Raw genomic sequence first — 72089 nt, 5'->3', positions numbered from 1 at the left:
ACAGCGATACCTCATTTAGGTCGTTTTTTTATGTTTTGGCGCTTTTTTGCAATGAAAACAATTTTATATAAAAAATAATTATTTTTGTATCGCTTTATTCTGCGAGCTATAACTTTTTTATTTTTTTGCGGATGACGCTGTATGGCGGCTCGTTTTTTGCGGGACAAGATGACGTTTTCAGCGGTACCATGGATATTTATATGCGTCTTTTTGATCGCGCGTTATTGCACTTTTTGTTCGGTGGTATGATAATAAATCATTATTTTTTGCTTCGTTTTTTATTTTTATTTTTTAAGGGGTTCGCTAAAGGGGTTAACTAATGGGATAGTGACCGCCCCTGACACATTGTGTCGGGTGTCAGCTGTGATAATCAGCTGACACCCGGCCGTGATCAGCGGCGCTCACCACGTGGGCGCCGCTGATCGCTGGGACGTAATATTCCGTCCATGGTAATTAGGTCCAGGGTCACATGGATGGAATATTACGTCCATTGTAGGTAAGGGGTTAATAAATCTAGCAATATATCTATGGGCTGCCAGGTTATAGTTGTATAAGGCCCCTAGTACTGACTCCTGCCCTTTAAGAATGATAGTAGATAAACCGAGTTCCATAAACTTTTGGAGGATTTCACTACCCAATCTTTCCCCCTGAACTAGACAAGAACATTACAATCAATATCATCCAAACTGCAAACAATTTAATGGCACCCAATTGTGTCATTTTACATAGTAATGAACTATAAATTGCAGACACTCCACTAAGACTATATAACTACAAGAAACATGGAGTTCAAAGTCCAAAATGGTAGAAAAGTAATAGCAATGATTCGCATGATAAAAAGGAAATGGCGCACAGTGTCAAAAAATATCCATTGCACAAATCCACCAAAAAACAGGGCATGAGATGCATGATGTACAACTAACAACAAGTGTTTACAATAATATAATGTACTGTAATATCTGGATTTATAATAGATAAATCAAGCTGCAAAAGATAAAAAAACAAACAAAAAAAACAGAGGGATGAATACACAATGAATATATGCCTCATAGCATATAATAGGGTACATAGTCCCAAAAAATGCGCTCATGAAGAGAAAAATAATTACACCCTAAGTTAGATGTAACTTAGTCCTGGCAAGCATAGACAAATTGAAGGACATCTCACCCATTGTAACCCATTAGTGGCAGTACGATAGATAGCAGCCCAAACGCGTGTTTCACGTGGGCTTCCTCAGGGGGGCTGTCACTGCGCCATTTCCTTTTTGTCATGTGAGTCATTGCTATTACTTTTGCAATAAAGCTTGTTTATATGTTTCTACAATGTTGGACTTTGAACTCTATATGTTTCTTGTAGGTATATAGACAAGAACCTTGTCCAGGTCCTACCATATACTTTAGTTGTTTCTAGTTTTCTGCTTTTAAGCAGAGTAGATACCAAATTCGAGGAAATGCTTTTTCGAGTCAATAAGGCCCTCTCAAACTCCAGGCTTTCAAATGGAGGTCCGTCTCTTGTGGATGGAAACCTGGACCCTGAATAAGGAGGTCCAGGATTTCCGGCAGGATCCATGGATCTGATATAGACATCATTCTTACCCATGAAAACCATGGTCTCTTGGGCCAGAAGGGGGCTATTAGAATAATTCCCGCCTGTTCCTCCCTAACTTTCCTCAATACTTCTGGAATCAACATCAACAGAGGAAAAGCATAGACCAGGTCGAAGTCCCAGTAAATCTGCCAAGCATCTACTGCGTGTGTTCTCTCTTTTGTATTTCGAGAGCAGAATCATTTCACCTTCTTGTTTTGTTTGCATACAGGTCTATGCTTGGCTGACCCCATAGATATACAATCTGTTAGGCGTCAGGTTCCTGCCGCTGCACAGGAGGAATCTTGAGCCTTGTCTTCTACGGTCTCCCATTCCTCTTTGGCCGCAGAGGAGGCTGCTCAGCAGGGCCATCAGTCCCAGCGCCCTGCTCAGACTAGCACTGTGGGTTTGGTTGCTGCTGCCACCTCTGGTCCAGCTATAGCAATGCATGCTGGTCAGCAGTGAACAACTCCAGGGACTAAGTCCTCCTTTCGGTCCATTGAGCATGCCCGTGGGACGATCTCTCATTGGAGATGATCGGAGGTCACATGCTCGGGTCTTACTCCTGCCCTGATTGGATCATCAGGAAGGTCCCAAAAGGTTGTGGCTATAAAAGCCTCGCATGGCCGCCCCGCCCTGCGCTATGATAGAGATTAATTCTCATGTTTATAGTCGTGTGTGTGATGATGGATGTATGAGACAGGTGAATGACATTATGAAACCCCTTCCCTTTGATACGCATGTGAGTAGGGTTAAGAGGTTAGAGTCAGCACTCACTACTGGTACTGCCTAGCGCCGCAGTGCAGTCAGCTCTCTCATCCGTTAGCGCCAGTGGGCGCCAGTCAGCACAGGCATCACAGTACTGCTTATGTCGCAGCGTCCGTCTGTACAGCGCCGTGCACAGTTAGTGTGCTTTCCAGCACTAAGCTCAGGCTGGTTAGTGGCGACCGCGAGTGCAGACGCAGTACATGCTCAGAGCGGTAGGCTAATGCTTGCTGCGCCCTGTGATGTTTAACAGGGCACAGCGTTCCAGGGGGAACATTCCCTGGCTCCGCAGTAGCGGTTCCAGGCGCTAGTGGGTTTAGAGGGGCACGCTTCTCGTGTCTCAGAAGCAGTGCCTTGTGACCTCACGCTAGCGCTCCTCTAGCCACTTCGGCATCGGTTTCTGTGGACTCTGTTCAGTAACAGAGCCCGCTTCCTATCACACCGGGTCAGTGGTTATCCGCCGGTGTCAAGCGAGCATTTTACTACTCGCTGTCCGTTGTTGTATAGCAGCAGTATACCATCTCTGCACGGTGGACACCGGGTGGCGATCGCACTTGCTTATATTTTATATTCCATGCGATCCGCAACCCTAACATTATCATAGCGCCAGGGTCTGGCTAGCAATGACGATCAGGTTCTGCATAGATATATCCAGCAGCTGGAGGGCAGGTTGGCAGCTCTCGAGCGGTCGACCTCAGCTGCGGATGTTACTGCAGTTGCTGTTCAGGCAGCCGCAGAGGCAGTCTCCCGCGCCTCCACGTACATCCCTGCCCCAACGTTGTCCCGTCTCCCGCTGCCCGAAAAATTCTCGGGAGATAGCGCTTCCTGCAGTGGTTTCGTGAGCCAGTGCTCTATTCAGCTTGAGCTGTTGGCTACGCAATTCCCCTCAGAGCAGGCTAAGGGGGGATTTATTAACTCCCTCCTGTCGGGCAGGGCTCTGGAGTGGGCCACTCCACTGTGGCGTGTGGTGACCCTGTGGTACAGAGTGCCTCCTCCCAGTTCCTGGTCTCCCTGAAACAGGTCTTTTTGGGGCCACGGGTCACACACGATACCGCTCTCCAGTTGTTGACATTGGCACAGGGACCCTCCACAGTCAGCCATTATGCCGTCTAGTTCCGGACACTGGCCTCCGAGCTGGAATGGCCGGACAAGGTGCTTATACCAGTGTTCTGGAGAGGTTTGGCAGAACATGTCAAGGACTCTCTGGCCACCAGGGAGGTTCCTCTTACTCTGGAGGAGCTTATCACCATCTCCACCCGCATTGACCTCCGTTTTATGGAGCAAGGGTTGGAGCGCTCCCAGTCCAGACCGAGGTTTAGGTTGGCCCCATCCTTCTCTAAACCCCTGGAACCCTCCGATCGGGCGTTTGAGCCTCCTGAGGCCATGGAGGTGTCTCGCACGGGCTCCAAGTCCCGCTCAGTGTGCACCCCCATATTCTGTTTCCAATGTGGACAGCCTGGTCACCTGGCTAACAGGTGCCCACAGCGGTCGGGAAACACCCGCATCTAGTGGTAGTCGGAGGAGGCCTGCTAGACACCGGAACTTTCTCCTCCAAGTTGTCCTTCAATGGGACGCTAGAGATCGGTCCCTCCACTCTGGTGGTAGAGGTTTGCGTGGACTCCGGAGTGGAGTTTAATTTTATGTCCTCAAACTTCGCTCAACGACACGCAATCCCCTTGCTTTTGTTACATCATCCTTTTACCATCAGAGTGGTGAACGGCTCGACACTACCCTCACAGATCACCCATCAAACTGCTCCACTAAGGCTCTCGTTGTCTCCGTTCCACCACGAGACATTATCTCTCCTTATTATTCCGACGGTATTGATCAGGTTCTCTTAGGGGTTCCTTGGTTGCGTTGCCACTCTCCTCATATAGAGTGGTCCTCGGGGAGAATTCTTGGTTGGAGTAAGTCCTGTGAGGGTAGATGTCTGAGGGATGCATACAGGTTGCCTCCACTGAGGTCCTTTCCTCGCTCCCTAAGGACTATCAGCCCTACGCGGACGTGCTCTCCAAGAAAGTGGCAGAGACTCTTCCGCCACATCGCCCCTATGACTGTCCTATTGACCTCTTGCCTTGTGCTGAGCCTCCCCAGGGTCGAATCTACCCCGTCTCTCCCGGAGACAGAGGACATGTCACAATATATCAGGGAGAATCTGGCAAGAGGGTTCATTAGGAAGTCTGTGTCACCAGCGGGGTGGGATTCTTCTTCGTTCAGAAGACGAGTGGAGAGCTACGTCATTGTATCGATTACAGGGGTCTTAACGCCATAACCGTTAAGAACAAGTACACTCTGCCTCTGATATCGGAACTGTTCGATAGGCTGCGTGGAGCGAGGATTTTCTCCATGCTATATCTGCGGGGGGCCTATAACCTGATACGTATCTGTGAGGGGGACGAATGGAACACGGCTTTTAACACCAGGGATGGCCACTATGAGTACCTGGTCATGCCCTTCGGCCTTTGTAATGCCCCAGCCGTCTTCCAAGACTGTAAATGATGTCTTTCGAGATATGCTCTCCACCTCGGTGGTGGTCTATCTGGATGACCGGAGAGAGGTTTGCAAGGTCTTCGACCCCTTACGGGAGAACTCGCTCTACGCCAAGTTGGAGAAGTGCCTGTTCGAGCAGGAGTCCTTGCCTTTCCTGGGCTATATAATCTCGGGCCAGGGTTTAGCTATGGATCCTGCCAAATTGCAGGCAGTAATGGACTGGCAGGAACCCAACTCCCTTAAAGCTGTGCAGCGCTTTTAGGGGTTCGTTAACTACTATCACCAGTTCATTTCTCACTTCTCCACCTTGGTAGCTCCCTTGGTTGCCCTTACCAAGAAGGGAGCCAACCTCAGGATGTGGTCGGAACAGGTCTACAAGGCCTTCTCCTCCATCAAGACTCATTTTGCTGGCGCTCCCATCCTCCTCCGTCCCGATATGGATAAACCCTTTATCCTGGAGGTGGATGTCTCTTCCGTCGGAGCCGGAGCGGTCCTTTTTCAGAAGGACGCTCAAGGCCGGGAGCACCCATGTTTTTCTTCCCTAAGACCTTTTCACCGGCGGAGAGGAACTATTGAATCGGGGACAGGGGAGTTGCTGGCAATAAAGTTGGCCTTCTCGGACTGGAGACATCTCCTGGAGGGGGCCCGGTTTCCTTCCAGGTGTTCAACGACCACAAAAACCTGGTATACCTGCAAATGGCCCAGCGGCTAAATTCTCACCAGGCCAGATGGTCTCTATTTTTCTCCCGATTCCATTTCACCCTTCATTATTTGTCTGGTGAAGGGAACGTCCGGGCCAATGTTCTCTCTCGTGCCGTGGTGTCGGAGGAGGAGGAGACTGAGCCTTGGCTGATCGTCCCATCCGAGAGCCTGAGGGCCATGGCTCCGGTTGCTCTTGAGTCGGTTCCCCTTTTGTCCCCGCCCGTCTGCGACCGGAGGTCCTCTCTTGGGCTCGCGCGTCCTGGGTGGGCGATAACTATGGTGGACAATGGAACAACGGAATTCCTGGCAAGAACATATTGGTGGCTGCATATGGCCCGGGACGTTGGAGACTACATACGGGCGTGCGTGTCCTGCGCCCAGAAGAGGCCTTCTCGGCAAAGGCACGCTGGGCTACTTTACCCCCTGCCGGTGGCGGAGAGGCCCTGGAAAATGGTCGGCATGGACTTCGTGGTGGACCTGCCCAAGTCCAGTGGCAGCACAGTTATCTGGGTTGTCACCGACCATTTCTCCAAGATGGTGCACCTGGTGCCACTCTCGCGGCTACCTTCTGCACAGGGCCTGGCAGCGTTGTTCATTAGGCATGTCTTTCGCTTGCATGGCATGCCAGACAAGATAGTCAATGACCGGGGTCCCCAGTTTGCGTCTTGGTTCTGGAGAGAGCTCTATAATCTGATAGTGTGCTTTCCAGCACTAAGCTCAGGCTGGTTAGTGGCGACCACGAGTGCAGGTGCAGTACACGCTCAGAGCGGTTAGCTAATGCTTGCTGCGCCCTGTGACGTTTAACAGGGCACAGCGTTCCAGGGGGAACTTTCCCTGGCTCAGCAGTAGCGGTTCCAGGCGCTAGTGGGTCTAGAGGGGCACGCTTCTTGTGTCTCAGAAGCAGTGTCTTGTGACCTCACGCTAGCGCTCCTCTAGCCGTAGCCTGTGAGGTTTAACAGGCTTCGGCATCGGTTTCTGCAGACTCGGTGCAGTAACAGAGTCCGCTTTCTATCACACCGGGTCAGTGGTTATCCGCCGGTGTCAAGCGAGCATTTTACTACTTGCTGTCCGTTGTTGTATAGCAGCAGTATACCATCTCTGCACGGTGGACCCCGGGTGGCGATCGCACTTGCCTATATTTTATATTCCGTGCGATCCGCAACCCTAACACAATTTGTTGGAATATAGTCCAGTTTAGCACCCTTTCTGTTTGTCATAGCTGGTTAAGACTTAAGGTACTGTCACACTTAGCGATGCACCAGCGATCCCGACCAGCGATATGACACGGGACGGATCGCTGGTGCATCGCTAAGTGGTTGCTAGTGAGCTGCCACACAGGCAGATCTCACCAGCGACATAGCAGCGGTCGGGGGTTGTTACTTACCTGTCAGACGCGTCGATCCTGATGCCCTCCCGCCCGCATCCACGCGTCGCTCGTCTCCACAGCAGGAAGCCCAGCAGGAAGCTGACGATGAGAAATGATCCAGGACCTTCTCGCGCGATCAGCGATAACCAGCGGGGGAGCGGTCGGAGGTAAGTATCACACATAGCGATATCGCTAGCAATATCGCTATAACGTCACAAAAACCAGTGTGACAGGCCCTTTAGGAAGTCTGCTCTTTTGTTTTCCTTCCCCTTTATATGTAATCCTGATAGTATCAAAAGATATAGTTCTGAAATCCGAAATCTTTCTCTACCAACATTAGAGAGCTAGGTCTCGTGCCCCCTTGATGGTTGATGAAGGCTACTGCTGTTTGATAGAACCATAATAGGATGCGAACATGATGCCCTTGCAAAGCTGAAAGAAATTGACATTTTTATCTTGGCGTTGTATTGAACTTTTGGTCCACAGAACGATGGAATCCACAATGATCTATGATCTGGTGCATCCACAATATTATAATGTACATGGATCGCGATAAGGATATGGCATTGAGTAAAGTAAGTGACATCACTGGAGTCAGGGTTGTTGCCACTACATCATGCTGCTGTCAGATTACATAGCAACAACCTGCTGACAGATTCCCGTTAATGGTTATTAAACCCAGCACTGACTTCACACACCAGATGGGATGTCAGTCAGTGCAGAGTGGCTGTGCCAACAGTGAGCGCCATTCAGAGCCTACAGAATTCCAATTTCTCACTGCTTACAAAAGCAGCAATTTACATAGCGGGATCTCCACAAACGCTAGTTAAAAGACCCCCTATAGCACAATGGCAGTCTTAAAAAAATATTTTTTTTTATGTTTTCTTTATCGATCACCCATGACAGCACCATGAGAGGGGATACACCCACCAAGGACAGGAAACCTACAGGCTAAAAACACATCAGTTGGTTTCCTGTCCTTGATGGGGGAACCTGTGCAGGTGCCAGTATAAAAGTAAGCTGGCACCTCTTCTCAGGGCTTCCTAGCTCCCCTGTCCTCAACAGCATGGAGACAGATTTGGAGCAGCAGCAGCCACCACAACAAGCAAGTAGAGCGCCATCGTCCCCATCAGTAGAGGGAGCAGTCGGACCACAGAGACAGGGGTCAGCGAAGCTCCAGCAAGATGGACGAACCTGCAGCCTCCATGGATGATCTCCCGGCTGATACGTGTCCATCCCTTAAACCAGTACCATTTGATTACGACAATTTGGTAAGTGATCTTTGTAAAAGTTTCACTTTGTAGTGTGACTCCCCTTCGTTCTTGTCATTTATTGCCAGGGGAAAAAAAAAGTGTGTAGCTAAAACCAAGCATAAGAAGTGTGCTGTGTAAGGGTGGTTTCACATTAGCGTTTTTATGCGCAGCGTTTGCGGCGCATCAATGCGCATGTGTCATGCACCCCTATCTTTAACATGTGGGCCGCATGGACTTGCGTTTGCACGCGTTCGTATGCGTTTTCCAGCGCATGCGTCTGGGCGAATGTGTCGTGTGGCGCCAAACGCAACATGTTGCATTTTTATGGCGCCAATTTTCAGTCTAAAAAACGCATGCGCACTGAGTGCGCAAAAAAACGCATAAAAATCTATGGGTGCGCTTCTGTGCGCAGTGACATGCGCACAACTGCGTTAGCGTGCGCTTGCGTTGTCTGAGCAGGGACTGAGTAGACCAACCCCCCAAAAAAGATACATAAATATAGTGGGTGGGCATTGTTTTTACATCACAATTCTACAGACTCTGGAGAGGACAGCACAGCTTTGGGACATGTAAGTATACCAGCTAATGTTTTTTTTTAAATTTTTTTGTGGTTTTTAGCCCTGCAGTGTGAAATTTTTTTTTTGGTGTATTTATTCTTGCAGAATTCAGGAGGATCATGCCATCAACCAGTGAGAATTCCCACAGTGGACAACCCAGTGAAGTGAGTACATTATCAACTGTTCGTAAGTATTCACTGTCACTTCTACGCATGTGTAAAATTTTTACTTTTTCTTCACAGAGGTGGTGATGAAACACAGGAGCAGCCAACTCGGGGCGAGCAGCGGTGGCAACACGACGTGTAAGGTTTTTGGGTTTTTTTAACCCCATGAGGAAGCCTGCAGCAGTGCCTGTGACAGATCGCTGCTCTGTCACAGGGATCTGTGATGTGACAGATCAGCGATCTGTCACATGACAGTTATGTCCCCCCTGTGACATTGTAAAAGTAAAAAAAAAAAAAAAGGGTACAAATAATTTAAAACAAATTGTCAAAAAAATAAATAAATTATTCCACAACAAATTCATTTCTTGAAAATTAAAAAAAAAGCTAAAATTACACATATTTGTTATCGCCCCCATCTGTAACGACCCGCCCTATAAAACTGTCCCGTTAGTTAACCCCTTTAGTGAACCCCGTAAAAAATCCCAATAAAAAACGAAGCAAAAAAATAATGCTTTATTATCATACAAAAAGTGCAATAACGCGCGATCAAAAAGACGGATATAAATAACCCTGGTACCGCTGAAAACGTCATCTTGTTCCGCAAAAAACGAGCTGCCACACAGCGTCATCAGTGAAAAAATAAAAAAGTTATAGCTCACAGAATAAAGTGATGCAAAAAATTTTTTTTTTTAAATAAAATTGTATTCATTGCATAAAAGCGGCAAAACATAAAAAAAGACATAAATGAGGTATCGCTGTAACCGTACTGACCCGAAGAATAAAACCACTTCATCAATTTGACCGCACGCGGAACGGTGTACCCCCAAAAGAATTTCTGGAAATGCTGGTTTTTGTTCATTCTGCGTCCCAAAAATTGTCATAAAAAGTGATCAAAAAATGTCACATGCCCGAAAATGGTACCAATAAAACCGTCAACTCGTCACGCCAAAAATAAGACCTCACATGACTCGGTGGGTCAAAATATGGAAAAATTATGGAAAAATGAAATGATTGCAATTTTACCACTAACATGAAGTACAATATGTTACGAGAAAACAATGTCAGAATCACCGTGATCCATGGAAGCGTTCCAGAGCTATTACCTCATAAAGGGGCATTGGTCAGAATTGTAAAAATTGGCCTGGGCATTAACGTGCAAACCACCCTTGGTGGTAAAGGGGTTAAACTATTATATCATTCAAACATTCATGTCTTTCTTTCAATTCTAGGTTCCACAGCGGGACGAGGAGGAGGAGGTGAATAACGACCTCCTCATCACATCTGTCCATGAACGAGTTCCGTTGTGGGACAACCGTGATCCTCTGCATTCCGACGCAGTGGTGATACGGCGGCTGTGGAACGAGGTGGCCAAATCGCTGTGGGATGGATGGGACAATGCCTCAGCTAGGAGTCAAAAGGACTTTCGTAAGTATTGCGACAAAGCGGCAGTGATAGAGTTGGCCGTGATCACACAACCGTGTGTGATGTGATGAACTCCTGCGAGTTTATTGCATCCCATACGGTTGTGTTTTATCATTGCCAAAAGTGCTATTGTTAAATTTTTTTCACAGTGAAGAAAGTAAAAACTAGTTGGCGTTCCATGAAGGACCACTTCAATAGGGACCTGAGGCAGGAGGGCCAGGTTCAAAGCAGTGCTGCTGCTGCAAGGACCAAGTATAAGTATCATCGATTGCTCAGCTTCCTGAGACCGGTCCTTTCACGCCGAGCGTAAGTATTTTGTTGTTGTATTCCATTGTGTTGTGTTTGTTATCCGAATTTTTATATTCCACAGGAGTAGGCGAATTTAAATTTTTGTATACTAATGTTTTCCTTTTCTTTTCACAGAACCCATAGCAGCACCGTAGAACCTGGACCGGCATCAGGAGCGGTCCTTCATGCAACGCCATCGGACCCTTCCCAGCCATCACACAGCGAAGCGGTAAGTAGGCCTGCAGCACAGTCTGGAGAACCGGCATCCGGTTTTCCCTTGTCCAAGTCCTCTGCCCCTCCTTTTTATGGCTCTTCCTGCCAGCGGGGCTCGGACAGGCCACTCATGCCTGAGTTTGTGCATTTGTGCACGGTCTTCCAGAATTGCTTCAAGGCGCTGGGTGACACAGTGCAAACTGATTTTTCCAATGTCACCCGACGCCTTGAACAACTGGAAGTCGAGCTCCAGAAACCGGCAAGACATTTCTTTAGTGCCATAGAGAAGGGCATGTCAAAAAACCTAACGCCGGAACTCCAGCTTACTGTGATGCAGGCCTGCAATGAAGCATATGTAAATGCTATGCAGCAGACTCAGTACATGCAGCCACCACCAGCGGCTGCCTTTCCACCAGTACCACAGCTGTCAAGTCTAATACCGAGATCTGCTGCATGTCATTGTGCGGCCACCACGACCACAGCCGCCCAACACCACTACACCATGCCGGGTGCAGGGGACGGCCACTACACCGCTCCGCCGAGTCCTGCTCATGCAAGGACGTCCACCACCACCAGGCCAGCCCACCACACAGAGCAGACGCCAGGTCCTGCTCATGCATGGAGGTCCACCACCACCAGGCCAGCCCACCACACAGAGCAGACGCTGGGTCCTGGTCATGCATGGAGGTCCACCACCACCAGGCCAGACCACAACAGAGCAGAAGCAGGGTACATTGACCACACCCACCACCAGGCCGTGTACAAGCACCCAAACACAGCGGAGCCACCGGTCCAAAAAAATAAAAAGGAGAACTGTCCATGTGTCTCCACCATCACCTCCTTCAGCATCACCTACCCCTTCGTCTTTACCTTCCCATGTTTCACCTGCCAATGTGTCAACCTCCAGTATCCCTGATGTTCCAGCAAGCATAATTTGCACCTCCCCTTCGCCAAAACCAAACGAATCTCCAACTTACCAATCCCCCTTTTTCCCATAAATATTCACCTTAGTATCAGTCACCAACATAATTTTGAAAAATAAATGTGTTTTTTTTTTCCCCCAACCTATGACTGTTCTTTGACTCTCCCGTCGCCGGCAACGCACCGTGTGCCGTATACACAAAAGATTTTTGACACCTTATATCTCCGTGTCAGTTCCAATGTACAATATACTCCTCTACTTTTCTTTGTAGGCTCGTCAGCTTTAGGTATATTTCATTGAGTTATGAGGTGTCCAAAACAACACAAAGAGGAGGGGGTCAGGTCACCTTGCCAGTTGTCGGCAACATTGGACTCAGGATAGTACCTTTTTCTATAGTAATTTTTTTAAAATATTTTATCAAAATTTCACATGTGGAGGTCAATTTCACCAGGTGTAATGACACATAAAATGTTTTTTTTTTTTTTTTAAAAAGTATTTTATCGGTAGCAACATTACCAAAAATGGTACTAGGTTTTTTATGAACAGCACAGAAAAGTAAATAATAATCCCACAAACACTATACCATTTGATCTTGCCATGACAAAATTCCAATATCGGAAACAAAATAGGCCGCAAATCTATCCCTCATTTGTCCTATTTCAACTGTTGACCTCAGAGGGTGCTGCTGGTAATCTGGCAATGGGTTAGAAATAGGTTCATCAAGTTGAACATTGGGTCGCTCTTTAGCCATTATGTAGTTGTGGAGAACCACACACGCCTTGACCACTTCATCCACTGTTTCAATTTTTAATAATAATAATAATTTTTATTTCTATAGCGCCGACATATTCCGCAGCACTTTACATTTCAGAGGGGACTTGTACAGACAATAGACATTACAGCATAACAATAATCACATAGATTATAACAGATACCAAGAGGAATGAGGGCCCTGCTCGCAAGCTTACAGTCTATGAGGAAAGAGGTAGACACGAAAGGTGGGTGGTAACATTTCCCTGATTGTATGGACCAGCCATAATGTTAAGTGTCTAACAGTACAGACACAGAGGGCTAATAGATGCATAAAGCATGTGGGAACATGATGCGGGGGAACCTGGTTATGATAAAACTTTTGGCTGTGCCACCCAGGGATAGATTGGGTTAATGTGTTGAGGAGATAGTCCAGTCTGAATAAATGCGTTTTCAAAGCACGCTTAAAATTGTGGGGATTGGGGACTAATCATATTGACCTGGGAAGTGCATTCCAAAGAATTGGCACAGCACGTGTAAAGTCTTGGAGACGGGAGTGGGAGGTTCTGATTATTGAGGATGCTAACCTCAGGTCATCAGCAGAACGGAGGGCGCGGGTAGGGTGGTATACTGAAACAAGGGAGATGTAGGGTGGTGCTGAGCCATGGAGGGCTTTGTGGGTGAGGGTAATAAGTTTATTCTGAATTCTGGAGTGGATGGGTAGCCAGTGTAATGACTGGCACAAGGTAGAGGCTTCGGTGTAACGATTGGTGAGGAATATGATCCTGGCTGCAGCATTCAAGACAGATTGGAGAGGCGAGAGTTTGGTAAGAGGGAGACCGATTAGAAGAGAGTTACAATAGTCGAGACGAGAATGAATAAGAGAAACAGTAAGAGTTTTTGCAGAGTCAAAAGTAAGAAAAGGTCGAATTCTAGAAATGTTTGAGGTGCAGATGACAAGAGCGAGCCAGTGATCGAATGTGGGGGGCAAAGGAAAGCTCGGAATCAAGTATGACCCCAAGACAGCGGGCATGTTGCTGGGGAGTAATAGTGGAACCGCACACAGAAATGGCAATGTCGGGTATAGGTACATTAGTAGAGGGAGGAAACACAAGGAGTTCAGTCTTTGACAGGTTCAGTTTCAGATATAGTGAGGACATGATGTTAGACACAGCGTTTAGACAATCGCCGATGTTTTCTAGAAAGGCTGGCGGGATGTCAGGAGAAGAAGCGTATAATTGGGTGTCATCAGCATAGAGATGGTACTGGAAACCAAATCTACTGATTGTTTGACCAATAGGGGCAGTGTACAAGGAGAAGAGGAGGGGGCCTAGAACCGATCCGTGAGGAACTCCAACAGTAAGGGGAAGGTGAAAGGAGGAGGAACTGGCAAAAGATACAATAAAGGTGCGGTCAGAGAGATAGGAGAACCAGGAGAGAACGGTGTCCTTGAGGCCATTGGAACGGAGCATAATGAGGAGGAGCTGATGATCCACAGTGTCGAATGCTGCAGAGAGATCCAAGAGACTTAGCATGGAGTAATGACCATTTGATTTAGCTGTTAGTAGATCATTAGAGACTTTAGTGAGGACAGTTTCATAGAGTGTAAAGAGCGGAAACCGGATTGGAGAGGGTCGAGAAGAGAGTTATCAAAGAGATAGCAGACGGGAGTGGACCAGGCGTTCCAGGAGTTTAGAGATGAAGGGAAGATTAGAGACAGGTCTATAGTTAGCGGCACAGTTTTGGTCGAGGGATGATTTTTTAAGTAGTGGATGTATGATGGCATGCTTAAATGAGAAGGGAAAGATACCAGAAGAGAGAGAGAGGTTAAATATTTTAGTTAGGTGAGGGGTGACAGCAGGGGAAAGGGACTGGAGGAGATGTGATGGAAATGGGTCACTGGTGCAAGTGGTTGGGCGAGAAGATGTGACTGGTTCAAAATCAGAGAGTGAGCTATTTGCAGTGGGGGAGGACAGTGCATGGTATGAGGTGACTGGGAGATAATTTCCTGTCGAATCTGGTCAATTTTTTCTTTGAAGTAATTGGCCAGATCGTCAGCTCGGAGCTCTGTGGTTGGGGCCTGTACTCTTGGGTTGAGTAGAGAATGAAAAGTGTCAAAGAGATGTTTAGGGTTATTGGACAGTGAGGTGATGAGGGTGTTGAAATAGGTTTGTTTTGAGAGGTGAAGGGCAGTGTTGTATGTTCTAAGCATAAACTTATAATGGATGAAATCTTTGTGTCGATTGGATTTTCTCCACAGACGTTCGGCGCACCTGGAACACCGCTGCAGGAAACGTGTTTGCACCGTGTGCCAGGGCTGTCGCCGTCTGCGTTGTGGTGTTCTATTTATAGGGGGTGCAAATTCATCCAGGGCACTTTGAAGTTTTTCATTGTAATGCTTCAATGCAGAATCAGGACATGAGAGGGAGGAGATAGGGGCCAATGAAGACTGCAAGCTCTTCATAAGTTTCTGGGTGTTAATGGCCTGTATGTTTCTATAAGTAAGGACAGTGGGGGTGACCTGAGCAGCCTGGCAGTTCTTGATAGAGAATGAAAGATTGTGGTCAGAGAGCGGGAGAGGGGAGTTTGCAAAATCATCCACTGCACAAAGCCGAGAGAAGACCAAGTCGAGGGAGTTTCCGTCTTCATGCGTTGGAGAATTAGTAAGCTGCGAAAGGCCAAACAAGGAGGTTAGAGATAAAAGGTGAGTAGCAGATGGGGAGAGGGGAAGAGCAATGGGGATGTTGAAATCTCCCATGATGAGGGTAGGGATGTCACAGGAGAGAAAATGTGGAAGCCAAGTGGCAAAATGATCCAGGAACTGATGGGAGGGGCCGGGAGGACGATACGCCACCGCCACTCGCATGGAGAAGGGGTTGTAGAGTCTGACGGCATGGACCTCAAAAGAAGGGAAGACTAGTGAGGGTAGTTGAGGGATAACCTGAAAGGTACATTTTGGTGATAGATTGATGTTTGCAAAATGCGCCATTTTGAGACAATGATACCAAAGGCGCACTCCACAGTTCTTCTTGCCTTGGACAGTCTGTAGTTAGAAATCCTTTTAGTATGGTTCAAGTCCCGACTGGAATATGGTTTAAGGAGATTGGAACACATCTGAAAGGCCTCATCCCCAACCACAACAAATGGCATTGCAGGTCCTTCAGAGTTGGGAAGAGGTTGTGGCTGAGGGAAATTGAAATTATTCAGATATAATCGTTGGCCCATGTCTGAGTCTTTAAATGATCTCGAATCATTAGCACGTCCAAATGATCCGATGTCCACGGCCACAAAGCTGCAGTCCGCACAGGCAATGGCCATGAGCACTATTGAAAAATATTTTTTATAATTGAAGTATTGAGATCCAGTTCTTGCCGGTTTGGTAATCCAGATATGTTTGCCATCCACTGCCCCAATACAGTTGGGAAAATCACAAACTTCCTGGAACTTTGCAGCTTTGTCCTTCCATATTTCCGTGGTGGGTATTGGTAAAAATTCACCACGAAGAACGTCCCACAAAGCCCGGCAGGTGTCTGCAACAATCCCAGAAAGTGTTGAAATTCCTATCCGGTACTGAAAATGGAGCCATGTTAATGTCTCTCCAGTAGCCAGAAATCTAATAAAGAGAAATAAAAAAAAAATAAGTACATTGCCAAACAATGATAAATATGAGAGACATTTAGTTTGAAATATTACGTACCGTAGTGTCACCAACAGACGCTCCTCAGCAGGAATCGCTCTCCGGAGCTGGGTATCCTGCCTGGTGATGGCTCCTTCAACGCGTCGAAGCAAATAACGGAAACTGTCTTGACACATCCTCGTGTAGTCGCAATATTTGTCTGGATTGTTATTTAGCTCGGTGAATAAAGAGTGGTGGTAAGCTCCAAAGCACTCCCGGACCTCCACAATAGGGTGTCACCAAAATCGCCGACGCCGGCTTCTCCATCTTTGTCTCTTCCGTTCTTCGCCACAAGCTACAACAAAAGCAAAAAACAAGCCGAGATCCAAATCAAGATTGCGGTACTAACTGTCCATTTGAAGATCCATCTTGACGCAGGATACAGGAGCAAAATGGGAGCATTTCTTCTCTGCTACGGTATGTTTACAGTAATCCCACGAGACACGCCCACTTGTATCATTGAATTTCATGTCTTTTTCTTCGATCGCATGCGCATAAAAACGCAAGCGCATGCAAAAACGCATACGAACACGTGTAAACGCTGCGCTTTTAAGCGCATGCGTCGGAAAAAGGGTGCGTTGTCACGCATTTTTAGGTGCGCATGAAACGCTGCGCACAAAAACGCTAATGTGAAACCACCCTAAGACCTTGTTGCCAGACTCCTGTCCAAAGAGGCTCTGTCAATCCTGTATAGAACAGACCCCTAACTTTGCCACCGGCTTAAGGGCCAACATAACAGCAGAGATTAGAGTCCCTTAGATCCCTCTCCCAGAAAGAGGTACAGAAAGAGAAGGATAAAGGTTAGGGAGGCCTCCCCAAGTTATGACATTTCTTCCAAATTGGACTACGGGGATGACTTGTGTGCCTCCTCATCAGATGAGTTAGGACACCATTGTTTTCCTCAAAGAGGTGGACAGGCTGGTGAAATTGGTCAGATCCACCATGGCATTACAGACGCTAGGCCTGAGAAGTCAGTGCAGGATATAATGTTCTGAGGCCTAGACCAGAGGACGTGAAGGTACTTTCCCATTAAATGATCAGGGCCTTAGTGAATAAAGAATGGAAGATGCCAGAAAGGAAGTACTCCTTACCCCCTTCTTTCAAGAGAAAATACCCCTTTGACGAGTGGTCTTTATGGGACAACGCCCCTAAGCTTTCTGTTGCAATAACCAAGGCTTCCGTGACCCCTTGATGGTATAGGAGCAGAGATTCCCTTGGATAGAAAAGCAGGCACCTGGGACACATGTGCTGGTGCCCTGACACGTGCCGCAGCAGCAACCTGCACAGCCAGGTCCCCGATATGGCTGGACTGACTGGAATCCCAGTGAAAGGACAGGGTGGCAAGGGATGACATATTAGCCACCATTCCGCTAATGCAGGGGGCAACTTTCCTTTCAGATGCCTCAGCACTCTAAGGTTGTCAGAAAGATTGGCTGTCCTTTCAAATGCAGCCCATAGATCTTTATGGCTGAAATGGTGGTGGGGGGACAACCTACAGGCCAGATCAAGGCTTTGTTCCATACCTTGTTAAATGGAGTATTTAGTACCGCGAGAGCTAAATCTGGTCCTTACAGCCTTAATGGACGTTCCTTTTGAACCCATGGAATTAGTATCCCTAAAAGTTTTCGCTTAAAAAATTGCTCTGCTGGTAGCACTGACAGCCAGAAGGGTCAGTGATATTCAGGCTCTCTGTAGTCCCACAAGTCCTTGACCAGTGATGGCGAACTGAGGGCACGCATGCCTGAGCTGAATCATGTCATCCAGCCGTGGCCACGCCGCTTGATGTGTGCGAGCAAAGGAAGCTGCCGGTGTGCGGCGGCGAGTGTGGCAGCCGAGTGTGTGGTACACATTTGCCAGTGATATGGGGAGAGGGCCAAAGATGGGAGAAGGAAATGGAGGTGGTGGAATGGGCACATTTCTGCATGAAGGCGATCATGATGGGGCACTTGGTCATAATTGGGTTTTAGGTTGCAGTTTGGGCACCGTCTCAGAAAGGTTCACCATCACTGTCCTAGATAGGATAGTCTTCAAGGCTCACAGAACGGTGAGCTGTATATAACCCCAGCCCTGAAGGGCAGCTTGTGTACACTGCATAGGTAGAAAGCTGCCAGCCAGTGGAGAGTTGGAACTACATTGCAGAATTTTACATGTCCTACAGATAATTTTCAAAACTACAGCGAGCACCTAAGTGACACATCACTGGATTCAGGCAGTCAGTATTATGCTGCTCCAAGTGGCCAAAATCTAGTGACACTGTCTTATAATAGGAATGTTTTAATCTGTTTCTGTAACTGGTTTAGTGAGCAGCTGCTCTATTAACAGAATGTTAGTGATCACATGAAGCAGATTTTACCTGAAGTGAAAATAAATCACTATGAAAATGCCTCTATAACAATGAATAGATTACCATCAACAATTCATAAATCACAATGTCAACCCTGGAAATGTGAAAAAACCGGGCTGTAGACCAAATGGTATTATAAGATATATTTTTATTTATCAAAACATTAAAATTATGTATGGCAAGAGAGATGTACATATCAAAAAAAGGGATGTAAATTACCCATGGTTTCTCACAACCATCAACAAGGTTATTAACATTTCAACGAGGTTGTAAATGAACACCGCTTCAAAACTGTCTTGTAAAAACACCTACATGAATGGAATACAAAAGATGCTATATAAGGTGTATTTTATAAAAAATTCCCATGAACAGGAATGTGAAATAATCAGTCCAAAAGATGTCATTGTTATAACATACAAAAATGACCGCTATGTACGAGTGCCTAAACTGTGGCAAGACCTATATGAATGCTGTTTGAATGGCAGTTACATCCCATAATGGCGATATGGAATACCGGATGGCAAGGAATATATGCCCAAGATAACAGCATATGCACACAATTTCAAACTGAAGGCATCGTACTGAAGGCTGGCAGTATAGCAATAATCACGAAACAATGATAAATATATTCATGTAGAATGAAGCAATCGTACCATGTGATTGATGTGGAGTCCCCCCGGCAGTCATTTTTGTATGTTATAACAATGACATCTTTTGGACTGGTTATTTCACATTCCTGTTCATGGGAATTTTTTATAAAATACACCTTATATAGCGTCTTTTGTATTCCATTCATGTAGGTGTTTTTACAAGACAGTTTTGAAGCGGTATTCATTTACAACCTTGTTGTTGGTTGTGAGAAACCTCATGGGTAATTTACATCCCTTTTTGATATGTACATCTCTCTTGCCATATACATATTTTTAATGTTTTGATAAATAAAAATATATCTTTTTATAATACCATTTGGTCTACAGCCCGGTTTTTTCACATTTCCAGGGTTGACATTGTGATTTCTGAAGTGAAAATAGTCTGAATTAAAACAGTTGCCTGTAATAGGTAAATGCATGGTGGCTGCTATAGAATATAGAAAATAGTCTTAGGCTAGTTTCACACTAGCGTTTGTGAGCGCAGCGACGGCCTGCGCACGGCCGCCGCTAAGCCCCGCCCCCTGCCGGTAGCGCCGCCCACCGGCGCATGATGCTGCATGCACCCCCTATCTTTATCACAGGGGGCGCAGGCCGTGAGCAGTATGTGTCCGGCGGCGCATGCGTCCTTTTGACGGTGCGCCGACCTGCGCCAAACGCAGCCTGCTGCAGTTTGGTTGCGTCGGCGCACCGTCAAAAAGGCGCATGTGCCGCCAAACGCATACTGCGCACGGCCTGCGCCCCCTGTGATAAAGATAGGGGATGCAGGGCGGTGCTACTGCAGGGGGGGCGGCTTAGCTGTGGCCGTGTGCAGGCCGTCGCTGCGCTCATAAACGCTAGTGTGAAACTAGCCTTATCAAGACCATTAGCTGCAAGAGGGTTATAAGGGTGTGTGCACACGCTGGATACTGCCTGCATTATACTTTCTACATAAGTGAGCAAACATTAGACTCCAGCCTCTCACAATCTGGCAACTGCAAGACTAGCAATGTCTTTTAGGTTGACACTTCTAATGACAGATGCTCCCTCTTAAGGTAATTGTCAAATGATCATTCTACACTTAATGGGTTTTCCATGAAAAATTGAATCTTTGTTTTTGCTTAGGCCTAATACAAGGTCTCTATATTTTCAGAGAATTGAAGAGTAAGGGGGTGTGCACACGCTGCGGATTGCTCTGCGGAATTGAGAAAAACCGCAGGTAATGCAAGGGGTGGCATTCAAGATACTGGTTAATCTGCTGCAAAATGGGACCAACCACCACAACCTTGGGGAGAAGTGGCAGACATTGCACACCGATTATGGGGGTAGGGAACCACTGCCTACACATCAGAGGGAAGACCAGCGCCAAACGCAACCTGTTGCAGTTTTGTTGCGCTCGGCGCACCGTCAAAAGGACGCAGGCGCTGCCAAACGCATACTGCGCATGGCCTGCGTCCTCAGTGCTAAAGAGAGGGGACGCATGCAGCATCATGCGCCTGGAAGCGGACCTACCGGCAGAGGCTTAGTGGCGGCCGTCGCTGCGCCCTGAAGCGCAAATGTGAAACCGGCCTAACAACGGTAGGGATTCTAGGGATCAGCCACTGCCCAGTGTAATTTGTATGTGAGCCCCTTTAAATGATGCACAGAACATTAACAAGTCACAATATCCTGTACATAAGACACCCCTCCTATAGTAATTGGGTCTTTGGGGACCATACGGTATGTTGGTTTTTGGCAAGCAGCCCACTTCCCGCTTGAGACAAGCAGCGCAGCCGGCAGGACACGTGTAACACGGGTGTCTTCTGTACTTGCAGTATATAGCACATTGTTCACATACTGGCAAGACCCATAAAGCCCGTCTGACTGCAGAAACCTGGACAGCTGTTGCCAGACATCAAGATTTTATAGACACAAGTGCAAAATATCTGAGCTGCAGACAGCTGGAACGTGTACCGAGAAGAGCAGTCAGAGGACCTGAGTGCCCCCCAATAAACTCACACGACCAAGTAATTGTTTCTTTTTTATTTAATCTGATTGTGTTCTGCAGATCACAGAACTAATGGAAAAATGAACGGAAAAATGAACAAAAAAAAACAAATAGATACAGTGTGAAATGTTATGCTCCAGCAGTCCACAAAGCCCCATAACCAAATGAATCCGAAGCTGTCAAAGGAGTAAGGAATGCTTGTGATGTAAGACCAGGGATGAGGAGTTCCTTAAAGTCGGCCGCAGTTGGCAATGACGACCTTCTTTGCGGTCTTCCCGCTGCTGTTGCCACATGACTCCATTTTCTTTACAATGTCATAGCCCTCAACCACTTTGCCGAACACCACGTGCTTTCCGTCCAGCCTGTATAAGAGACAGAGGGTCATGTACCGACAGACAGAGGGTCATGTACCGACAGACAGAGGGTCATGTACCGACAGACAGAGGGTCATGTACCGACAGACAGAGGGTCATGTACCGACAGACAGAGGGTCATGTACCGACAGACAGAGGGTCATGTACCGACAGACAGAGGGTCATGTACCGACAGACAGAGGGTCATGTACCGACAGACAGAGGGTCATGTACCGACAGACAGAGGGTCATGTACCGACAGACAGAGGGTCATGTACCGACAGACAGAGGGTCATGTACCGACAGACAGAGGGTCATGTACCGACAGACAGAGGGTCATGTACCGACAGACAGAGGGTCATGTACCGACAGACAGAGGGTCATGTACCGACAGACAGAGGGTCATGTACCGACAGACAGAGGGTCATGTACCGACAGACAGAGGGTCATGTACCGACAGACAGAGGGTCATGTACCGACAGACAGAGGGTCATGTACCGACAGACAGAGGGTCATGTACCGACAGACAGAGGGTCATGTACCGACAGACAGAGGGTCATGTACCGACAGACAGAGGGTCATGTACCGACAGACAGAGGGTCATGTACCGACAGACAGAGGGTCATGTACCGACAGACAGAGGGTCATGTACCGACAGACAGAGGGTCATGTACCGACAGACAGAGGGTCATGTACCGACAGACAGAGGGTCATGTACCGACAGACAGAGGGTCATGTACCGACAGACAGAGGGTCATGTACCGACAGACAGAGGGTCATGTACCGACAGACAGAGGGTCATGTACCGACAGACAGAGGGTCATGTACCGACAGACAGAGGGTCATGTACCGACAGACAGAGGGTCATGTACCGACAGACAGAGGGTCATGTACCGACAGACAGAGGGTCATGTACCGACAGACAGAGGGTCATGTACCGACAGACAGAGGGTCATGTACCGACAGACAGAGGGTCATGTACCGACAGACAGAGGGTCATGTACCGACAGACAGAGGGTCATGTACCGACAGACAGAGGGTCATGTACCGACAGACAGAGGGTCATGTACCGACAGACAGAGGGTCATGTACCGACAGACAGAGGGTCATGTACCGACAGACAGAGGGTCATGTACCGACAGACAGAGGGTCATGTACCGACAGACAGAGGGTCATGTACCGACAGACAGAGGGTCATGTACCGACAGACAGAGGGTCATGTACCGACAGACAGAGGGTCATGTACCGACAGACAGAGGGTCATGTACCGACAGACAGAGGGTCATGTACCGACAATTTTCATTAGTCAAACTGTTAATCAAAGCTTTATCTAGGGCAGGAAACCACCATCATGCAGGTTCCCATCTGTGATCAGTACACTGACCCGTGGGATTGTCCACTGCCAAAGTCACTTTGCAAGAAGCTTTGAGAATGAAGAAACTCACCACTCGGTTTTAGCAGTGCAGATGAAGAACTGGGAGCCATTTGTGTTAGGGCCAGCATTTGCCATAGACATGATACCAGGTCCAGTGTGCTTCAGGGTGAAGTTCTCATCGGCAAACTTGGCGCCATAGATTGACTTTCCTCCAGTGCCGTTGTGATGAGTGAAGTCTCCTCCCTGCAGGGGTTGAAAAAAAAAGATCAAAACCAGTGATTTAATGCCATCATCGAAATACACATCACTCAGATGTCTGAATGTTGTGACCTCCCCAGATATGTTCACAGGGAATATAGCTTTCAGGAGGTGAGGTCAAGAATGGCCACAAGGGATGGGTGACAGGTGGCTTTGATGCTCCATGTATAGGCAGCCTGGCTGCACAGACACCACTCAATTATGAAGACAGTTCTCTGGGGGTCCAACCACCACATCAGACAGGTTAGATGAGCACTGCATGTTTATGGACCACCCCCTGTAATTTTTCAGCTATGGAGTGATGGTGAAATTAAAGCTGGCATACATACCTGGCACATAAAGGATGGGATGATCCTATGGAAGCAGGATCCCTTGTAGCCAAAGCCTTTCTCCCCAGTGCACAACTGCAAGAAGTTCTCTAGAGAAGAGCAGAGAACATGACATAAGCCTACAATCCGATGACTGCGGTAGTGACAGGCCGGCACCGCTGCCTGGCGGCTCATTTACTATGATGGAAGTTAGAGTCACAGCCTTTGCACCTTATTCTGGAGTATAAGTCAGTTCCAATAGTGACCCTTAAAGGGGTTGTCCAAGTCAAAACCAGCAAGTCTGCACTGAGAAGGGGGATTCACAGTATCAGACCAAGGACTGAAGGCCATGTACAAGTCATATATACTCCCTGGCCAGTGGTAGTTAGCAAGGCTGTGGCCCCCCGACCAGAGATGCAGCCATCCAGTGGGCGAAGCCTCAATCCATACAGAGAAGTGGAATGCTGGGAGGATTTACAACTCATACACACTCTTCCTGGTCTGAAGCCAGTTTTGACTGACAACCCTCTAACTTTTTCACTTCAGGCCTGTTTCACACGTCCGTTTTTTGACAATCAGTCAAAATCCGCCGGTTTTGCAAAATATATCTCCTTTAAGCGCAAGAAAACAATGGAAAGGTGTATATAAGCAACTGGACCCACTGTTGTACACTGAGCACCATGAATTGTAGGTGTGAGTGGTTGCATCATCAGTATCATGCACCTGTGCTGCCCCCCTATCATCAGGGGTTACCCAACCTGGTCTTGAGAAGTCTTAACCTTATTTTGGAATCTGTCCCCCTGCAAAGTGTTTTTAGCGCAAATCATTTGCAATTTAGTAGTGCAACAAAATCTGTTAGATCTTAATGAGAAGCAATAAAGGCATAAAACAGCCAATAAGCATTGTATACCAACTGATTAATGGACTGATTAATGGGGTGCAAGTACCACCGGCACAAGGAAACTGCTGAGCTTCGTGTCCCCATTTCTTGCCTAGATATACACTAACTATAGGGAATACTCCTGCATTCATGCTACAGGCAGCCACCACTAGGGGGTACCGATTGCCATGAGCACTGCCGCCCATACAGAGGCCCGTTCACCCTTGAGAACAAACACCGAGCACCAAGTAATGCAGTTTTACATTTTAGACACCTGTTCCCCTCCAAATGGCTTTCCTTTACACATTGTAAAATCAAACCCTCAGTTACCACCAGGGTGGGGGTCTGCATCTTTACCTGATCTGTGTTGGCAACTGAGCTCCTCATGTTAGTGAAATCAAACCCATTACATTTTTTGATGCAAGCACAAAAACCCCCACTATTTTAATAATCAGACCCCCGAAACGGAGAGCAGCAGAAGCATGGGCGCTCCTCACATTACAGCACTCACAGTGGAGGGATGAGGTATTGCATGCAGCCATAAGGCTAGTGTCCCCATCGCACACTACAGAGCAGGGCAGGAACACAGGAGGCCAACTAGTGTCAGATTTTAGCTAAAAAGCTTTTTTTGCAACAGGGTTTTATAGGATTCCCATCTTTTAAGACAGCCAAATCGTGTTTTACTGACTGAAGGCCGAACACTGGGAGTAGAAACCCGAATGATTGATATAGAAGTTCCCAAACATGACATAATATAAGGCGCTATGAGTCCGTCAGTGGGCTCCATCACCTCATCTCCTGAGCCATCTTTAAAGCTCGCTCATGTCCAAATCAAAGGTCATTTTACAGGATAAGAGATGCAGAATCCAGTAAGATGGAGCTCACTGACATATACTGGTGACTCCTGATGTTCAAGTCGATGCATGATAAAAAAAAAAAATCTATAAAACCCTGAAGAATGAGAAGCATGGCCGCTTACCTGTGGTCTTTGGGACGACATCTGGCCTCAACTGCAAAAGAAAAGACAAAACCTTATAAAAAAAAAAAAAAGCAGAAGTGGAGAGAGCTCGTACAATGGAGGGAGCGGCCGCTCAGACAGGCCGGAGGTGCGTGGTGGAGGCCTCGGGCTGTGGGTCATCAGCAGACAAGACACTATGGCCGACATCAGAGGATGTCAGACTGAGGAGGGGGGCGGGAATACATGGACGGAGGCTATGGGGGAAGGGAAGCTTCTAGAGCACAGCAGCCATGTGCACCCCGCCATACTTGTACATAAGGATTGGGGGGCCACTATCACAGGTCTCCCTTCAGCATTAATGACAGCAGGGAAGCCTCCTATCCAGTAGTTAACTCCTATGTGCTGCAGAACTACAACTCCCAGCATGCACTGCCCAGTCAGGGCTGAATTTTGGGGACCTGGCAATCTTTGCCATCGGAGGGAGGGCTGCAGAGTGGTTTACAAGTTGAGCTACTGCAGATCTACAAGTCCCAGCAAGCAACGGGGCCAACAGTCATCTCTGCTACAATGGCAGAAGCCATTAGGTTCCCAAGAATAACTGGGCACTGCATGCTGGGAGTTGTAGTTCCGCTGCAGCCCTATTGTTTGGCGGTCTGGGCGGAGTCATGGTGAGCTGCATTACCATCACACGTGCTGCAGAGCGGCCACTCAAGGTCGCAGTACCGGGCAGGATGCTGCACCCCGACCAGCACTGGCCCTTAGGACACGCCGAGACGGAGCATCAGTGGCCAGGGCACCGGGCTGATATTCTAGGTAATAGAGTCAGTGACGAGACACCGGCCATAACTGCTGAGGAGGAAAGTGGCGCCACCAGCCACAGCGGCCGCACTACAGCGGGGGAAGCAGACATCTTATACAGCGCGCTGCCCAAAATGGCGTCCACCGCAAGCCCCACCCACCCGGTGAAGGCGGGGCCAGCATCAAGCCACACCCGCTTCCACCGGTGACAGACGCCCGCCATCACTGCGGAGAAAGCGTGCACAGAGACCAATCCAATCGCTTCCTGCCCGATCCGCCGACACGGCAATCCGCACGCTGCTAGAGGCGCCACACGGCCTCACACCGACCAGATCGTAAGGGGGCAGCCCTGACCGCCCCTACATACCGCACCACGTGACCCGCCCATTGTGTCTATGAGTAACCGGTGCATTAGAACGAATACAAAAATAATATTAAAAGCATCATTACCTCAATAACAAGGCGGCCAATGTGCTCATCGTTCACAGTGATGTCAAAGAAAACCTTAGGCAGAGCCATGATGTGCGGATTGCGAGGCGGCGGGAACCCTGGGAGCAGCCACAAGCCCTTTCGGTGCGAGATAACAACCGAAAAGAACCTCTAGAGGGCGGCTCCGCGGCTGTTATATGGCGTGCTAGCTCCACCCCCACATGCCCACTGGCGATTGGTCAGCAGCGAGAAATCAAAGGTCTGGCAGCCAATGGAATCGGAGTGTCCCGAAAGAGGGCGTGGTCTTTTAAAAGGTGAGGGGGCGGGGTCTGGAAAGGCGCGGTATTCGGGGTGGCTGGGGGCCGTGAGCATGTGACGCGCGGCGGTGATGGACGTCGGAGAGGATGGAGCGAGGGAGAGATGCGTCCCGTAATGTCGGAGACCTGTGTGCGATCATTCACGGTCACTGGGCTCCCGGTGACAGCTTCCGCCCCCACGTCTACCGCACATGTAGCAGGAAGCCGCAGCGTGAGCACTGCAGCCTCCCGGTGAGGCGGCTTCACGCGCGGCCTTCCGTCCAGAGAGAGAATTAAGTCACCGGATGTTTCCTTAATTAAAAATGGAAACAAAATGTTGTAACCCTCTGGATTGCTTCAGTATGGAGTGTGAGCGCAGCTTAGAGGGAAGCAAGCCTTACTCCGCACCCTACACCTCTCCCTATTCTGCTAATCAGTGGGGTTTTATTTGACTTTTGATATAGAAGAGTCTCAAAACGCAAAATGTGACATCCCAGGAGGCTGGGGCTGCACTCACTCCACACAGAGCCTATTGCCCCCTCCAGGACATCACAGGAGGCTGGGGCTGCACTCACTCCACACAGAACCTATTGCCCCCTCCAGGACATCACAGGAGGCTGGGGCTGCACTCACTCCACACAGAACCTATTGCCCCCTCCAGGACATCACAGGAGGCTGGGGCTGCACTCACTCCGCACAGAGCCTATTGCCCCCTCCTGGACCAGGACATCACAGGAGGCTGGGGCTGCACTCACTCCGCACAGAGCCTATTGCCCCCTCCTGGAACAGGGCATCACAGGAGGCTGGGGCTGCACTCACTCCGCACAGAGCCTATTGCCCCCTCCTGGAACAGGACATCACAGGAGGCTGGGGCTGCACTCACTCCGCACAGAGCCTATTGCCCCCTCCTGGACCAGGACATCACAGGAGGCTGGGGCTGCAATCACTCCACACAGAGCCTATTGCCCCCTCCAGGACATCACAGGAGGCTGGGGCTGCACTCACTCCACACAGAGCCTATTGCCCCCTCCTGGACCAGGACATCACAGGAGGCTGGGGCTGCACTCACTCCGCACAGAGCCTATTGCCCCCTCCTGGAACAGGGCATCACAGGAGGCTGGGGCTGCACTCACTCCGCACAGAGCCTATTGCCCCCTCCTGGAACAGGACATCACAGGAGGCTGGGGCTGCACTCACTCCGCACAGAGCCTATTGCCCCCTCCTGGACCAGGACATCACAGGAGGCTGGGGCTGCACTCACTCCTGGAACAGGACATCACAGGAGGCTGGGGCTGAACTCACTCCGCACAGAGCCTATTGCCCCCTCCTGGAACAGGACATCACAGGAGGCTGGGGCTGCACTCACTCCACACAGAGCCTATTGCCCCCTCCTGGAACAGGACATCACAGGAGGCTGGGGCTGCACTCACTCTGCACAGAGCCTATTGCCCCTCCTGGACCAGGACATCACAGGAGGCTGGGGCTGCACTCACTCCACACAAAGTCTATTGTCTCTCCTGGAACAAAACATCACAGGAGGCTGGGGCTGCACTCACTCCGCACAGAGCCTATTGCCCCTCCTGGAACAGGACATCACAGGAGGCTGGGGCTGCACTCACTCCACACAAAGTCTATTGCCTCTCCTGGAACAGGACATCACAGGAGGCTGGAGCTGCACTCACTCCGCACAGAGCCTATTGCCCCTCCTGGAACAGGACATCACAGTAGGCTGGGGCTGCACTCACTCCACACAAAGTCTATTGCCTCTCCTGGAACAGGACATCACAGGAGGCTGGAGCTGCACTCACTCCACACAAAGTCTATTGCCTCTCCTGGAACAGGACATCACAGGAGGCTGGGGTTGCACTCACTCCACACACAGTCTATTGCCTCTCCTGGAACAGGACATCACAGGAGGCTGGGGCTGCACTCACTCCACACACAGTCTATTGCCTCTCCTGGAACAGGACATCACAGGAGGCTGGAGCTGGACTTACTCCACACAAAGTCTATTGCCTCTCCTGGAACAGGACATCACAGGAGGCTGGGGCTGCACTCACTCCACACACAGTCTATTGCCTCTCCTGGAACAGGACATCACAGGAGGCTGGGGCTGCACTCACTCCACACAAAGTCTATTGCCTCTCCTGGAACAGGACATCACAGGAGGCTGGAGCTGCACTCACTCCACACAGAGCCTATTGCCTCTCCTGGAACAGGACATCACAGTTGGCTGGGGCTGCACTCCACACAAAGCCTATTGCCCCTCCTGGAACAAGACATCACAGGAGGCTGGGGCTGCACTCACTCCACACAAAGTCTATTGCCTCTCCTGGAACAGGACATCACAGGAGGCTGGAGCTGCACTCACTCCACACAGCCTATTGCCTCTCCTGGAACAGGATGTTACAGGGGAATTGGGATGCACTCACTCCATACAGCCTCCATCCCATGTCCTGGAACAGTAATTATAGGAGGCTGGGGCTGCATAAAGGCCATACAGAGTCAAAAGTGACTCCATCTGCCTAAATATTGGGATTCTGTCTAAATCATATGTTTTGCAGATTTAGATGGATACCTTGGTGGAAGTGCTCAGTGTAGAGTGCAGGATAAATATCAACTGAGCCTTAAAAGTGTTACCAATAAAAGCTTCAACTCAACGCACAAAAAAATAAGTCCCCACTCAGGTCCATCATCTTTTAACCCCTTCACGACCTTTAACGCCACGTAGGCGTCATGAAAAGTCGTGACAATACGACCCATGACGCCTATGTGGCGTCATGAATTGATTGCCCCCCTGCGGGTCGGGTGACCGGGGTCACTGAAAGGTCACCCGACCCGCACTCAAAGGACCCTTCAGAGTTAACACCTGGGGGTGTGGCTTAGCCCCCACGTGCCTACGATCGCTCTGATTGGCTGTTAAAAGTGAAACTGCCAATCAGAGCGATTGTAATATTTCACCAATGAAAATTGGTGAAATATTACAATCCAGCCATGGCCGATGCTGAAATAGCATAGGACATGGCTGGACACCGAGACCCGACCCCCCCCCCATACCGACTGATGGCCCCGATTGGCTGCCACCACCGTCTGACGGCACCGATCGGCAGCCGCCGTCATAATCTGCCCCCCCGCCTTCTCTCCGCCCCCCCCAGCCCTCCGATCACCCCCTCAGCCCTCCGATCACCCCCTCTCACCCTCCTTTGTGCCTCCGTTCTCCCGCTATCCGTCCCGGTGTCCCGCCGTCCAGCATCATGGGCGCCGCCATCTTGGAAGATGGCGGGCGCAGTGCGCCGAATCGAATCTGCAACGCTGCAGATTCATTCATTTATTTTGATCACTATAATAAACTTTCATAGTGATCAAAATAAAAAAAAGTAAATCACCGCCCCCCTTATCACCCCCATAGGTAGGGACAAATAATAATAAAAAAAAATATATATATATTTTTTCTTTTCCATGAGGCTTAGGGGTAGGGTTAGGGCTAGGGTTGGAATTAGGGTTAGGGTTAGAAATATGGTTAGGGTTGGACTAAGGGTTAGGGTTGGACTAAGGGTTGGAATTAGGGTTAGGGTTGTAATTGGGATTAGGGTTAGGGATGGGTTGGGATTACGGTTAGGCTTGTGGTTAGGGTTAGAGTTGGGATTTCGTTAGGGGTGTGTTGGGATTAGGGTTGAGGTTAGGGTTATGATTAGGGTTGGGGTTAGGGGTGTGTTGGGGTTAGGGTTGGAGATAGAATTGAGGGGTTTCCACTGTTTAGGCACATCACGGGGTCTCCAAACGCGACATGGAGCCACCATTTATTCCAGCCAATTTTGCGTTCAAAAAGTCAAATGGTGCTCCCTCCATTTCGAGCCCCGACATGTGCCCAAACAGTGGTGTACCCCCACTTATGGGGTATCAGGGTACTCAGGAAAAATTGCACAACAACTTTGGGGGTCTAATTTCTCCTGTTACCCTTGGGAAAATAAAAACATGGGGGCTAAAATAATTATTTTTGTGGAAAAAAAATGATTTTTTATTTTCACGGCTCTGTTATAAACTTCTGTGAAGCACTTGGGGGTTCAAAGTGCACACCTCACATCTAGATTAGTTCCTTGGGTGATCTAGTTTCCAAAATGGGGTCATTTGTGGGGGGTTATCACTGTTTAGGTACATCAGGGGCTCTGCAAACGTAACATGACGCCCAAAGACCATTCCATCAAGTCTTCATTTCAAAGCGTCACTACTTCCCTTCCGAGCCCCAACGTGTGCCCAAACAGTGGTCCCCCCCACTTATGGGGTTCCAGCATACTCAGGACACACTGGACAACAACTTTTGGGGTCCAAAATATCCTGTTACCCTTGTGAAAATAAAAAATAGTGGACTAAAAATCATTTTTTGAGAAAAAAAAAATATTTTTTATTTTCACGGCTCTGCGCTATAAACTTCTGTGAAGCACTTGGGGGTACAAAGTGCTCACCACACATCTAGATTAGTTCCTTGGGTGATCTAGTTTCCAAAATGGGGTCACTTGTGGGGGGTTTCCACTGTTTAGGCCCATCAGGGGCTCTCCAAACGTGACATGACGCCCACAGACCATTCCATCAAGTCGGCATTTCAAAATGTCACTACTTCCTTTCCGAGCCCTAACGTGTGCACAAACAGTGGTCCCCCCCACATATGGGGTACCAGCGTACTCAGGACAAGCTGGACAACAACTTTTGGGGTCCAATTTATCCTGTTACCCTTGTGAAAAAAAATAGCAGGCTAAATATTTATTTTTTGAGGAAAAAAAAATTTTTTTATTTTAACGGCTCTGCGTTATAAACTTCTGTGTAGCACCTGGGGGTTCAAAGTGCTCACTATGCATCTAGATAAGTTCCTTAGGGGGTCTAGTTTCCAAAATGGGGTCATTTGTGGGGGAGCTCCAAAGTTTACGCACACAGGGGCATTGCAAACACGACATGGTGTCCGCTAATGATTGGAGCTAATTTTCCATTCAAAAAGTCAAATGACGCTCCTTCCCTTCTGAGCCCTGCCGTGCGCTCAAACAGTGGTTTCCCCCCACATATGGAGTACCAGTGTACTCAGGACAAACTGGACAACAACTTTTGGGGTCCAATTTATCCTGTTACCCTTGGGAAAATAAAAAATAGCGGGCTAAAAAATCATTTTTGAGGAAAAAAAATATTTTTTTATTTTCATGGCTCTGCATTTATAAACTTCTGTGAAGCACTTGGGGATTCAGAGTGCTCACTACACATCTAGATAAGCTCCTTGGGGGTTCTAGTTTCCAAAATGGGGTCACTTGTGGGGGTTTCTACTGTTTAGGCACACAGGTGCTCTGCAAACGCAACATGACGCCCGCAGAACATTCCATCAAAGTCTTCATTCCAAAATGGCGCTCCTTCCCTTCTGAGCTCTCCCGTGCTCCCAAACAGTGGTTCCCCCCACATATGGGGTATCGGTGTACTCAGGACAAATTGCACAACAACTTTTGTGGTTCAATTTCTCCTGTTAGCCTTGTGAAAATAAAAAATAGCGGGCTAAAAAATCATTTTTGAGCAAAAAAAAATGATTTTTTATTTTCACTGCTCTGCGTTATAAACTTCTGTGAAGCACTTGGGGGTTCAAAGTGCTCACCACACATCTAGATAAGTTCCTTCGGGGGTCTAGTTTCCAAAATGGGGTCACTTCTGGGGGAGCTCCAATGTTTAGGCACACAGGGGCTCTCCAAATGCGATATGGTGTCCGCTAACGATTGGAGCTAATTTTCCAATCAAAAAGTCACATGGCGCTCCTTCCCTTCCGGGCCCTGCCGTGCGCCCAAACAGTGGTTTATGACCACATATGAGGTATCGATGTACTCAGGAGAAATTGCCCTACAAATTTTAGGATCCATTTTATCCTGTTGCCCATGTGAAAATGAAAAAACTGAGGCTAAATAAAATTTTTGTGAAAAAAAAGTGCTTTTTTTTTTTACGGATCAATTTGAGAAGCACCTGGGGGTTCAAAGTGCATACTATGCATCTAGATAAGTTCCTTGGGGAGTCTAGTTTCCAAAATGGGGTCACTTGTGGGGGAGCTCCAATGTTTAGGCACACAGGTGCTCTCCAAACGCGACATGTCAACAGCTAAATATTCAAGCATATTTTCCATTCAAAAAGTAAAATGGCGCTCCTTGCCTTCTGAGCCCTGCTGTGCGCCCAAACAGTGGTTTATGACCACATATGAGGTATCGGTGTACTCAGGAGAAATTGCCCAACAAATTTTAGGATACATTTTATCCTGTTACCCATGTGAAAATGAAAAAACTGATGCTAAAAGAAAATTTTGGTTGGAAAAATTAAAATGTCCATTTTTTTCATTCCATGTTGCTTTAGTTCCTGTGAAGCACCTGAAGGGTTAATAATCTTCTTGAATGTAGTTTTGAGTAGCTTGAGGGGTGCAGTTTTTAGAATGGTGTCACTTTTGGGTATTTTCTGCCATATAGACCCCTCAAAGTGACTTCAAATGTGAGGTGGTTCCTAAAAAAAATGGTTTTGTAAATTTTGTTGTAAAATGAGAAATTGCTGGTCAACTTTTAACCCTTATAACTTCCTAACGAAAAAAATGTTGTTTCCAAAATTGTGCTGATGTAAAGTAGACATGTGGGAAATGTTATTTATTAACTATTTTGTGTCACATAACTCTCTGGTTTAACAGAATAAAAATTCAAAATTTGAAAATTTCAAAATTTTCACCAAATTTCCATTTTTTTCACAAATAAACGCAAAAATTATCGACCTAAATTTACCACTACCATGAAGCCCAATATGTCACGAAAAAACTTTCTCGGAATCGCTAGGATGCGTTGAAGCGTTCCTGAGTTATTACCTCATAAAGGGACACTGGTCAGAATTGCAAAAAATGGCCAGGTCGTTAAGGTCAAAATAGGCTGGGTCATGAAGGGGTTAACGGAAAATAGTAGGATTACTGGTAAAACAATGGCTCTGGAGAAAAAAAAACTTGGTTTCCCCCCCCCCTCAAAAAAAAAATCACAAACACAAATACCCCCATTCTATCTGAGCCCCACATTGTCACTACACCACAGCTAGCTTCCACATGTTTGGGATTACTGTATGAGGAGATCACATTTAACAATTTAGAGTGTGTGTGTGTCCCCAGAAGCACAAGGTAATGGGCAGTCAGCTGGCATATGTGCAATTTTCACTCTGTAACACCAACTGCTTGCTTATTTCTGGAAAACACCTGTGGGGCCGAAATAGTCACTACACCCATAGTTGAATTCCAAGAGTGCTGTCATTTCTAAAATGGAATCACTTATGAGAAAAATCTGCTGTTCTGGCACAATTGGGACTCCACAAATGGTGCCTGCAAACTATTCCAAGACAATCTTCAAAAATCATGAGCCTACTCAACCAGTAGCTCCTGCCCCTTCGAACTTGAACCAAACTATAGATTCAAACCACATATGGGGTAGTGTCGCTTTCATAATAATTTGTATAACATTATAGGATCAATTTTCACCTATTACCCCAGCTGAAAATAAGAAATCTGGGGTACAACAACATTTTAGATAAAAATGTAATTTTTTTAATTTTTAGGACTCCTTGGTATAAACTGCTGTGAAACCCCTGTGGTGGCAACATGCTTGCTTCATCCCTAAATATGTTCATTGGGTGTTACTGCTGGTTAAATTAGGTCATTTATGGGGTACATTCAGTAAATCTCTGGGTTCAAGATGCTTAATACAGCACTACATGAATTTCTTGAGCGATGTAGACTCCAAAATGGGGTCTCCAGGTTTTGGCACCTCAGGGGTTCTTCAAATGTGACATGGCATCAGCAGTCTGTTCCAACTAAAATTGCGTGCCTAAAGTTTAATGATGCTCCTTATTTTCGGAGCCCTGCCATGTGCCCAAACAATAGTTTACAACCACATAAAGGTATTGGTGTACTTAGGAGAAATTACACAACAAATTTGGAAAATTATTTTTTTCCATTACCCTTGAGAAAATGAAAAAAATTGGAACTAAAGCAACATCTTCATAAATAAACTTCTATTTGTTTTACTTTTATGGCCTAATGTTATAAAATTCTATGAAGCACTTGTGGGTTCAAGATACCACACACCTAGATAAATTCTTTTAGAGGTGTAGCATCCAAAACGTGGTCACTTGACTCTTCAGATGTGATATGGTGTCTGCAATCTATAACAGCCAAAATTGCGCTCTAAATATCAAATAGTGCTCCTTCCCTTCCAAGCCCTGCATCGCACCCAAACTGTAGTTTTCGGCAACTTATGGGGTTTTGCTGAACTCAGTAAAAATTTCACAACAAATTGTGGGGTCCATTTTCTCTTGTTACCCTTGTGAAAATATAAAAATTTGGGATAACAACTTTCTATCCCAATTTTAGGATTTTTTTGTGAAGGACTTGTGGCGCCCCTGAGGCTCAGTCGCCACAGAGGTACTGCACTTCCTCCTGAGGTGTGGTGCCCCACCATCCAGGTAAGGTGGAAACACCTGACCACACTCCAACACCTGCACCCCACACCACAAAGTAGTGTAGCAAAGCACCTTCGGAGGCTCCCTGCTTGGAGTGTAGCATAGCACCCCTTGGTGGCTCCCTGCTTGGAACACGAAACGTGCTGGGAGGTGGGTGGAGTTTAGTTCGCACCAAAAGAGCGGGAAGAGTTGAGTCAGTCAGTCTTTCATTCAGTGAGTGAGTGAAGATGTAGAAGGACAGAGTGTGAGACAGAGGAGATCCCCGGGAGAGGGATGGAAGAAGGAAGTGCTGCAGCAGGCCGCAGTGATCTGGGTCTGCTGGCACAGGAATGAGACAGAGGAAGGAAGCTTGATTCTCCATTGGGAAGAAGGATTAGCATGGAACGTGAGGAGAATAAGAGGACAAGGACCAGGGTTAGAGGAGAACCCTTTTCAAGTTCTAAGCGCAAGGCCGGGGCCCGGTCCCCGAGGTTGGCTGGATGCTAATGGTCCTGCAGCAGACACCGGAGGAATAGAAGTAGTGACCGCTTTATTCCCACACAAGACTTGGGGGCACAACAGCAATATATTAGTGAGCCGAGACTTAGTAGCAAGGAGTCCCCGAAGCAGGCTACAGCTGTCTGCCGTACAAGTAGAGTTCATAGGAACATCTGACAGGAGGAACTCCAGTGTAACTCAGTACTAGGAGTACTTCACTCAAAGGTGCTATAAGAGGAGACGTTCAGAAAAGGCACATATGTTGGCGGAGTGTTGGAAGGGAGTATTCCATCTGGCCTGGAGGTTGACTGAGTCCCTAACCTGGAGGACACGGCACGGAAGCGGGCACCTGTTTGTACAACAGACTGTGAGTAAAGCTTTGGAACTACATGCTGTTATGAATGAGTCATCGAAGGAGGAAAAAACAAAAATACAAGCTAAGTCCAGAAAACCGGAGAGGTTGGTAGCTATCAGATTGCAGACCCCTGATCCTATCCACAACAACTAACAGTAGCCGTGGGGGGTTCTTACGATGCCCTAGACCCCTCGATCACAGCCGGAGAACTAAATAGGCCTAAAGAAAGAAAGGGGAAATCTAAACTGCCCCAGAGCAGACCCCAAAGCAATAGGCAGCCCCCAACATATAATGACGGTGAAGCAAGATGAAAATACTAACACAGATAAAAAGATAGGTTGAGCAAACGATGGGGCCCAAGCTAACTGAAAAGGACAGGATAGAAAAGCTGCTGTCTGCAATCCGTAAAAAACCCTACCAAAAAATGTCCCAACCGTCTGATAGGAAAAACAGGCCCTGAAGTCGCTAGGACTTCAAAATGACTATATCAGCACTCAGGTAAATTCTGAAGACAGAGCAAAGAGACAAACTGATCAGAGACCAAAAAATGGAACTCAGCACACCCCCGACCGGGGATGGCTGAACTCCAAAAAACAAGGTAAACAAAACAAAACTAATAAGTTCAATAGCAGAGCAAAAACTTATCTTTGGGAATCAGGAATCAGACTGGTCTCCAAGAATCCAGCAGAGAAATCACCAGCGACTCAGAAGGGCGTCGGCTGCCTTATATCCAGTCAGAAGTTCCTGTTACCCAGTCATCATCTACCAGATCAGGTGTTTGGTAATTAGCCTCACTACCTTCCTTCACCAGAAGAGGGAGTTCATCAGACATCGACGGTGAAGGGGAAAATGAACTCACAACAACATGCCCTGGTGTCCTCCACTCATTCCTGCCCAACACTGCTACATCCCTCGCGCCTGACACTACACCATCTAAGTGTCACTTCACCTACACTGCCCTGGGACTATAGCCCTGCCTGTGTAGGGCTATAACATCACTGCTGCACCACACCATCTGTCCCAGAGGATCTGTTTGCAGCGTCGGCTTACATCTCTATTGCCGAATACCACAGGTGGCGTCACGAATCACTTATAAACTTTCACTACCATAAGCACACTGAAACAACCCCTTTTACAATGGGCGCCCAGGGCCACGTCCCAGCTGCCGTGACATCTCCCATTAAGGCTCGACGGGTCCGGTACCGAGTACCCCACTGCCCTGGGAGGGCGACCCACACTGGTGGATTCAAAATTGCTAGGCATCGGGTTCCGGTCGCTGCACAGCAGGAATCACGATCCCGAGCCTTGCATTCGGAAGTCTCCCATTCCTCTCCAGCTGCACAGTTGGCTGCTCAGCAGACTCATTGATCCCGGCGCTCTGCTCAGACCAGCTCTGTAGGGTTGGTTGCTGCTGCCACTTTTGGCCCAGCTATAGCAACGCATGCTGGTCAGCAGCGAGCCACTCCAGGGACTAAGTCCTCCTTTCGGTCCACTGAGCATGCCCGTGGGTCAATCTCTCATTGGAGATCGGAGTTCACATGCTCAGATCCTTCTCCAGCTCAGATTGGACCATCAGGGAGGGTCAGGAAGGTCCTGGAAGGACACTGCTATAAAAGAGCTGCATGGCCACACGGCCATGCGCTAGTATAGACAGAGATTAGACCATGTGGAGTGTGTGTTGTATGCATGTATGAATGTCTCTGGTGAATGACTGATTGGAAACCCCTACCCTTGGTACGCATGTGTTGTGCAGGATAGCCTGTCAAGCGCCTAGGTCTAGGTGTAGGTAGAGGCTGAGTCAAAGACTAGAATCAGTGTCCACCAGTGGCTCTACACGCCACGGTTCATGTGCTCAACACTTCTCCATGGTCAGCGTCTATAGTGGTGTCCGCAGGTGCGACGCCACGTGCTCAGAAGGTTTAGAGGGACTCTGACCCCATGTCCTTGGGGTAGAGTTCCGTGACCACATTCTGAGCACCCCCTTGCCGAGCTCTGTGAGAGCTAACAGACTCCGGCATTTAAGTTTTGCGGTACTGCGGCTCTGTGACGTAACAGAGTCCGCTCCTGTTCACACCAGGTGACGTTAACCCGCGTGTGACCTTTGTATACCGCTATATACATCAGCCATTATTAAGCAGCAGTTTACCACCTATGCATGGTGGACCCTGCGTTGCGAACGCACTTACTATCATATTATTTGGTGCATATAGGCGCCCATTGTAAATGTTCAGTATGAATGAATAAGTCGTGACGCCACCTGTGGTGTTCGGCAATGTAGATGTTAAGCCGACGCTGCAGACAGATCCTCTGGGACAGATGGTGTGGTGCAGCAGTGATGGTATAGCCCTCCACAGGCAGGGCTCTTGTCCCAGGGCAGAGTAGATATGGTGACACTTAGGTGGTGTAGTGTCAGGCGCAGGGGATGTAGCAGTGCCGGGCAGGTTGACGCTGGAATAAGTGGAGGACACCAGGGCATGTAGTTCCAAAGCTTTACTCACAGTCTGTTGTACAAACAGGTGCCTGCTTCTGTGCTGTGTCCTCCGGGTCTGGGACTCAGTCAACCCCCAGGCCAGATGGAATACTCCTTTCCAACACTCCGCCAACTTGTGCCTTTCTGAACGTCTCCTCTTATAGCGCCTTTAGATGAAGTACTCCTAGTACTGAGTTACACTGGAGTTCCTCCTGACAGATGTTCCTATGAACTCTACTTGTACGGCAGACAGCTGTAGCCTGCTTCGGGGACTCCTTGCTACTAAGTCCCGGCTCACTATCCAGTTGCTGTTGTGCCCCCAAGTCTTATGTGGGAATAAAGTGGTCACTACTTCTATTCCTCCGGTGTTTGCTGCAGGACCATTAGTATCCGTACAACCTCGGGGAGCGGGCCCCAACCTTGTGCTTAGAACTTCTAGGAAGGGTTCTCTTCTCACCCACGTCCTCTGTTCTCTTTTACTCCTCACGTTCCGTACTAATCCTTTCTTTCTATGGAGAGTCAAGCTTTCAGTCTATGTTGCTCTCTCTTTCTCTTTCCCGTGCCAGCAGACCCAGATCACTGGGATCTGCTGCAGCACTTCCATCCATCTATCCCTCTCTCTAGGGATCTTCTCTCTCCAACCAACTACTGACTAACTAACTCAAACTCTTCCCGCTCCTTGAAATGTAATCTAACTCCACCCACCTCCCAGCACGTTTCGTGTTCCAAGCAGGGAGCCACCGAAGGTGCTTTGCTACACTACTTTGTGGTGTGGGTTGCAGGTGTTGGAGCATGGTCAGGAGTCTCCACCTTACCTGGATGGTGGGGCACCACACCTCAGGAGGAAGTGCAGTACCTCTGTGGCGACTGAGCCTCAGGGGCGCCACATCTCCATCTCATCAGGAGACGATATCTACTCTCCAGATATTGACTCCCACTGGAGAGATGTTTGCAAAGTTTTTGACCTCCTGCGGGCAAACTCCCTCTACGCCAAGTTGGAGAAGTGTGTGTTTGAGCAGGAGTCCTTGCCTTTCCTGGGCTATATCATCTCCGCCCATGGTTTGGCCACAGATCCTGCCAAGCTACAGGCGGTGCTGGATTGGCAGGAACCCCATAGTCTCAAAGCGGTGCAGCGCTTTATGGGGTTCATAAATTGCTATCGCCAATTCCTTCCCCACTTCTCGACTTTGGTAGCGCCCTTGGTAGCCCTCACCAAGAAGGGTGCAAACCCCAAGTTGTGGTCGGAACCTGTCTACAAGGCTTTCTCCTCTATTAAGTCCCATTTTGCTAGCGCTCCCATTCTACAGCGCCCCGATGTGGATAAACCCTTCATTCTGAAGGTGGATGCCTCTTCCGTTGGTGCCGGAGCGGTCCTGTTCCAGAAGGACTCGCAAGGTCGGAAGCACCCATGCTTCTCCAAGACCTTCACACCGGCGGAGAGGAATTATTCCATCGGGGACAGGGAGTTGCTAGCAATGAAGTTGGCCTTTTCAGAGTGGAGACACCTTCTCTAGGGGGCTCGCCACCCTTTCCAGGTGTTCACCAACCACAAGAACTTGGTTTATCTACAAACAGCCCAGCGGCTGAATTCTCACCAGGCCAGATAGTCCTTGTTCTTCTCCCGATTCCACTTCTTCCTTTTTTCTCTCCGGGGAGAAGAACGTCCAGGCCGATGCTCTCTCCCACTCCGTGGTGTCATCGGAGGAGGAAGAGCCTCGGCTGATAGTCCCATCTGAGGACCGTGGCTCCGGTCGCCCTTGAGTCTGTACCTCTGGCCAAGAGGTCCTCTCTTGGGCTCATTCGTCCAGGGTGGGTCGACATTTTGGGACCAAACGGACCTCTGAGCTTCTGGTGAGGACGTACTGGTGGCCGCATATGACCCGTGACGTCAGGGACTATATTCAGGCATGCGTCTCTTGCGCCCAGAATCGTTCCTCTAGGCAGTGGCCCGCTGGGCTACTCTACTCCCTGCTGGTAGCGGACAGGCCCTGGGAGATGATAGGTATGGACTTTGTGGTGGGACTGCCCAAGTCCAGTGGCAGCACCGTCATTTGGGTTGTCACCGACCATTTCTCCAAGATGGTGCATCTGGTACCACTCTCTCGGCTACCTTCTGCACGGGGCCTGGCAGCATTGTTTATTAAGCACATTTTCCGCCTGCACGGCATGCCGGATAAGATTGTCAGCGACGGGGGTCCTCAGTTTGCGTCTCGGTTCTGGAGAGAGCTCTGTTCCCTGCTCAACATTGAACTAAATCTCTCCTCGGCCTATCATCCCAAGATGAACGGGTTGGTAGAGAGAGCCAACCAGTCCCTGGTCACATATCTATGACATTTTGTCTCGGCCAGGCAGGATGACTGGGCATCCTTGCTGCCATGGGCGGAGTTCGCTTTGGATAACGCTGTGGCCGACTCCACCGGTCAGACCCCATTCCTCCTAAATTACGGCCAGCATCCACGCGTCCCTGTGCCCATGCCCGTGTCATCCACCAACTCTAGGGTGGCAGACTGGGTGGTGGAGGCACGTGACATTTGGGATCGCACTCAGGATGCTATCCGGGCCTCCAAGGAGAGAATGAGGACCTCCGCTGACGCACACCTGCGCCCTGCTCCGACCTTTGCCCCTGGCGACTTAGTGTGGCTCTCTGCCCAAAACATCAGGCTGCGGGTTGAGTCCGCTAAGTTCGCACCTCGCTACATTGGCCCCTTCAAGGTCCTTGAGCAGATCAACTCTGTAGTCTACCGTCTGGCCCTTCCACCACACTTGGCTATCTCTGACATGTTCCACGTGTCCCTCCTTAAGCCTGTTCACATGTCCCGGTTCTCCAAGTCATCTGCCGGGACATCAGACCTGTCTTCGGACGAGTTTGAGGTCAATGCCATCGTGGGATTCAAGGTGATGCAGGGCAAAAAGTTTTATTTGGTGGATTGGAAGGGTCATGGTCCAGAGGCTCGGACCTGGGAGCCAGTGGATAACATCCACGCTCCGCTCCTTATTGCGGCATTTGAGCGTAGTGAGGCTCAGAGAGGAGGGGGCTCTAGGAGGGGGGGTAATGTTAGGCGTCGGGTTCCGGTCGCTGCATAGCAGGAATCCTGAGCCGACGTAACAGAGTCCGCTCCTGTTCACACCGGGTGACGTTAACCCGCGTGTGACCTTTCTATATCGCTATATACATCCGCCATTACTAAGCAGCAGTTTACCACCTCTGCACGGTGGACCCCGGGCTGCGAACGCACCTACTATAATTATATTATTTGGTGCGTTCCGCCAGCCCGTAACAAAAATGGTGACTACACGTCTAGATTAATTCTTTACAAAAAGGGTGGGGGAACAAGAGGTGCAATAGTGCCCTATCACTAGTGACACTACGATGTGAGTGGTGTAATGCAGTTCCACTCACCTATTCCGGTTGTGTGACCCACAACTGGCTTGAAGACATGACACAGTATCAGCTGCTGCAGGACCTCCACCGACCACTCCAAAGTGGAAAAACTGCCAGAGAATATGGGAAGCAAGATGTGCCACAGTCCGCGCTGCTGAATCCACAAAATCACCTGGGATGCAAGATGTAGTAACAAAGTACTGCTTTATTCCTTCCTACGCGTTTCGGCGCCCTTCCTGGCACCTTCCTCAGGGTTATTGAATATCCCTGAGGAAGGTGCCAGGAAGGGCGCCGAAATGCGTAGGAAGGAATAAAGCAGTACTTTGTTACTACATCTTGCATCCCAGGTGATTTTGTGGATTCAGCAGCGCGGACTGTGGCACATCTTGCTTCCCATATTCTCTGGTAGATTAATTCTTTGAGAGATTTAATTTTTACAATGGGTTCATTTTTAGGAGATTTTTGCCATCTGGCATGTCAAGGTCACAATGATTTAAGGTGGGTGGGTCTATTTTTTCCTATTACCCTTGTGGTAAACAACAAATTGGTAATTTTTAGCTATTTTTTATTCCACATTTCATTAATTTTTGTGAAGCACCTGAAGGGTTTAAAAAACTTTCTGAAGAGGCGTCCGTTTTTTAACCACTTAACGCCACATGTATAGTACGTCATGAGCAGGTGTCAGTTCCTGCATCATGATGTGCTATATCCGTCATGACTTTAAGCTGTCACTGTATGAAAACACGCTATGACAGCTCCCTGTACGCAGCGGTCACTGATAGTTGACCGGCAAGGCTGAAGATGTGGGGACCCATTTCGGTGCTCCCTGCTCTATGATGAAAAGACATACATACATGTGGTATCGCTGCCATCGTACTGACCCATAGAATAAAGTTATCTTATCAATTTTACCATACAGTGAATGGCATAAAAAAACAAACAATCTCTGAGTTACTGGTTTTTGTTCATTCTGCCTCCCAAAAATCAAAATTGAAAGTGATCAAAAAATATTATGTGCCCAAAAATGATACCAATAAAAAAGCATCTTTTAGTGTGTGACAGCAGCCAAACATTAAAAACCTGATATAAATCTGGTTTTGCTGTATTCGCACTGACGCAAAGAATGAAGTCGCCTAATCAGTTATACCGCACAAGGAATGTCGTAAAAAATAAATAAAACCAATTCTTCAACTGCTATTGATTTTTTCATGCTGCCTCCCAAAGTTAAGGCTCAGCTCACAGTTATCCTGCGCTCTACGCTGAGTGCTTACATCGGGGGTTCCGTGTAAATCTCTGAAATGTGTGATTCAGACGGAAGTCCCGGCAGAAGATTCCCTATAATAAGGCAAATGAAGGCACTGTGGACGCCGTCTGTACTATGATCCAGCCGTGCCTGTCTTTTTAGGATTGCATAAATGCGTGGTCATCTAAGTTACTGTTTTGTGCACCTCTTAAAAGCCAAATACTGGTGAACAGAGGCCAAGGTAACACTTCAGCCTCCTTATAGTGAATGGATCCATCAAGAGTGTCATCCAAATCACGTATTTGTAGATTTAGATGGAACACCAATGTACAGTGGGTACAGAAAGTATTCAGACCCCTTTACATTTTTCACTCTTTGTTTCATTGCATCCATTTGGTAAATTCAAAAAAGTTCATTTTTTTCCTCAGTAATGTACACTCTGCACCCATCCTGACTGAAAAAAACGGAAATGTAGAAATTTTTGCAAATTTATTAAAAAGGAAAAACTGAAATATCACATGGTCATAAGTATTCAGACCCTTTTCTCAGACACTCATTTTTAAGTCACATGCTGTCCATTTCTTTGCGATCCTCCTTGAGATGGTTCTACTCCTTCATTGGAGTCCAGCTGTGTTTAAACTGATATGACTTGATTTGTAAAGGCACACACCTGTCTATATAAGACCTCACAGCTCACAGTACATGTCAGACCAAATGAGAGGAACTGGCCAAGGAGCTCAGAGACAGAATTGTGGCAAGGCACAGATCTGGCCAAGGATACAAAAGAATTTCTGCAGTATTCAAAGTTCCTAAGAGCACAGTGGCCTCCATAATCCTTAAATGGAAGAATTTTGGGACCACCAGAATTCTGCCTAGACCTGGCCGTCCAGCCAAACTGAGCAATCGTGGGAGAAGAACCTTGGTGAGAGGAAAAGAAGAACCCCAAGATCACTGTGGTTGAGCTCCACAGATGCAGTAGGGAGATGGGAGAAAGTTCCACAAAGTCAACTATCACTGCAGCCCTCCATCAGTCGGACCTTTATGGCAGAGTGGCCCGACGGAAGCCTCTCCTCAGTGCCAGACATATAAGAGAGCCCGCTGTCACGTCCGCCATGTCTGTTTGTCTCAAGAACTCCTGGAGCGATGTGCATGCGCATGTTTTGTCTGCTGTCCTGCATTTTCGCTAGAGCTGTGTGCAGACTCACCTCATGTCTGAGCTGCAGGATCCCTGCGTTTCTGCTCTGCCTTCTGTGATCTTCTCGTCATGTCTGGAGTCCTTGATCATGTGATGTTTCTTAAGATCCTGCACTGTCTGGTTCTGCAATCATCTCGTCATGTCTAGAATCCCGGATCATGTGTTCTTCCTAGGATCCTGCACTGGTTGGTTCGGTGATCATCTCGTCATGTCTGAAACCCTGATCATGTGACGTTTCCTAAGATCCTGCACTGTCTGGTTCTGCTATCATCTCGTCATGTCTAGAATCCCGGAAGTGCTCCCCTGGTCCTGACCTGGAGGAGGAGGTGCTATGCCCTATATCAGGCCGCCTCTTCCTATGCTCAGGGCCTGATTATTGTGTTGCTTCCCTGCAAGGCTCTGGGTCTGTGGGGTTGCTCCCTCTATTCTGTGCCCTTGCACTTTGCTCTGTAGTGCGTCTCTGCACACGCTCCGTGCTCGTATTCCGCCTCTTGTCTTGTGCCATGTCTTGTGTTGTCTCTCGTGCCATGTTTGTCTTTGCCTTGCTTTGCCTTGTAGTCCTTCTGCTGTTCTTTGTCTTAGTCTGTTTTGCTATGTCTCGCCTTAGCTATGCTTTGACTTGTAGTCCTTCCTTTGTTCTCTGCCTCGCCTGTTTTGCCATGTCTTGCTTTTGCTGTGCTTTGACTTGTAGTCCTCCCTGTGTTCTCTGCCTTGCTATTCCTTGCTTTGTGTTCCTCCCTATGGTCTCAGTCTTTGCTTGCTCTGCCTCGCTCTCTCCTATGGTGCTCTGTAGTGCTCCCTGGCACACGCACCATTTCTCCTCTCCTTAGTGCTCGTTTCTTTGTCTAGTCCCAAGGTCTTCCCTTGGCCCGGCTCTGGGCTTCTGCCTACGCTCCGCTGCTAGACTCTGTCCTCTCTCTGACCTGGCTCTGTTTCTGCCTGTATTCCTTGCCTTGTTCCCTGCCTTGTCCTTGCATTGAACCCCGGCGTGGGTTCCCCTTGGCCGTCTCCTGTGCCGTGGTGCCACGTGTTTGTGTACAGCCGTGTGTACTGGCCAGTGTGGCGTGCCCCCTGCGTGGCTCCTAGCACGCAGCCCTTCCTTGTGCCCTGGCGTGGCTCCTAGCACGCACCCTGCCTTGAACCCTGGCGTGGCTCCTAGCACGCACCCTGCCTTGAACCCTGGCGTGGCTCCTAGCACGCACCCTGCCCTGAACCTGGCGTGGCTCCTAGCACGAAGGTTCCTTTGCCCCCTCCTGTGCCTTAGTCGTGCCTCGTGCTGGCGTTACAGCCGTGTGCATTGGCCAGTGAGGTGTGCGTCCCTGCGTAGCTCCTAGCACGCAGCCCTGCTCTGAACCCTGGCGTGTCTCTACACGCACCCTGTCTTGTGCCTTGGCGTGTCTCTACACGCACTCTGTCTTGTGCCTTGGCGTGTCTCTACACGCACTCTGTCTTGTGCCTTGGCGTGTCTCTACACGCACTCTGTCTTGTGCCTTGGCGTGTCTCTACACGCACTCTGTCTTGTGCCTTGGCGTGTCTCTACACGCACTCTGTCTTGTGCCTTGGCGTGTCTCTACACGCACTCTGTCTTGTGCCTTGGCGTGTCTCTACACGCACTCTGTCTTGTGCCTTGGCGTGTCTCTACACGCACTCTGTCTTGTGCCTTGGCGTGTCTCTACACGCACTCTGTCTTGTGCCTTGGCGTGTCTCTACACGCACTCTGTCTTGTGCCTTGGCGTGTCTCTACACGCACTCTGTCTTGTGCCTTGGCGTGTCTCTACACGCACTCTGTCTTGTGCCTTGGCGTGTCTCTACACGCACTCTGTCTTGTGCCTTGGCGTGTCTCTACACGCACTCTGTCTTGTGCCTTGGCGTGTCTCTACACGCACTCTGTCTTGTGCCTTGGCGTGTCTCTACACGCACTCTGTCTTGTGCCTTGGCGTGTCTCTACACGCACTCTGTCTTGTGCCTTGGCGTGTCTCTACACGCACTCTGTCTTGTGCCTTGGCGTGTCTCTACACGCACTCTGTCTTGTGCCTTGGCGTGTCTCTACACGCACTCTGTCTTGTGCCTTGGCGTGTCTCTACACGCGCACCCTGTCTCATTTGTGAACCCTGGCGTGTCCCCTACACACGCACCTCGCTTTGAACCCTGGCGTGTCCCCTACACACGCACCTAGCCTTGGACCTTGGCGTGTTCCCTAAACACGCACCCTGCTTGGATATCTGTCGTGCCTCCTTGCCTGAACCCTGGTTTGCCTGCCGGATGCCCGGAACCTGCCGACCGTTGCCAGAGGTCCGGAACCAGATGACTGCGGCCTGATGTCCGGTGCTGACGTCCGCAGCCTGATCCCTGGACCCTGTCGGTTTGCCAGCAGTCCGGAGTCCGATGCCATTACCTGTGCCTAGGCGTGCCATCTGGCACGTACCATGTTATGGACCTTGGCGTGCCCACGCGCGCACCTTGCACGTTTTGCTTGTTTACTCTGTATGTGATCTTGTGTTATTCTAATGAAGATACCTTGCACCTACGTCTAGTCTCGTCTTGCTTCCTGCTCGTCCTTGTCGTCAGACACTCGTCTAGTGTCCCCTGAGCCGGCCGTCTGGTCCCAGCAGTCGTGGTGGCTCACCCCCTTGGTCTTGCCCCTGACACTCCCTGTATAGGGGGTGGATTCTCACAAGGTCAGCTCGCCCTCGGTGGGTGGGTGCCACGACCCAGAGGGTCCACTCAAAAAATGGGCTCAGCAGGAGCTGAGTCCGTCACACCCGCATTGAGTTTGCTAAAAAAACACTTGAAGGACTCCCTGACTGTGAGAATTAAGATTCTCTGGTCTGATGAGACAAATAACTTTTTGGTGACCATTCGAAGTGGTCTGTGTGGAGAAAACCAGGCAATGCTCATCACCTGCCCAATACAATCCCAACAGTGAAACATGGTGTTGGCAGCATCATGCTATGGGGGTGTTTTTCAGCTGCAAGGACAGGACGACTGGTTGCAATTGAAGGAAACATGAATGCGGCCAAGTACAGAGATACCCTGGATGAAAACCTCTTCCAGAGTGCTCTGGACCTCAGACTTTGCCGAAGGTTCACCTTACAGCAAGACAATGACCCTAGGCACACAGCTAAAATGGAATGGCTTCAAAACAACTCTGTGACCATTCTTGACTGGCCCAGCCAGAGCCCTGACCTAAACCCAATTGAGCATCTCTGGAGAGACCTGAAAATGGCTGTCCACCAACGTTCACCATCCAACCTGACGGAACTGAATAGGATCTGCAAGGAAGAATGGCAGATGATCCCCAAATCCAGGTGTGAAAAACTTGTTGCATCATTCCCAAGAAGACTTGTAAGGGGATATATTATGTCCTTGCTTTACCATATGCTCTGTTTGACATAATGTTTTATTACTGATTTGTGATACTGTCAAATGTCCCGTGTTGCGTGTATTTACTGTTGCTGCTATGTACATATTTACTATTGTAAGTGTTTAGTAAGTAGGGACAGTGTAGTACCCGTTTATAGCCACAAGATTGGGTACATTATAATTCTAGGTATAGCAGTGTACATATTATGGTAGGAAATTAGCATAGGAGCTTCATAGAGTAAATAGTTAACGTAGGAGGGGTCAGCTGCAGCTAAGAGAGGGAGAATTTCCTCATAGTGTAGAGACAGGGCAAGGTGCCCCTACCCGCCTGCATGGGCATAAATTACCAGGATTATAGCACGGACAAGTGTCCAGAATCGTAGCCGTGACCATGCAGCGTTATAAGTGAGGAGCCCAGCCATCTGCAGCAGCAGGCCAGGAAAGCAGCAAGACAGAACTACAGTGGGCTACAGCAGTGTGGTGCAGAAGCAGAAGGTAAGGCCAGGAGAGTACAGGGATGCAGGAGACTCCATGATGTGGCAGCTTATCGCATGGACCGATGCCCTCAGATCCGGGGCAAAACGGCTGAGGGAATCCCCAACCGCAGTGAGTGAAAGCAGAGAGGATGCTGTTTTACCGTTATAGGCGGTAGGTCCCCGTAATGTACTGGAGGTCAAAGGAAGTACCACAGGAGATGCTATGACAGTGCAGAAGGGCAGGTCACTCGCTGTGTGGCAACTGACTTTGGGAACAGATGATCTGATATCTGGGGCGAAACAGAGGAGTGTCTAACCGTGGCAGAGCTAAACAGGGAGGACGCTGAGAAACCGTATAATGCGGTCCGACCCGAGAACGTGCTGTGTGACAGTGAGAGAAGTACAGGGAAAGAGGAAGAGATGTATAATATTGCACATGTGAATAATGCTGTGAAATACTTGGATGTGCTGAGAAATGAAAACAGTAAAGTTGTTCAGTTTCAAGTTGAAATGGACTGTGTCTTAGTTCATGTGAAACCGTTTGCAAACCGCCTTCAGTGGCGCAGAAGAGATCCTGATGATGTTGGACCTGAAGTTACAGGTATGTTGACTAATGGACATTATGTTTATGTGAGGGAAGGCTAGAGTGTGATGGAGCAGAAGTCCTCAGCCACAAATACCACCCTGGCCAACCCTTACAGACTCATGGCTGTACTAGCTCAAAAGGGTGCTTCTACTCCATACTGAGCAAATGGTCTGAATACTTATGACCATGTGATAGTTCAGTTTTTCTTTTTTAATAAATTTGCAAAAATTTCTACATTTCTGTTTTCTTTTTTCAGTCAAGATGGGGAGCAGAGTGTACATTAATGAGAAAAAATGAACTTTTTTGAATTTACCAAAAGGCTGCAATGAAACAAAGAGTGAAAAATTAAAATGGATCTCAATACTTTCTGTACTCACTGTAAGCGCTCAGCATAGAGCACAGGATAAATGTGAACTGATCCAAAATATTCTGTACCCCAAAATGCCACCAATAAAAGCTTCTACTCAACCCGCAGAAAGCAAGTCCCCACTCATGTTCGCCATCTGTTAACAGAATTATAGGGGGCTTTCACTTTACTGGTGGCACAAAAGCTCTGAAAAAGTGATGTGGTTCCCACCAAAAGATATCCAGCAAAATCTGCTCTCCCAAATCCAAATGCCTCTTCCCTTTTGAGCCTCACAGTGTGCCTAAACCACAGTTAGCATGCACGTTTGGCACTGCCGTAACAATGACAGCCGCTCTAATTTACGGGGACCATGTCTCTAGAAGCATGAGCCGGGATAATTATACTGTGCATTGCAATATGCGGGCACTACAATGTACGGGCACTACAAGGGCAGATTTGAAAATTTTCACCCAGCAACATCCACTGCAGTTTGTCTCTAGAAAACACTCATGGAGTAAAAATAATCACTACACCAGTAGATTAATTCCCAAAAGGGTTTAATTTAGAAATTGGGGTCACTTGGGAGCTCTGAATATGGGATCCGCAAACTATTCTACGAAAATCTGTTCTCCAAGAGTCAAATAGTGCTCAGTCCCTCCCGGATTTTGCCGTGTGGCTATGCAGTACTGTACAGCCACACAAATAAGTGTTATTATAACATTTCCAAGATAATCCGGACTGTCTCTGGACCTCAATATAACTATATCAAAATAAATACTGGGGCATTTTTAAGATCATATATATACTTTTTAAGTTTGTTAATATTCCTCTCAGAAATAATTTTATATAACCAATCATTCCTTTATCCTAAAGAAATCATCCTCTGACATGATTTGCAATCCTCAGGTGGTGGTAATAACGTTGCTGAAGCAGTGGTTTTCAAAACTCTGTTATGGGACTTGCTCTGGCCGCTGTATAATCTGACTCTGTGCGGGAGCTGCTAATAGCCCCGTGTTATTTGGAAAAGCGCTGTGTGCTCCTCCCGCGGTGCGATCCTGAGGGTGTACACAATATTGCAGGCGTGGAGCACATCATCCTCCCCACTCTGACACTGAGCTTTGGCAGATGAGCGACTTCCTTCCTTTCTTTTATTATAATTCATCATTAAATAAGAATAATAAGCCAGACTAAAGATTTTTAAAACATATATATATATATTATTAATAAAACATTTATTTTTAATTGATTAAAATTTAGATCCATACAATTTAATTTTTAAGTAAAGTTTTATTTCGACATATGTCTCTTCCACATTGGATACGCTTGCAGGAACTTGTCAGTATAGCCGAGTGGTCTAATTGTCGGGCGGCGGATCTTGAGGAAGCTGAGGCATATCTTTTGGAGTTCATGTCAGAGATTTGCCTTTCTTGCTCAGTATATAGGTGTTTTTTTAATTTTCCTTATTTTTCTCCTTTTGCTTAACAACCTGTGAAATTAAAATAGACATGTCAATATAAGAACTGCTTCTATTACTATGAATTTTTATGCAGATAATAGCATACTGCCTGCTAACTGTAAACTTTGACATGTGCCATCTGACTGTCATCTGACTGTTTGGCGCTCGTTTTTTTGAAATCTGTGTGTACTTACTGCACCACCTATGTATGCTTCATGTGGTATTTCCTGAAGAAGCGGTTGCAAAAAACCTTGAAACGCGTAGAAGAAACCACTGTCAAATTTTAATAACCTTCTGGAATCTCATCATTTGGGCAGCGCGGACGAAATCCCCGTATTTCTTTGCAGAGCTCCCTTGAAACAAGACATATAGGTGTTAAAAATGAAGTCCCACAACAAAAGAGCATACAAGACTATTCTGTTTTAAAGGGGAGATTTCACCTCATACACATACTGAGGATATGCCATAAATGTAGAAAATGGGAAGCCCGTTAAAGGACCCATATATATTAGACTAAAGTCTGCCAAGCCTGACGATTTTGGTTTGACTGGCCAATCACCTAATGTGTATGGGGCCTCCACCTCTCCCCTGACAGCTGATGACGAGGGAGAGGGGGATTGGGGACATTGAGTTATAATGCTTGATCCTTTTTGTTTCCCTGAAAGATAAGCTCCTTTTTTTAAACAATCTTTATTGAAAATTTTAACATACACAAATATAGGATAGGTGAGGAAATTGGGTAAAAGGGGAAATTGGGTAAAAGGGGGATTGGGGTTAAAGTTTAGCTCCTGTCTGAATGTCTGAATTGTTAGAGAAAAAGAAAAAATAATTTCTAATATTCGGAATGATTTTGGCACACAGTGTTGTTGTTTTCTAGTAACGTAGAAGAGATCTCTGGAGAACGCCTACCGAGTTTTTTGTCTGCAAGACTTTAGACTTTGCTTACGCTGTGCCAGTGACAAATGGAAATGGTTTTACTTTCTCTAACCCGAATATCTGTGTGTGTGCCTGGAAACTTTGTGATACATGGAAAAGTACTGAGTATAATGGTGCAATTCAGCACACAGCACCGAAAGGTAGTTTTCTAGATGACCAATTCTAAAGACTGATTCCCTCGGAAACATCGGCTACTGGTGAGGTGGAGCTGCTGGGTCACTAACAGATTTGACAAGGAGCTAAACATTGAGAGAGTCTAAAAGATTGTAAATTTCTGACCTCTAAAGGCCCCGTCACACTAAGCGATATCGCTAGCAATATCGCTATAAAGTCACTGGTTTTTGTGCCGTTATAGCGATATTGCTAGCGATATCGCTATGTCTGATACTTTCCTCCGACCGCTCCCCCGCTGGTTATCACTGATCGCGCGAGAATGTCCTGGACCGTTTCTCGTCGTCAGCTTCCTGCTGGGGCTTCCTGCTGTGGAGACTAGCGACGCGTGGACGCGGGCGGGAGGACGTCAGGATCGCCTCATCTGACAGGTAAGTAGCGACCCCCAACCACTGTGATGTCGCTGGTGAGCTCTGCCTGTGTGGCAGCTCACTAGCGACCATTTAGCGATGCACCAGCGATCCTGACCGCGTCATATCGCTGGTCGGGATCGCTGGTGCATCGCTAAGTGTGACAGTACCTTAAGGATATGTAGACTTCTCTCCCAGGTTGCTGCTCCCAGGAGTAGCTTCAGTAAGCAGTGTCTGGTATACAGATCACAAGTAGACACATGGGCTCAGTTTCAAGACAACAGGCAGTAATCTTAGTAAGACAATGCAAAGAGCAGCTAATCCCTGTGCTTCCTTCAGAACGTCAGTGTGTCCTTGATGTTTTTGTTGGAGAGAAGTGACTTCTTTGCTGCCCTTCTTGACACCAGGCCTAGCCTTCACCTCCCTGTCCATGCACCTTCCTGCTGCCATTTCTGAGCAAGCTCTGCACTGATGTTGAACCGATCCAGTAGCTGAATCCTGTTAAAGAGAAGGTGCTATATCATCAAGGATGGGGATTAGATACGCTGGTCTGTGGCGTATCATGCAGGATGGGGATTAGATACGCTGGTCTATGGCGTATCACGCTGGACGGGATTAGATACATGGTTCTGGGGTGTGTCACGCAGGATGAGGTTTAGATATGTGGGTCTGGGGTGTATCATGCAGGATGGGGATTAGATACACTGGTCTGGGTAGGTGCCAACTATCAGGATGTAGCAGTGTATTTTCGCTGCGTCCAAAATGCTGCGTCCTAATCACGCAGGTAAATCTGCGTGTGTTCAGTGAAATTGTGGAAATTGACATGCTGCGGCTCGTAAACCCGCACCCCCGCCCGGGTGAGTTTACACAGCGATAAATAGAAGCACAGTGGGTGGGGAACTTGTATAAATCCATCCACTTATATCGTAGAATGCAGCATTTTGATGCTGCGCAGGTGAGCTGCATCCAAAGCGTTGCTATTCCTGATCGTGGGCACGTACCCTCACTAATCCACTAATGAAAAAAAAAAAACACTCCTTGACATCTTGCCTGGATCACCAATTTACTAAAAAAAAAATTAAAGATCCAATGCAGTTCCACCATAGTCCAGGGAATCCACCGTAGTCCACAGATGGAAACCTGAAAAAAATAAAACAAGAGAAATAAAGACAAGACACTGTCCCTTGTTCATCAATTTATTAGAAAACAAAAATCCTGGTATATGGCTCCATCATCTTGATATATGGCCCTCCATTCTAATATATACTCCCTCCATCCTGGTATATGGCCCCTCCATCCATGTATATGCTCGCCTCATCCTGGTATATGACCCTTCCATCCTTGTATATGGCCCTCCATCCTGGTATATTTATTTTACTCACTTATATAGCGCCATTAATTGCACAGTGCTTTACAGACATTTTTGGCACTGTCCCCAATGGGGCTCACAATCTAAACCTATCAATATGCCTTTGGGAGGAAACCGGTCACCCGGTCATGGCTACCTTCTACACCCTACCAGAATTACAAAAAGGATACAATCCCCTCAAGGGGAGACCCATTGTGTCCGGGATTTGGACTTTGGGTCACAACAAAGGTGTGAGGACTCCTTGAGTGGACCCTCTGGGTCATGATACCAACCCACCCTGAGCGAGCTGACCTAGTGAGGACCTCTCTATACAGGGAGCATCAGGGGCAGACCCAGGGGGGCAAAGTACCACGACTGCTGGAACCAGGTGGCTGACTCACAGAAGACGCGAGAGAGCGTGTCTAGCAAGGTGCAGGCGGGGACACGCAGGATACAGGAGTGTGCAAAGCGTGGACACGGGGGCAAGCTGGATACAGGTGTGTGCAAAGCGTGGACACGGGGGCACGCTGGGTACAGGAGTGTATAAAGCGTGGACACTGGGGCATGCAGGGTACAGGAAAATGCAGGGCATGTACACGGGGGTACGCTGGGTACAGGAGTGTGTATAGCGTGCACAGAGAAGCACGCCTGAGTACGAGGCAAACAAGAGCGCGTGCTGGGAAGCATGCCTTGGTACAAGACAAAGCAGAGCGCGTGCTGGAAAGCACACCTGGGTGCAAGGCAAAGCAGAGTGCATGCTGGGAAGCACACCTGGGTGCAAGGCAAAGCAGAGCGTGTGCATGGAAGCACGCCTGGATACAAGGCAAAGCAGAGCGCATGCTGGGAAGCACGCCAGAGCACAGAGCAAGGGACCTGAATACAGAGAGCAGCCAAGCGGGGACCAAGCAGGTCCAGCGGGGAAACAAGAACGATAATCAGGCGCCGCCTACAGGAAGAGGCAGCCTGATATAGGGCATGTATGCTGGGACTTCCGGGTCAGGTCCTCCAGGACCATAGAGACATCAGAGATGGAGTGGCCACAGTCAGGACTGGACGGTGAGCGCATGCGCGCTCGACAAAGGCCTGGAGTTGAGTGAACAGCCACAGAGACCCCCGGCCCGACCGTGATACCGGAAGTGATGACGTCGGGCGCTGAGCCCCGGCTCCTGGGGAATGCGGTGAGAGCAGCATGACAGTACCCGCCTCTTTACGCCACCCCTTTCTAAGGCTGGAAAGGAACTTAGACAAAATCTGGGGTGCTTGGATATTTTACCGGGGTTCCCAAGACCTTTCTTCAGGGCCTATGCCCTTCCAGTCAATAAAGAAAAGGATTTTCCCTCTTACCTTCTTCATGACCAGGATATCATTCACCTCAAATTCATCCCCCATGCCAACAGGCTGGGGTGTATGGCCTAGAGAAGGATGAAACCGTTTGAACACTACGGGCTTGAGGAGGGACACATGGATGGAATTAGGAATGCGGAGCGAGGCGGGTAACTTCAACTTGTACGCCATGTCATTAATACACTTGAGGACCTCAAAAGGACCAATGTATCGGGGACCCAGTTTGTAAGATGGTACCTTAAGGCGAATGTATATGGAGGAAAGCCACACCTTGTCACCCGGGAAAAAAGGAGGAGAGTCCATGCACCTTTTATCTGCATGTAGTTTCCTCTTGTCCTGTGCTTTTTCAAGGGCGCATTTGGTCTCCTGCCAGACACTGGAGAACTCGGCCACAGGCACTCCCGAGACAGAAGGTACCGGTAGAGGCACACTGGGGTTTTGTCCGAAGACGATGAAGAAGGGAGACTTGGAGAAAGATTCGCTGGTGTGGTTATTGTATGCAAACTCTGCCCAAGGAAGTAAACTGACCCAGTCTTCTGATGAGCATTTGAAAAGTGACGGAGATAAGATGTAAGGATCTGATTCGTTCGTTCCACCTGCCCGTTGGTTTGGGAATGGTAGGCAGAGGAAAAGATTAGTGTCACTTTCATGATCCCACAAAGAGCTCTCCAGAAATAGGAGGCGAATTGAACCCCTCTGTCCGACACGATGTGCAGAGGGAAGCTGTGAAATCTGAAGATGTGAGAGATGAAAATCTTCATCAATTCGGGAGCCGAGGGTAGACTGGGGAGAGGAATAAAATGGGCCATCTTCGAGAATCAATCCACAACCACCAGGATCACAGTACAACCGGAGGAACAAGGCAGGTCGGTGATAAAATCCATGGCTATGTGCTGCCATGGAGCCAAAGGTACTGGAAGAGGAAACAGAAGACCAGAATGTGGTTGTCTGGGGGTACTTTGTTCTTGGCGCAGGATGGACAAGAGGCCACAAAGTCTTTGACATCCTGGGAAAGAGATGGCCACCAGTAGTAACGGGACAACAGGGAGAGAGTCATCTTGACTCCAACATGGCCGGCAATTTTGGATGAATGTCCCCAGCATAACACTCGTTTTCAATTGCTCTCAGCCACAAAGGTACTTCCCGGGGTAAGTAAGTCAAGTTGACAGGAGCCACGGTAATTATCTTGGACGGGTCGATGATATGTGAAGGTTCTTCTTCAGTATCAGTCGACTGGAAAGATCTCGATAAAGCATCAGCTTTAATGTTTTTATCGCCAGGTTGGAAATGGAGTTCAAAGTCAAAACAGGCGAAAAACAATGACCACCTGGCCTGCCAGGGGTTGAGCCTTTGTGCAGACTGAATGTACACCAGGTTTTTATGGTCCGTGAAGATCTTGAACGGATGTATGGCACCTTCTAGTAAGTATCTCCATTCCTCCAAGACCAACTTAATGGCCAATAACTCTTTGTCACCAATGGAGTAATTTTGCTCAGATGGGGAGAATACTTTGGAAAAGAAGCTGCAGATGACTACCTGTCCTGAAGAAGATCTCTGCAAAAGAACAGCACCGGCCCCGGTAGAGGATGCGTCTACCTCAAGGATGAAACATTTACTAACCCCTGGATGGTGAAGCCCTGGAGCAGTGGCGAAAGCTTGTTTCAAGGATAGAAAGGCATCCTCTGTCTCTGAAGACCAAGCATTAGGGTTAGCTCCTTTGCGGATAAGAGATGAGATAGGCCGAACCAATGAGGAGAAATGGGGGACGAACTGCCGGTAGTAATTTTCAAATCTAAGGAAGCGTTGGATTGCCTTCACCCCATGGGGCCGTGGCTAATCGAGAATGGCGGACTCTTTCGCCGGATCCATTCGTAGACCAGAGTCCGAGATAATGTACCCCAAGAACGGCAAGGACGTTTGTTCGAAGACACATTTCTCAATCTTGGCGTAAATGCGGTTCTCCCTCAAATGCAGGAGTACTTGGCGCACGTTCTTTCTGTGGGCAGACAGGTCTGGAGAAAACACGAGGATATCATCCAGGTAGACCACTACACAGGAGTACAGCATATCCCGGAAAATGTCGTTCACGAACTCCTGGAATACCGCTGGAGCATTGCAGAGGCCGAAGGGCATGACCAAGTATTCGTAGTGACCGTCTCGGGTGTTAAAGGCAGTCTTCCACTCGTCACCGGAATGGATACGGACCAAGTTGTAGGCCCCACGAAGATCCAGCTTAGTGAAAATTCGTGCTCCTCTTAGCCGGTCAAAGAGCTCCGAGATCAGTGTCAGCGGATACTTGTTTTTTACCGTGATGTCGTTCAGCCCTCGATAGTCTATGCAGGGACAGAGGGAGCATCCTTCTTTTTGGCAAAGAAAAACCCCACACCTGTGGGCGAGGAAGACTTGTGGATGAAACTTCTAGCTAGATTCTCCTGGATATACTTGGACATGGCTTGGGTTTCGGCAGTAGATTGCGGGTATATTTTACCCCAAGGTGAGGTAGAGCCAGGAACGAGGTCAATCGGACAGTCGTATGGTCGATGTTGTTAGGGACGGCGGAATGCACCAAATATAAAATAACGTAAAGTGCGTTCACCGCCCGGGGTCCACCGTGCAGAAGGTGTTAACACTGCTGCTAGATAATGGCGGACATACAATATGGCGGTATGGCGCATGCAGGTTGAACGTCACCCGGGTGCGCTGAGCGATCTCTGTTAATTCACAGAGACGCCTACGTGTTTTCTTTGACTGGTCTCCCTGAGGTCAGTGATTGTTTTGTGATGTTGGTCTACTAGGCATTGCTCCCACCTAGCCAGAATCCTACTCCACACTGATGAGGGGCAACACCCCGAAACAGCTGTCTGTGGATGGATACCTGGCCTTGGTATTTCCCTTATCATATCTGTAAACTCGTAAAGAGCTGGATATTGACTTAAAGGGCCACTTAATATGGTGGTAATGGTGGTTTCTGAAAGGAGCCACTCCTTGGCTGGGTCCTTCCCTGGAGGAAGATCTGGCTAGTCCCGTGTTTGAGACTCTTAAATGAGGCTCCATGGACTTTATTTGCATATTTTTTACTGTAATGGCGTTAAGACCTCTGTAGTCAATGCAGGGGCGCAACTCTCCACTCTTCTTCTGCACGAAGAAGAACCATGCACGGGCGACACCGATTTTCTGATAAACCCTCTTGCCAGGTTCTCCCGGATATATTGTGACATAGCCTCCGTCTCCAGGAGAGATAGAGGATACATGCGACCTCTAGGAGGTTCCGCGCCAGGCAATATGTCTATCGGACAATCGTAAGGACGGTGTGGCGGAAGCGTCTCCGCTGACTTCTTGGAGAAGACGTCCGCGTACTGCCGGTAGTGACTAGGGAGCGCGGAAAGATCCGCGGGCACCTCCGTGGAGGCTACTTGCACACTTCCCCTCATGCACCTACCCTCACAGTCCTTGCTCCAACCCAGTATATTCCCCAAAGACCAATCTATATGAGGGGAATGACAACGGAGCCACGGAACTCCGAGAAGCACCTGGTCGATGCCATCTGGCAAAATGAACAGGGACAAAGTCTCGTGGTAAGATTGAGAGCCCAAGAGGTGCTGTCTGGAGGGTAACCTGATATGGTAAAGGCGCACCATTAATCACCCTGATGGTCAAGGGATGGGGCAGTAGCATCAGTGGAATAGCGTGCTTTTGGGCGAAGGACGAGGATATGAAATTTCCTTCTGCCCCGGAATCCACCGTGACCTCTACCTCCCAGGTGAATGTGCCGCTATCTAACGTTCCCCGAAATACTGGTTTGGGGGAAAAGGGTTTCATATCAGGTAGACCCCCACCTTCTACAATGATACGTGCTCGTTTTTTCGAGTGCTGCGGGCACCTGTTAGCCGGGTGACCAAACTGTCGACACTGGTAACAGCGTGCAAATCTTCGCGCCGCACTCGACTTGGAATCGGTGCGTGACACCTCCGTGGGTTCAAGAGGTACAGAGAAGGTAGGGGCCAACCTAACCTTCTGTCTGGATTGAGCTCGCTCCAACCCGCGCTCAGCATAATGGAGATCAATGCGGGTGGAGATAGCAATCAACTCCTCCAGAGTTACGGGAACCTCCTTGGTAGCTAAAGCATCTTTGACATGCTCCACCAAACCCCTCCAGAACATAGGGACGAGTGCCTTATCAGGCCACTCCAACTCGGAAGCCAGTGTTCGAAAACGGACGGCATAATGTCTGACCGAGCGGGATTCCTGTGTTAGCGCTAATAGCTGGAGTGAGGTGTCGTGAGTGACATGTGGTCCCAAAAAGACCTGTTTTAGAGAAACTGAGCAGCGCTCAGAACCACGGGGTCACCACGCTCCCACAGCGGCGTGGCCCATTCTAACGCCCTGCCAGACAAGAGGGAGACGATAAACCCCACCTTAGCCCGCTCTGTTGGGTATCGCGCGGCCAGTAAGTCAAGCTGGATAGAGCACTGGCTCACGAAACCCCTGCAGGAGGCGCTGTCACCAGAAAATTTATCAGGCAACGGGAGGCGGGACAATGTCGGAACAGGAGTGGAAGTGGGCACACGCGAGAAAGCCTCTGCGACTGCCTGAGCAGCAGCCACTGTAGCATTCGCAGTTGAGGTGGAGCTCTCGATAGCCGCCAACCTGCCCTCCAGCTGCCGAATGTACTGCCGTGGCTGCTGCAGGACCGCCATTACTAGCCAGACCCTGGCGCTAGTTTAATGTTAGGGACGGCGGAACGCACTAAATATAAAATAATGTAAAGTGCGTTCGCCGCTCAGGGTCCACCGTGCAGAAGGTGTTAACACTGCTGCTAGATTATGGCGGACATACAATATGGCGGTATGGCGCACGCGGGTTGAACGTCACCCGGGTGCGCTGAGCGATCTCTGTTAATTCACAGAGACGCCTATGTGTTAAACACAAAAGGCTGAGCCTGTTAATGCCACAGGTCTCAGAGGAGTGCACGCACGGTATCTGGTCACTGGAACTACCGTATTTTTCGCTTTATAAGACGCTCTGGATTATAAGACGCACCCCAAATTTTGAGGAGAAAAAGAGGAAAAAAACTTTTTTTTAATAAAATGGTGGTGCATCCTATAATCCATGCATCTTATTGCTTACCAGGGGTGGTGATGGAGGAGGCCGGAGTGGAACATTGCTGCTGGGATGAGGGGGTGTTTTGATGTGCAGCGTGCCGCTGCCGGTGTCTGATACTGCCGCCGCCCCCTGTCCCCTGATGCTTGCCACCACCGCCATTCTCTTTCCCCGGTGCCTGCTTGCCACCACCGCCGCACTCTGTCCCCCAATGCTTGCCACCACCGCCGCACTCTGTCCCCCAGTGCTTGCCACCACTGCCGCGCTCTGTCCCCTGGTTCTTACTGCCACCGCCGCGCTCTCCCCTGGTTCTTACCGCCACCGCCGCGCTCTGTCCCCCAGTTCTTACCGCCACCGCTGCGCTCCTGTCCCCCGGTGTTTGCCGCCATCGCCGCGCTCTGTCCCGTTCAGCGTGGGGGGTCTATGCCGCTCCATGCCTGCTTTCCTGTGTCTTTCTTCCTGGAAAATGGCCGCCGCGCATGCACAGATGGACATCTCGGCACTGAAATCTCGGGAGATTGCCACTGGCTGGCGCTGACTCTAAGCCTAAGTCCCTGTACACACTCATAATATCAGAGGGAGGGGATCATAATGAGTCATTCGCAGGTTCATGCATCCATCATCATTCACACAGTAGGCAACTAGAGACTATGCTAGCCTATGGCCGAGCGGCCATGCGAACCTTTTATAGCCGGGACCTTCCAGAAGCTTCCAGATGCCTGAGATGGACCAATCAGATCACCAGAAAGACCTGGGCGTGTGACTCCCGATCTCCAATGGGAGATCGCCTCGTGAGCATGCCCAGTAGAGCAACTGGAGGACTTAGCCTCTGGAGTGGCTCGTTGCTGAGCAGCCTGCGCTGCTATTGCTGGCCCAGGGGTGGCAGCAACAGCGAGATCCACAGAGCTAGTCTGAGCAGAGCGTCTGAGATGCCGGGATTGCTGTGCAGGCTCCTGAGCGGTCGGTGGAGAATGGGAGACCGCTGAATGCAAGGCTCTGGATTCCTGCTGTGCAGCTGCAGGAACCCGCCGCCTAACAGATGTGGAGGCAGGGTCTCAGCTTCCTTCTTGTCGAAGACATCTGCAAAAGACCAGTGAGCCGACGGTAGACCTGCAGGTGTCGAAGACTGACAGGCTGAAGCCATCGGATGGACGGACTGCAGGCACTTCTTCTGACAGGATGATCCCCAATGGAGTATATTGCCAGATCGCCAGTCAAGAGTTGGCTCATGTGCACGTAACCAAGGGAGACCAAGAAGAAGTGGGTCGCCCTCCCAGGGCTGTGGGGTACTCGGTACCTGGCCGGTATCGGCAGGATGTGTCACAGCAGCGGTGACCCGGTCCGTGGCCCTGTGCGCCCAAGAAAAAGGGGAATTGCAATGGTGGAAATGTGGTAAATTGAATAAATAGTTCGTGACGCCACCTGTGGTGTTCGGCAAGTGAGGTGTTAGGCCGACGCTGCATGCAGATCCTCTGGGACTGATGGTGTGTTGCAGCCAAGATGGTGAAGCTCCCCACAGGTGGAGCTGTAGTCCCAGGGCAGTGTAGATGTAGGGGTAGAGGAGAGACGCAGGCAGTGCAGAAGCTGGTACCCAGATGTAGCGGTACCCGGTGTGTTGGCGCAGGAATGAATGGAGGACATCAGGGCTTGTAGTTCCAAAGCTTTACTCACAGTCTGTAGTACACACAGGTGCCTGCCTCCGTGCTGTGTCCTCCGGGTCAGGGACCCAGTCAACCTCCAGGCAAGATAGGATGCTCCCTTCCAAAACTCCGCCAAACATGTGCCTTTTTGAACGTCTCCTCTATAGCGCCTTTAAGTGAAGTACTCCTAGTACTGAGTTACACTGGAGTTCCTCCTAACAGATGTTCCCAAGAACTCTACTTGTACGGCAGACAGCTGTAGCCTGCTTCGGGGGCTCCTTGCTCCTGAGTCCCGGCTCACTATCCAAGTTGCTGTTGTGTCCCCAAGTCTTAGATGGGAGTAGTGCATTTACAGCCCACTACTCCACCGGTGTCTGCTGCAGAACCATTAGTGTCCATACAACCTCGGGGACCGGGCCCCGGCCTTGCGCTTAGAACTTCTAGGCAGGGTTCTTCCTCTAACCCATGTCCTCTGTTCCCTTTTACTCCTACATTCCGTACTTGTCTTTCCTTCTTATGGAAGATCAGGTTTCTGTTCAATGTCTTTCTCCTTCTTTTCTTCCCGTCCCAGCAGACCCAGGTCACTGAGATCTGCTGCAGCACCTCCTTCCTCCATCCCTCTCCCAGGGATCTTCTCTCCTCACTCCTCTCCACTCAACTGCACTGAACTCACTGACTGAAATCCTAAACCTTCCCACTCTTTTATGTACTCTCACTCCACCCGCCTCCCAGCACGTCTCGTGTTCCAAGCAGGGAACCACCAAAGGTGCTCTGCTACACTCCAAGCAGGGAGCCGCAATGTGGCTTTGCTGAACTACTGTGTTGTGTGGGATCCGAGTGTTGGAGCGTGGTTAGGAGCCTCCAACCTACCCGGAAGGTGGGGTACCACACCTCAGGAGGAGGTGCAGTACCTCTGTGGCAACTGAATCCTCAGGGGCGCCACACTAGCGTGTGAGACAAAGTTGACAGGACGTTGAAGGAGATCTTTTCTCGATGAAGAGCTCCATTCTGGAGCTCCACTTCTTCAGTGACCTGGGTAACGGTCTCCTACAAGGGCTTACCGTCAACCGAAGCTATAAGCCGAGGAGTCTCCAGTGATCTGAAAGGAATTCGATATTTTTTAAACTGCCTCGAGCATGATAAAGTTCCCTGCCACGCCCGAGTCCACATAAGCCTCCTCAGTATAACGATTGGAGCCAAAATTCAGCAAAACCGACATGGTCAGGGGAGGAGAGGAATCACATACACCTAGGGAGGCCTCTCCTACCAGTCCTAGGCAGAGGCGTTTCCTGGCCTCTCGGGACAAGAGCGAAGGAAATGGGAAGCACTCCCACAGTAAAAACAGTGTCCTTGTGCAAGCCTCTCCTTACGGCGCCGTTCAGCCATCTTGAGTCGGTCTACCTGCATAGGCTCTTTTACAGGGTCCGCAGAAGATAATACTGGGCACACATGGGGAGGACTGCGTCTTCTCTCTCTGGCTGCCTCACGGGTGCGCTCCTGGAAGCGCAAATCAATGCGGGTCGCAAGAGAGATTAAGTCCTCCAAAGAGGTAGAGGTTTCCCCACCTGCCAGTTCGTCTTTAATCTGACTAGACTGGCCTCGCCAAAAGGCCCCTATGAGGGCCTCATTGTTCCAACCGAGTTCAGAGGACAAAATGCGAAAACGGATGGCGTATTGTACCCTGATGGAGGTTGAAGAGAGACTCGGTGGTGGAAGCCAGACGACCAGGCTCGTCAAACACCTTGCAGAAGGTGTCCAAAAAGGTGGAGAGCTGAGAGACGAGTGGATCATCACGCTCCCAGAGAGGATTCACCCACGCTAACGCTTCTCCCTCTAAGTGGGAAACAATAAAGGCCACCTTAGCACAATCGGTGAGATATTGCTACGGCAGGAGCTCAAAATTTAACCGGCATTGGTTCAAAAACCCTGGCATAACTTGGGGTCACCAATATACCGGGATGGCCTGCCTAAATGGGGCAGCGGGTGTGAGACAGAGGCTTGGGCAGAAACAGAGGCAACAGATTGTAGGGAAAGGGAGTTGGTTATGTACCGACGCCATATAGTTGAAGATGTGAGCCTGGGTGTCGCGTTGCTGAGTGAGCTCTTGTTGGAGACTGGCCAACTGGGTGGCATTCCCAGGATCAGAGGACTGTAAGACTGACAAGCGTGACTCCATAGATTTCAAAAAGGACATAATCCTAGTCTGATTCTCCCGTAGGAACACCAGTTCCTTTTGGGCAGTGGCCGAGGTACCAGTGGGGTCCGTGGCCTGTTTATACTGTGACGACTTGTTACACCCAGTCCCCGTCCTGGCGCTGCGCCCCGGTCTGTCGCTGTTACACCTGGCCCCCGTCCTGGCGCTGCATCCAGGCCTGCCGCTGCTTTCCGTTCTGGGCACTCACCTCGAGCCTATCAGGCTGCTGCTCAGCGTTCTGTCCTCCCTCCTGCCTCCTCTCCTGGCGTCCTGTGAGGAGATCTGTAGCTAAAGGCCCCGTCACACTAAGCGACTTACCAGCGATCCCGACACCGATATCAAGGTGTCAGGATCGCTAGTAAGTCGCTGTGTGATCACTGGGGAGCTGTCACACAGACAGCTTCACCAGCGATCAGCACAGCGATGCCGAGCGCCTGGCATCGCTGGCCATCCCTGTAAAAAGTAGAATAAAATAAAAAATATTGTTATTCTTACCTTCCGACGTCCCGCGCAGCCATCCTGCCTCTCTCCACGCTCCGGTCCCAGTGATCCCTTGCGAGAATGACCGCGAGATGTCACGGTCTCGAGGGATAACAAAGTCTCGCGGTCATTCGTGCAAAGGATCACTGAGACCGGAGCGTGGAGAGAGGCAGGATGGCTGAACAGGACGTCGGAAGGTGAGAATAACTATATTTTTTATTTTTTTTATTATTTTTTACACCTGATCGCTGGTCTCCCGTCACACACAGCGATGCGTGCTGGCCAGCGGGAGACCAGCGACCAAAGAAATGTCCAGAGGTTTCTTCCAGCGATCAGAGATACCGGGAGGGGGCCCGCTCGCTGATCGCTGTCACACACAGCGATCTCGCTGGTGAGATCGCTGTTACGTCACAAAAGTTGTGACTCAGCAGGGATCTCGCTACCGAGATCGCTTAGTGTGACGGGCGGGGCCTTTAGACTATTAGGGCACGCCCGCCCTCTTGCCTTCTTAAAGGGGTGGCGCGCATTATTCAAAAAATACAATTAACCAATGGCAGCTCACTGGCTGCTATTTCTGGCCTCTCCTCCATAGGGAGAGCGCCGGAGCAACGAGTATCATTGCTACTTCCGGTTCTCATGCTAACCTGTCTGTGCTGCATCTGCAGTCTCTGTGCATTGTCTCATGCTCTCTGTTTCCACAGCATATCAGTATCCTGTGTTACCTGGTTATATCAGCTGTAATTCATCTGGACCTGGTTATATCCAGGTCCAGATGAATTACACCCCAGAGTACTGAAGGAGATACCAGAAGAAATTTTTGAACCCCTCTCCATAATCTTTGAAAATTCTTGGAGAACAGGAGAAGTGCCAGAAGACTGGAGAAGAGCAAATGTTGTTCCTATCTTCAAAAAGGGGAAGAAGGTGGACCCAGGCAACTATAGGCCGGTGAGTCTGGCTTCTATACCAGGAAAGATCTTTGAACAAATTATTAAACAACATGTATGTCAATACCTGGATAAGAATGAAGTGATTAAACAGAGTCAGCATGGGTTTGTAACTAATAAGTCATGTCAGACTAACTTAATTTCCTTCTATGACGGTATCACTGATTGGGTGGATCAAGGAAATGCTGTAGATATAGTATATCTTGACTTCAGCAAAGCATTTGACAAAGTCTCTCATACAATCCTTATTGAAAAAATGACTAAGTATGGAATGGACAAGGCAACTGTTAGGTGGATTCATAACTGGCTTAGTGATCAGACCCAAAGAGTGGTCATAAATGGCTGCACATCCAGTTGGGAGAATGTCTCAAGTGGGGTACCACAGGGCTCTGTCCTAGGCCCTGTATTTTTCAACATCTTTATCAACGATTTAGATGAAGGAATTGAGGGTAAACTGATTAAATTTGCTGATGACACAAAGCTAGGAGGGATAGCTAATACTAGAGAAGAGAGAGAGAGGATTCAAAAAGATTTAAATACACTGGAGAAGTGGGCAGCAACTAACAGAATGGTTTTTAACAGGGAGAAATGCAAAGTACTACATCTGGGCAATAAAAATGAAAAAAGCATATATAGAATGGGAGGAATAGGGCTAAGTGACAGCACATGTGAAAAAGACTTGGGTATACTAATAGATCACAGACTGAATATGAGTCAACAGTGTGATGCAGCAGCAAAAAAGGCAAATGCAATTCTAGGATGTATTAACAGAAGCATACAGTCTAGATCACGTGAAGTCATTATTTCCCTCTATTCCTCTTTGGTCAGACCTCATCTGGAATATTGTGTCCAGTTTTGGGCACCACATTTTAAAAAAGACATCAACAAACTGGAGCAAGTTCAGAAAAGAGCGACCAGAATGGTGACCGGTCTGCAAACCCTGTCTTATGAGGAAAGGTTGCAGGATTTGGGAATGTTTAGTTTGCAAAAGAGAAGACTGAGAGGAGACTTAATAGCTGTCTACAAGTATCTAAAGGGCTGTCACATTGTAGAAGGATCAACTTTATTCTCATTTGCACAAGGAAAGACTAGAAGCAATGGGATGAAACTGAATGGGAGGAGACACAGATTAGATATTAGAAAAAACTTTTTGACAGTTAGAGTGATCAATGAGTGGAACAGGCTGCCACGAGAAGTGGTGAGTTCTCCTTCAATGGAAGTCTTCAAACAGAGGCTGGACAGACATCTGACTGGGATGATTTAGCGAATCCTGCTTTGAGCAGGGGGTTGGACCAGATGGCCCAGGAGGTCCCTTCCAACTCTACGATTCTACGATTCTATGATTCTATGATCAGCAACCATCTGGGCCTAAGCCATCCCGTTCCGCCTACAGCCATCCGAGTTCAAGGACTGTGTGAAGGTCACTGGAACCGACTCCTTATCAACTAACCGGATCCAGGACCCAGCGCATTACGGACTCTGCTGTAACTTTTGTTATCCCTTTTGGTCCTGCTGGGACAGCTGCCACGTGTTCGGGGTCTAACTGGAGGTAGCACCTGTGTCCTCCGGGTATTCCATTCTGGCCCTGCCTGAGGGGCTTTACTACGGGTGTCCGGGGCTCACTAGTCACGCCCCCTTCGGAGCCCCCCGGACCGTGGTCCCGAGGTTCCACTTAAAAAATAAAAACGAATGTGAACTTCACCATCTCTGCCTCCGCTTCCATTCGTTACAGATTGCTCCGGCCATGGAATCCGCTGGACCCAGAGGCCTCCGATGTTAGAGTTGTGCCAAGAGGTGACCCGTTTAAGAGATCAACAGGATAAGATCACGACTTATCTACATAACCTGTCCACCCGCATGGATTCTCTGCAGAACCCGGATGCTCCTGATTCATCTAGCAACACCCAGGTACCTGCTGTCATGACAAGCAAGGGCCCCCGCCTGGCAGCTCCTACCCGCTTCCATGGTGATCCCACTCAGTCTCGGGGTTTTCTCAATCAGTGTACCCTGCACTTCGAAATCTTGGGGCATAAGTTTACTTCTGATCGTGCCAAAGTGGGCTTCATTATGTCACATCTAGCAGGAGAGGCTCTCGCCTGGTTGAATCCATTTTGGGAAAGAGGAGACCCGCTGGTTAATGATCTTCAATCTTTCCTAGAGACTTTTTGCAGGACCTTTGATGAACCTGGCCGGGTCACGTCGACCGCTTTCTGCCCTGCTTCGCTTACGCCAAGGAACCCTCACGGTGGCTCAGTATGCTGTTCAGTTCCGCACCATCTCGTCTGAGCTATCCTGGAACAATGAGGCCTTCCTGGCTACCGTCTGGGAGGGTCTATCTGGAAAAATTAAGGATGAGCTGGCGGGAGGGGACAGGCCTACCATCTTGGATGACCGGATTTCCTTGGCGACCCGGATTGACCTGCGTTTTCAGGAGCGTTCCATGGAGATTAAGCGTGACAGGAGGTCCTACCACCTGAACTCTAATTCTTCCAAATGTCTACCTCATCCTCTTCTCCCGAGGCTATGGAGGTAGATCGAGTAAGTCTGGCCAGCCGCCGCCAGTCGTCGCGTCGCAAAGACGGAAGCTGTCTTTACTGTGGTAGTTCCGAACACCTGATCCGCTCCTGTCCAAAGAAGTCGGAAAACTCTTGTGCCTAGGCTCGGTAGGAGAGGCCATCCTAGGTAGAGAACGTTCCTCTCCTTCGTTGCAGATCTCAGTCTCCGTGACCTGCGGAGCAATAAAATTTTCTGGACTCTGTCTGTTGGACTCCGGAGCCGCCGGAAGCTTTATCCAGCAGACGCTTGTGGATCGCTACCACTTACCAGTTCAGGCTCTTCCCAACCTGTTGCGAGTAACTGCTGTCAATGGCCAGCCTCTGACTGAACCCGTCCAGTTCCAGACTGAGCCAGTGGAACTCCGGGAAGGTCTTATGCATTCTGAAAGAATCCATTTTTATGTGTACCCTGGTTTGTCTCACCCCTTGCTTCTAGGTTTGCCTTGGTTTCAGAAACATGAACCAGTCCTTAATTGGAGAACAGGCGAAATTCTACGTTGGGGAGATTCCTGTTCGGACTGTTGTTTAACCCGGATTGAGCCAGCTTCACCCCCGGTCCAACCTGCTACCCTGCCTGGATTACCATCCACTTACTGGTCCTTCTCGGATGTCTTCGGGAAAAAGGAGGCTGAAAAACTCCCCCCCCACAGGTCGTATGACTGTCCGATAGACCTTCTTCCTGGAACATCTCCCCGTGGGAGAGTTTACCCTCTTTCCCAGGCAGAGACTCAGGCTATGTCGGACTACATCCAGGAGAACTTGGCCAGAGGGTTTATCCGAAAATCATTGTCACCGGCAGGAGCAGGCTTCTTCTTCGTGAAGAAAAAGGACGGATCCCTGCGGCCCTGTATCGACTACCGAGGGCTGAACCAGATCACGGTAAAAAACAGGTACCCTTTGCCCATAATTTCAGAACTGTTTGACCATCTCTGAGGTGCCAGGATCTTCAGCAAGCTGGATCTCATCTGGCTGTTCTGTGGTGTGGGTAGTGGTGGATCGCTTCTCTAAAATGGCTCACTTCGATCCACTACCCAGTCTTCCAACTGCTCCTGAGTTGGCGGACCTGTTCATTCGGCACATCTTCCGTCTCCATGGTTTCCCTCTCCACATCGTGTCTGACAGAGGAATCCAGTTCACCTCAAGATTCTGGAGAGCAGTTTGTAAAATGGTAATAATTGAACTGGATTTTTCCTCAGCGTACAATCCTCAGTCCAATGGACAAGTGGAGAGGACAAATCAAATCCTGGCTGGATTCTTGCGTCACTTTGTTAACGCCCATCATGATGACTGGGTAGACTTACTGTCCTGGGCCGAATTTTCTTACAACAATCAAGTAAGTGAATCTTCTGGAAAGTCTCCCTTTCAGATTGTCTTCGGATTGCAACTTGGAGTACCTTTTCCCATCTCCTGATCATCTGGCGTTCCAGCTGCCGATACCTTCTCCGAAGATTTCTCTAAGGTCTGGAGGGATACCAAAACTGCTCTGGAGAAAGCCTCCCTGCGTATGAAAAGGCATGCGGACAAGAGATGTTTGGATGCACCTATCTTTCGCCCCGGAGACAAGGTATGGCTCTCTTCTAAGTACATCCGGTTAAAGATGCCATCCTACAAATTGGGTCCCCGGTTCATCGGACCGTTTGAGATCTTGAGACAGATCAATCCAGTCTCGTACAAACTGAAGTTGCCCACTTCTCTACGTGTGCCTAACTCCTTTCATGTTTCTCTCCTCAAACCAGTAGTTTTGAGTCCCTTCTTTAAGGATCCGAATACCACTCCTGACCCTGTCTCGGAGGATGATGTTTTTGAGGTAAAACATATCCTGGCCGTAAAAAAAGTAAGGGGTAAGACCTACTACCTGGTGGACTGGAAGGGTTTTGGTCCTGAGGAGAGATTTTGGGAGCCTAGGGAGAACATCCAGGCTCCTCTCCTCCTTAAACGGTTCTACGCAGGCTTGAAGAAGAGGGTGTGTAAAGAGGGGGATACTGTTACACCCGGTCCCCGTCCTGGCGCTGCGCCCAGGTCTGTCGCTGTTACACTTGCCCCCGTTCTGGCGCTGCATCCAGGCCTGCCGCTGCTTTCCATTCTGGGCACTCACCTCGAGCCTCTCATGCTGCTCAGCGTTCTGTCCTCCCTCCTGCCTCCTCCTCCTGGCGTCCTGTGAGGAGATCTGTAGCTAAGACTATTAGGGCACGCCCGCCCACTGTCTTGCCTTCTTAAAGGTGCGGCGCACATTATTCAAAAAATACAGTTAACCAATGGCAGCTCACTGGCTGCTATTTCTGGCCTCTCCTCCATAGGGAGAGCGCCGGAGCAACGAGTATCTATCATTGCTACATCCGGTTCTCATGCTAAACTGTCTGTGCTGCATCTGCAGTCTCTGTGCATTGTCTGATGCTCTCTGTTTCCACAGCATATCAGTATCCTGTGTTACCTGGTTATATCAGCAACCATCTGGGCCTAAGCCATCCCGTTGCGCCTACAGCCATCCGAGTCCAAGGACTGTGTGAAGGTCACTGGAACTGACTCCTTACCAACTAACCGGATCCAGGACCCAGCGCATTACGGACTCTGCTGTAACTTTTGCTATCCCTTTTGGTCCCGCTGGGACAGCTGCCACGTGTTCGGGGTCTAACTGGAGGTAGCACCTGTGTCCTCCGGGTATTCCATTCTGGCCCTGCCTGAGGGGCTGTACTACGGGTGCCTGGGGCTCACTACTCACGCCCCCTTCAGTGCCCCCCGGAAAAACGAATGTGAACTTCACCATCTCTGCCTCCGCTTCCATTCGTTACACGACTCCTGGAGTGGACCCTCTGGGTCGTGATACCAACCCTGACCTTGTGAGAACCACCCCCTATACAGGGAGCATCAGGGGCAGGCACAAAGTATGACTGCTGGAACCAGGTGGCCGACTCACAGAAGATTCGAGAGAGCGTGTCTAGCAAGGTGCAGGCGGGTACACGCAGAATACAGGAGTTTGCAAAGCATGGACACGGGGGCAAGCTGGATACAGATGTGTGCAAAGCGTGGACATGGGGGCACGCTGGGTACAGGAGTGTATAAAGCATGGACATGGGGGCACGCAGGGTACAGGATAGTGCAGGGCGTGTACACGGGGGCATGCTGGGTACAGGAGTGCTTATAGCGTGCACAGAGAAGCACGCCTGGGTACGAGGCAAAACAGCGTGTGCTGGGAATCATGCCAGGGTACAAGGCAAAGCAGAGCACGTGCTGGGAAGCACTCCTGGGTGCAAGGCAAAGCAGAGTGCGTGCTGGGAAGCACACCTGTGTGCAAGGCAAAGCATACCTCCCAAATTGTAGGCCATACCCCTGACCACACCCATTTCATAACTAGTCACACATGTCCATGCCCCAACCACACCCATTTAGCACTGCTGATCACACTGACTGGTACTGAGGGCACAGTGGCTGGCATTATGGGCACAGTGGCTGGTACTGAGGAAAAGAAAGAAAGAACAGAGAGAGAGAAAAAAGAAAACAGAGAGAGAAGAAAAGAGAGAGAGCAAGAACAAAGAGAGAAAGAAAGAGGGGAAGAAAGAAAGACAGAGAGCGAGAAAAAAAGAAAGAAAGAGGGGAAAGAAAGAAAGAACAGAGAGAAAGAAAGAAATAAGAAAGAGAAAGAAACAGAGAGAAAGAAAGAAGAAAGAACAGAGAGAGAAAGAAAGGGGACAGAAAAAAGAACAGAGAGGGAGAGAAAGAAAGGGGAAAGAAAGAACAGAGAGAAAGACAGAAAGAACAGAGAGAGAAAGAAAGAGGGGAAAGAACAGAGAGATAGAAAGAAAGAACAGAGAGAGAAAGAAAGAGGGGACAGAAAAAAGAGCAGAGAGAGAAAAATAAGAAAGAGAGAACAGAGAGAAAGAAGAGAAAGAAAGAACAGAGAGAGAAAGAACAGTGAGGGGAAAGAAAGAGAACAGAGAGAAAGAAAGAAAGAGGGGAAAGAAAGAAAGAACAGAGAGAAAGAATGAAGAAAGAAAGAAAAAGAAAGAGTGGACAGAAAAAATAGAGAGAGAGTGAAAAAAGAAAGAGGGGAAAGAAAGAACAGAGGGAGCGAGAAATAAAGAGGGGAAAGAAATAAAGAAAGAACAGAGAGAAAGAGTGGACAGAAAAAAAGAACAGAGAGAGAGAAAAAAGAAAGAGGGGAAAGAGAGAACAGAGAGGGAGAGAGAAAGAAAGAGGGGAAAGAAATAAAGAACAGAGAGAGAAAGAAAGAGGAAAGAAAGAACAGAGAGAAAGATGGGAAAGAAAGAAAGAAGGAAAAGAAAGAAAGAACAGAGAGAGAGAAAGAAAGAACATAGAGAAAGAAAGAAAGAAAGAACAGAGAGAAAGAAAGAAAGAAAGAAAGAGGGGAAGGAAAGAGAACAGAGAGAGAAAGAAAGAACAGAGAGAGAGAAAGGAAGAACAGG

The 72089-nt window shown here is 48.9% G+C and overlaps 1 protein-coding gene across 1 annotated transcript; it reads right to left on the bottom strand.

The window, feature by feature from the left end:
• Nucleotides 1-21129: 21129 nt before the first annotated feature.
• Nucleotides 21130-26647, bottom strand: LOC141100291 (peptidyl-prolyl cis-trans isomerase-like). The gene is made up of 5 exons (XM_073588643.1): nucleotides 26490-26647; nucleotides 25263-25293; nucleotides 23425-23513; nucleotides 22908-23080; nucleotides 21130-21471 (listed from the first exon to the last, which is right to left on the bottom strand). Exons 1-5 carry the CDS (start codon nucleotides 26556-26558, stop codon nucleotides 21339-21341), a joined length of 495 nt encoding a protein of 164 aa, XP_073444744.1. The 5' UTR covers nucleotides 26559-26647; the 3' UTR covers nucleotides 21130-21338.
• Between the last annotated feature and the right edge of the window lie 45442 nt (nucleotides 26648-72089).

This window comes from Dendrobates tinctorius, unplaced genomic scaffold (assembly GCF_039654945.1).
Source record: "Dendrobates tinctorius isolate UK_male_01 unplaced genomic scaffold, ASM3965494v1 ptg000104l, whole genome shotgun sequence".
NCBI classification, from domain to species: Eukaryota; Metazoa; Chordata; class Amphibia; order Anura; family Dendrobatidae; genus Dendrobates; species Dendrobates tinctorius.
This window is presented reverse-complemented; position numbering and strand designations above follow the sequence as displayed.

Bases quoted from the DNA above. Each gene is read 5' to 3' on its own strand.
- LOC141100291 (XM_073588643.1), bottom strand. From the start codon at position 26,558: ATGGCTCTGCCTAAGGTTTTCTTTGACATCACTGTGAACGATGAGCAC. The intron at 25,294-26,489 runs GTAATGATGCTT...TTTCTTTTGCAG, and splicing joins TTGGCCGCCTTGTTATTGAG to TTGAGGCCAGATGTCGTCCC. The intron at 23,514-25,262 runs GTAAGCGGCCAT...GCTCTTCTCTAG, and splicing joins TGTCGTCCCAAAGACCACAG to AGAACTTCTTGCAGTTGTGC.